At 33.3% G+C, this 71,189-nt stretch overlaps 8 protein-coding genes across 8 annotated transcripts in view; 1 reads left to right on the top strand and 7 right to left on the bottom strand.

The window, feature by feature from the left end:
* LOC130613742 (uncharacterized) overlaps window positions 1-447 on the bottom strand; it is a 2,726-nt gene extending 2,279 nt beyond the window's left edge. The window contains exon 1 of the mRNA XM_057435079.1: window positions 246-447. Within this exon, the coding sequence (XP_057291062.1) occupies window positions 246-332 (87 nt within the window). The 5' untranslated portion in view covers window positions 333-447. The remainder of the gene's footprint in view (window positions 1-245) is intronic.
* A 5,547-nt stretch (window positions 448-5,994) lies between these two features.
* LOC130613623 (zinc finger MYM-type protein 1-like) lies at window positions 5,995-7,992 on the bottom strand. Its single transcript, XM_057434940.1, has 2 exons — window positions 7,943-7,992; window positions 5,995-7,828 (listed from the first exon to the last, which is right to left on the bottom strand). Exons 1-2 carry the CDS (start codon window positions 7,990-7,992, stop codon window positions 5,995-5,997), a joined length of 1,884 nt encoding a protein of 627 aa, XP_057290923.1.
* Window positions 7,993-20,011: 12,019 nt separating this feature from the next.
* LOC130613807 (solute carrier family 52, riboflavin transporter, member 3-B-like) lies at window positions 20,012-22,824 on the bottom strand. Its single transcript, XM_057435149.1, has 3 exons — window positions 21,415-22,824; window positions 20,964-21,151; window positions 20,012-20,472 (listed from the first exon to the last, which is right to left on the bottom strand). Exons 1-3 carry the CDS (start codon window positions 22,334-22,336, stop codon window positions 20,290-20,292), a joined length of 1,293 nt encoding a protein of 430 aa, XP_057291132.1. The 5' UTR covers window positions 22,337-22,824; the 3' UTR covers window positions 20,012-20,289.
* Window positions 22,825-31,810: 8,986 nt separating this feature from the next.
* On the bottom strand, window positions 31,811-44,559 carry LOC130613806 (sodium-dependent neutral amino acid transporter B(0)AT2-like). The gene is made up of 11 exons (XM_057435148.1): window positions 44,414-44,559; window positions 37,725-37,979; window positions 37,119-37,380; window positions 36,024-36,225; window positions 35,698-35,808; window positions 35,305-35,513; window positions 34,584-34,677; window positions 34,263-34,464; window positions 33,805-33,964; window positions 33,206-33,368; window positions 31,811-33,012 (listed from the first exon to the last, which is right to left on the bottom strand). Exons 2-11 carry the CDS (start codon window positions 37,924-37,926, stop codon window positions 32,872-32,874), a joined length of 1,746 nt encoding a protein of 581 aa, XP_057291131.1. The 5' UTR covers window positions 37,927-37,979; window positions 44,414-44,559; the 3' UTR covers window positions 31,811-32,871.
* Window positions 44,560-48,029: 3,470 nt separating this feature from the next.
* LOC130613622 (uncharacterized) lies at window positions 48,030-55,013 on the bottom strand. The gene is made up of 10 exons (XM_057434939.1): window positions 54,855-55,013; window positions 54,311-54,739; window positions 54,012-54,203; window positions 53,508-53,779; window positions 53,335-53,428; window positions 52,716-52,781; window positions 49,763-50,191; window positions 49,361-49,552; window positions 48,741-49,012; window positions 48,030-48,363 (listed from the first exon to the last, which is right to left on the bottom strand). The coding sequence occupies exons 2-10, from the start codon at window positions 54,734-54,736 to the stop codon at window positions 48,264-48,266; spliced, it is 2,043 nt and encodes a 680-aa protein (XP_057290922.1). The 5' UTR covers window positions 54,737-54,739; window positions 54,855-55,013; the 3' UTR covers window positions 48,030-48,263.
* Window positions 55,014-56,167: 1,154 nt separating this feature from the next.
* LOC130614502 (uncharacterized) lies at window positions 56,168-59,915 on the top strand. Its single transcript, XM_057435929.1, has 5 exons — window positions 56,168-57,648; window positions 57,733-57,868; window positions 58,277-58,459; window positions 59,414-59,542; window positions 59,783-59,915. Exons 2-5 carry the CDS (start codon window positions 57,746-57,748, stop codon window positions 59,867-59,869), a joined length of 522 nt encoding a protein of 173 aa, XP_057291912.1. The 5' UTR covers window positions 56,168-57,648; window positions 57,733-57,745; the 3' UTR covers window positions 59,870-59,915.
* A 6,246-nt stretch (window positions 59,916-66,161) lies between these two features.
* Window positions 66,162-67,908, bottom strand: LOC130614567 (peroxidasin homolog pxn-1-like). The gene is made up of 2 exons (XM_057435992.1): window positions 67,686-67,908; window positions 66,162-67,488 (listed from the first exon to the last, which is right to left on the bottom strand). Exon 2 carries the CDS (start codon window positions 67,451-67,453, stop codon window positions 66,386-66,388), a length of 1,068 nt encoding a protein of 355 aa, XP_057291975.1. The 5' UTR covers window positions 67,454-67,488; window positions 67,686-67,908; the 3' UTR covers window positions 66,162-66,385.
* An 85-nt stretch (window positions 67,909-67,993) lies between these two features.
* Window positions 67,994-69,079, bottom strand: LOC130613620 (eosinophil peroxidase-like). Its single transcript, XM_057434938.1, has 3 exons — window positions 68,704-69,079; window positions 68,415-68,588; window positions 67,994-68,220 (listed from the first exon to the last, which is right to left on the bottom strand). The coding sequence occupies exons 1-3, from the start codon at window positions 68,774-68,776 to the stop codon at window positions 67,994-67,996; spliced, it is 474 nt and encodes a 157-aa protein (XP_057290921.1). The 5' UTR covers window positions 68,777-69,079.
* Between the last annotated feature and the right edge of the window lie 2,110 nt (window positions 69,080-71,189).

Here is a 71,189-nt window from a genome sequence, read left to right as displayed (position 1 = left end):
ACTTTTAACCAATCAGAACGCAATCAAATAAGTCCTCATCCCCCCCCCCCCCCCAAAAAAAAAAATACTGAAAAGAATTTAAAACTAGGTCTTTTATACTAAAAAAAGAGCTTACATTCAGTATTTTAAATTCGCCACGTGTTTCTTGTTTCACGTGGAAATCAACACATATTAATAATTCTCCGCTAAATTCGCCATGTAGAGTTCGCTTCGTGAAGATGCCTCTTAAAACTAAAAAAATATACCTCATCATTGTTTTTAAATCGTCTCGTTAGCCCAAAAGTTGTAGTGAGAAAGATAACATAGATAAATATGATTGTAAGTATCTTCATCGCCAAAAGTCTCAATCTCAAATGTACTACTCTATCTATAAGTTTGAGTGAAAATGTAGAACAGTATATATTGTTAATAACAGTGAAGTGTTCACTCGTGAAAGAGAAATATCTTTCACCTTTTTAATACAACGCAGTTGAAACTTCTCCTACACAGTGATTTTAAATTCCACAATGGGGTACAATATTATATAATTTGTTAGCGTTCCGATGAAGAGCCGTGGTTTATTTATTTTTATTTTTATTCGTCATCTTGGCACACAGGTTCATTCAAATTGACATGTTTCATTTAACTCTAACACCGCCATTTTGTAGAACAAGTTCTCAGAGCGATGCTAATAGGCTTATTCCTTAGTTTAATAAATGAACTGATTCATGACAACAAAGAAATATTTATTTCTAGGCCTATTTTCTTGACAAACAATAAAACACAACGGGGCCAGCTTATATTTCGACGGTGGAAAAACGACTGAGACCATAAATGCATAGATACCTTGTCGGGTTTGTCGGTTCTCTAGCTGGATTCGCAAAAGTGCAAGAAAATTTAACATAAAAAAGTAAACTTCATTTATTTTGTTGCCAGCTTGGCCTCTTTGCATGGAGCCAACTCGTCATTTCACGAAATGGACAGCCCGGCGACAGGGAAGGGCAAAAAGACCTCATATGCTCTCGCAACTGGACATAATTTGCGACTTGATTAACGATACCGAGACAGCTTCTAATGTCGTAGTCGACCATGGTGTAAGGAAGTCTTTAATAACCTCAACTTTGTCCTTAAAAATGCAAGAACCTGGAAAATCCTACAACACGCTGAGCAAATTGGAACTTGCGTGTATTAAGAAAAATGCCTGCTTTTTTAACTGTGATTATTTCTTTCCTTGCAAATTGAGCGAGTATCGCATGTAATCTCAGGTTGTATTATCTCCGGAGAAGAGGAAACCCTGTAGTGCTCGACAATAGCCTCATCTTCCGAGAGAAGTGACAAAGGCAGGAAAGTGTTTGTTAGAGTCACGAAGGAGAATGTTACTATGGAAACCGTTTCTCGAATCGATAGCTGCTTTAAATGTTCCATGTGGCATGCGTCTGGCAAGGAGAAATAGCAACTCCGAATTATTTGTCTTCCTTTGATAGTATATATTCAAAGGTGACAGGTCGACAGTACGACGTGAGCGGCTTTATTGTTTACAAGTGACCACCATTCTTTGACACCATTCCACCGGCTTACTCATCAGTACGCATTCAATAATTCCGTGTGCTTCAACTCTATCAAGATCATGGCGTACTTGGTATTGTCTGTGAATCAGGAAAAATTCCTATTAGTGCAAGCGAAGGCTAGGCACCTACATTGGCAGGAATCTTCACAGGTAAACCCCTCATCTCCGAAGGACTCGGGTAAAGGCAGATATTGAGGTTTACCCATTTGCAAAAACATTGCAATAGCCATTCCTTTATCCTCCTATTGTTCTTTGGACCAACATTTGAATGGAAGAGAAAAGGCCCTTCAGGTACCTTGTCAATTACAAATGGCTCTATTATCCTTTACTACAGATTCCAGCGATCGAATTTGCGACACTGTCTCCATCGTATTGATCAAGTCTAAAGAGTGCACATAAATTGCTAAAATGCCCAACGGATGTAAAGCTCCTACATAGGCTGCGCGATGGGTTAGCATTGTGGGCTGTCTCTTCGCTTTCGATAAATGCAATAACCTTCTTTATCTGCATTCTGTTGGCCTCTCTACGAATGTCGACATCAGCGCTGCCATACAGTAGCACAACTCTTACAACTTTCTTTGTACAATACACTTGTCCTGATGAGTCTCTATGACAGTAAGCACAAAGTACCATTAAAAAGCGTTTTGAACTCGCAAGCTTTAGCTTTACCCTGGACATGAGCGGCGAAGGGTCAGAAAGGTTCTTCGGGATTATAGAGCATCCATAAAAGTTCTAAGCACAACACTGGTAGGGCAGGCAACAGAAAAACGGCTATTGATTTAAAAATTTCTTTAGCAGCAGAAAGAGAAGGGATGGTAAAATTTGGATCGGAGTATATTTTAATAGTTAAATGCGTCCAGATGGTGCGTTAATGTTCCATCCATTTCTCAGGGTCTCTGGATAGCATTCCAGTTCTAGGTGGTTGTGTGTAGGCCGATACTGGGTCTTTTAAGTGTAGGCGTGCGGAGTAAAGTTAGAATTTGCATCGATATTCAAGATAGCTGCTGCACCTATTACATCCACATCATCTGTTTTTTTGCAACAATGTTCAATTACTCAATACTATAAACAAAAATCCAAACCCTTATCACATCTGAACATGGTTTAAAAATTATTCAATTCTATTAGTTAGTAAATGTTTTAATCTGAAAGTATTAATTCATAATCGTAAGGTATCCTCCATCGTTTTTTGTTTCCCCGTGTTCTTAAAGCGAGCAAGCAGCATCAGAGTTTTTTTATTAAATTTTGTTATAATCGATATATATTTCGGCCGAAGAAAATTGTTACCTAAAATTCTAGTTGGATATTTATGTTGAATTTTTTAAACAGTGTGTGATGAATATATTTGGTGCTATTAACTTTTCAATCTTATACTTGAAAATAAGGACTTGAAAAATGTTTAGCTGGCATAGATTAGGAATATCCAGTTCTTTTAGCAGTGGTCTAGAATGGGAACATTTGTTCTGTTGCAATATAATCCTACTGGCATGTTTTTACTGAGTGTGCAGTTTTTATAATCTTGTTATATTAGCGGAATATATATATATATATATATATATATATATATATATATATATATATATATATATATATATATATATATATATATATATATATATATATATATATATATATATATATATATATATATATATATATATATATATATAGATATATATATATATATATATATATAGATATATATATATATATATTCGAACATAAATTTCTTTATCCAGTTATTCCACAAAGGATATATATATGAACACAAATTTTAAATAAATGACTACATCAAGAATTAAGTAAAAATATTTTATTATTTAAAATTTTCGTCAGTTCATCGACTGACTTCTTCAGTATCGCTTACAATACAGTATTAACAATTAAAATATCTTATATAGTGATAAAAATAAATTATATACAAATAAATACGCAAGGGTTTAAAACTGGTTTCCATCACCATCATCCTACTATCAACTTAACACATGGTTTCTACAACTTGCATTTTTCTGTTCTTTTAGTTCTATTCCAGTCATGAGAACCATTAAGTCCCTGATGCTGTGTGACGAGTGTCCCTATCCAGAATTTTTCTTTATCTAATAGCAAACTATCAATTTGCCTGTTTGTTAAATTCTCTCCATTGTTTACAACATCAACTATAATAAACCCAATATTTTGCACGGAGGCATTAGGGCATTCATCAATAAAATGTTTCACAACTTTGCAAGATGGTATCTTCTTTTTAATGTGGGATTTGTAATTCGAAAGTCGAGGCTTCCAAGCAACGGTGGATCCAACACCCTGCTTACCACATAATTTACAAAAAGCAACGTATATGACGTTTTTTGAACTGCAACTGCTTTCGCGACGAATTTTAAATTTCCTGCCAGTTGCTTTTGATACTACAAAAGTGCTTTCAATTACATAATTCTTGCAGGAGTCGCATTTTTTATTTTTACATTTCACATAACCTGCTGCATTGTCGTTTGATAAATCAGACTTGATGTTGTAAGGATCAGCACGTAATATTAAATCCCTTAAGTTATTCTCTCTTTTATATGCAACCAATATACTGTTTTCTGGAAACAGCCGCGACAAGTCTGGATGATTACTAATAATGGGCATGTGGGTCTGGACAATGGTTTTGATGTCGGGTCCTCTAGGGTTGAACTTTGTGGAGAAGATAACTCTTGTTTTAGAATTATTGCGGGTAATCTTTTTCCTAGCATCACAGCGTGATATTGTTCCTATATGTTGAAATGTTTTCTTAATGACACTTTTATTATAACCTCTTTTTGTTAAATGACCACAGTACTTGTCTGATTTCTCATTATAATCAGTATTGTTACTGCAGATCCGACAAAGACGTAATGCAATACCTTTTGGTATACCTCTAATAGAACTTTTATTGTGGCAGGATGTTGCGTGAAGATATAAATGAGCATCTGTGGGTTTACTGTAAACAGTTGTACTGATTTTGTTATCTTTCAATGACATTTGCAGGTCAAGGAAACAGAGTTTATCACCTCCAATTTCCATTGTGAATTTCAAATCTTGGTTAATAGAATTCATAAAAACAAAGAATTCCTGTAACTTGTCATTGCTACCACACCATAAAGATAGGCAGTCATCTCTATAACGACCAAAATACAATATTTCAGGATAAGAAGAATGCATTTTTTCAAAAACAGCGTCGTCTATGGAAGATACAGCTATATCTGCATACGAACAAGAATTAGGTGCACCTGTTGCTGTGCCATTCGTTTGTAATAAGTGCTCATTTGCGAAAACAGAATTGTTATTATAAAGACATAAGTCTAACGCATCCATAATACATTCTGTCGATGGTTTCTTAAATATTCTTTTATCCATGATTTTTCGCACGGAATCTAAACCATTTCTATTGTCAATGCTAGGAAACATGTTAACAATATCAAAAGATACCAATTGAGTGTGATCAGGTATGCCTTTTTCGTTAATTGAATCAATAATGTCCAGTAAGTGAGACGTGTTCTTAATTCTACTACGCATATTTTCAGTAAACGGTGCACATATAACTTCAAGAAATCTAGCTAAATTCTCGATAGCAGTGTTACAACCAGAAGTAAGTAATCGTACTGGAGTACCAGCCTTGGGAGTTTTGTAAAGAGTGGAGTTTTTGCCTGGACAGCCATTCTCATTCACTATATATTCTTTCCATTGCTTTGATATTTCACCATTTTTAAACCATTTTTCAGCCCAATCTTTCACCTTTTGGATGTGTTGTAAAGTTGGATCATGTTCTAACGTTACGAAGGAACTCCTTTGTATCTGTTGTTTTGCCTTTTCCTTGTCAGTTACTTTGTCTACAATTACGAAACGGTTTCCTTTGTCCTGTGTCCTAATTATTAAACCACCATCTTTATTATAAAGTTGTTGTTTTCTCCATGTGTTTAAATACATTCTCTGATCCTTAGTCAAATTATCTTTTACTGTTCTCCTAGAAGTATCATTAAAAAGAGATCTTTCAATGTTTGATATGAAAGTCTCGAGTTCCGGATAATTTGTTTTTGGAGCAATACATGTAGACGTCTTTGTCGGGGGATTCTTTATCTCTATATTGGATGTATCATTGTTATTTGAATTTTTGTTTCTAAATATATATCGTGCTCTAATACGGTTTTTGAAAGAGTCGAAGTCTTTTTGGAGTTGAAGCCAATCGTAATTCAATGGCGTTGGAACAAATGAGGGCCCCTTAGCGCAAAGTTCTTTCATAGGAGTAGATATCCGTTTAGAGTCAACAATAATAAGGATAGGATGATGATCACTCATAACAGTTTCTAAAGTTACCACCTCAGGTGCAGGACTTAGTTGAATATCTTGGAAACTATTCAGAAGCCGTGATATATTATTTTTAAAAAGAGAGATATTAACTCCATCTCTTACCAACTTTTTTTCTCGTCGCTTTTCTAGATGACTTTTTTAGATGACTTTCCCATTCCTGACCAGTGATCGACGTATGTCTTGTAATCAGGTTTATCGAATCTTTGTTGGATGTAGTTAATAACTAGATCGAAAGTTTCAAAGTAAACGTGGCGATAGTGATCTTTGGCAGTGTCATGAAAATGATATGTTTCAGGAGGGCCATCTGATACTTTGTTAAAATAATCTGGCATCTTTCTTTTTCGTGGGAGTTTAGGATCAGATACTCCGAGTTGTGATTTCCAGACAAGAACTCGCTCCCAAAATAGCTCAAACAATTCGTTGCTTCTGATCTTCTCTAACACAGCTAAGACTTCCGACACCCGTTGCTGTCCCTCTGCTGCCGAAATATCTCCTTGGAGAGACCTGCAAAGATTATCTGTATGTTTCAATAGGGTTTCACAAAGACAACAGCGGAAGACAAAATTAAAACTAGACATAACAGTCATTACTCCGTTGATTCTCGCTCTCATATCTGGAAGCTTAACATTCGATAATGACCATGTCCAAAGCTCCATTAATTCCTTATGGTTTTCAAGAAAGGATTCAAGAACCTCACCTCGCACAGTCCATCGTGTAGGAGAAAACTCATGGACCGACTTGGATTCATTTCCTGTTGCTTCTCTGATATTCTTTAATTGTGTGTCTCTCTTTGGCGATTTTTTGACAAGTTTACATATTTCATAGGCAGTTCCAAACGCTTCTTTAAGTTCAGAGATTTCTTTTATCACATCGCCAACAGCTAAATTCAAAGCATGTCCGTAACAGTGTGTGTACAAACATTTTTCATTCAACGATTTGATTTGGGTAGCAACTCCAGATCTGTGACCAGCCATGGATGCAGCTCCATCATAACATTGGCCGCGAGCATTTTCTAATTTCAAGTTCATTCGTAAAAGAATATCTTTGATTAAAAAAACGATTTGGTCAGCACTAGTATCAGGTAGTGGATGGAGGCCAATGAACTCCTCGTGAGCCTGTAATTCATCATCAACCCACCGAATGCAAATGACAAGTTGTTCCGTATTTGAGACATCCCCTGTTTCATCTGCAAGGATTGTGAAAATCTCAGCTGACTGAATATTTTTTGCAATGTCACTTAAAATACTAAGTGCTTCGATTCGCAGCATTTCGTTTTGAATAGCCGGTGACGTGTAGTTTTGCTTTTTTGCAAGCCATGCACTCAGTTCCTTATCATCTTCACATCGGAGTAAAAGTAACTGGTGGAAGTTCGAATTCAACTCGCTTTGTGTTTCCTCATCCCAATTGCCTCTAAACGGAAGTGATTGTCGCCCTAGATATCGAACGCTTTGCAACAGTTTTAACAGCATTCGTCTATTCCTTTCCTTTGTGGCTGCAAGATTATCTACCATGATTTCACCAATGTCCTTTGATGTACCTGGCGCAGTAATCAGTCTTTCAGTGGCTTCTTTATGGGAGTCGCTACATTCGTGTTTAGAAAATCCTCTTCCAGATTCAAGCGCCTTTTTCCAATTTCGGTAGCCGGTTTCAGTAAAAACTGTCTCTGCTTTTGTTGCAGAAATCATGCTTTTTCTAAGAGCACTGAGACAAGAAAAGCAGAAAGCAGCGTCTTTATTTTGGTCGTAATGTAACCAGAGGAACTTGTCAAACCATGTTGGGTTAAACGATCTTTGTTTCGGATCTTTACCAAACGTTGTTTTTGGAAAACTCAAAGAACGAGGTTGGTTCGGTTTAGATGGATCACTCGTTGTTTCCTTAAAATTATTCTCCGGGTTTGTTGGTGCTGTCGTTGTAGGTGTCGTCGTTGTAGGTGTTGTTGTTGCTTCTTCGTTTGTTCGTCTGAAAAGCAACACAAGTGTAAAGGTTGCTTGGATAACAGTTATGGGATGAATTAAAAAGCAGTGGTGGGGTTAACAAAGTAATTAAATATTTATTTATTAATAAGTCACTTACTTTTCAGGTCTAATGAGCCATTTTGATAAATCACTTGTTTTCTTCGGCATTTTCACTCTTTTTCAAATTAGTCTGTTACTTTGTTAATTCTATATTCTTACACGTTTTTTTTTTTTTTTTGAAGTCAGTCCAACTCGTTCTCGTCTTCTCACAAACACTATTTTCAGAATGTAGTTTCCATCCAATTTCATCATCATTTCCATGCAGCAAACACTATCAGAATGTAGTTTCCATCCAATTTCATCATCATTTCCATGCAGCAAGTATAAGAGTCACGCGTTTTAAATAAATAAAAGAGTGGAAATCGGTTATAAATCATTCTCAATAAGTGTTTAGTTTGTTTATATATAACAAATGGTCTTGAGACATAAGACAAAACGTTTTTCTTAACTTGTCATAACCATCTTTGAAAAAATTATTGGGGGGGGGGGGGGGGGGGCGGTGGTTACGGCACTGTATAAATATATATATATATATATATACAGTGCTACTGAATACTACTGAATACTATATACTACTGAATCAACTATAAGGCGACAGTGTATAAAAGTCTTCCTAAGGGCGACATAGCTATTATTAGCTAAACTGTGATTGTTTATTCGAAGCATCAAAACTGTACATATTTATCGCAACAATAGGAATTTTTAAAATTTCTTGTTACCATGCCAATGTGTATCTATTACTTTAAATGGAATATTTAAAAGGTTACGCAATTACATTAAAAAGTAAGGGGGCCAAGGTTAATAGACAAGAATACGCTGGAATCGATTATACCGAAACTAATTACCATCGTTTTACCATGCAAGAATCGAGTAGCTGTGAAAGTCAGTTATTAATGACAAAAAGTTCACTCCATCCATCAATGTATGGTAAAAAGTATAAAGTTGTGCTTAATAAAGATAATATCGATGAAATGAAAAGTTTCTGTATAGTGTTTCCACAAAGAAGTTTAATTCATGATATTTACAACCAAACACAAAGAAAACTTTTTTCAAACGACGAGTCTTCCTTAAGAATCGAGCAAGAAACTTTTACTGGGAAAAGTATGTTAGTGACTTGTAATCGATTCAGAGATTTGAGTATGTTTGTTGGAGACAATGGCGAGTAATTTGTGACTGTTTCGAAACGAAACTATTGTAGATATGTTTTGTGAAGAGCATTCTGGGAAATGTAGAAAGAATTTACATGTTCCTTAGAAAGGATGTTTGACTTTTATTTCCGATACAAAAATACCATGCGAACATTCAGTGCTACTGGCGATTTTTTGTGCCAGGTCAAGCAGAAGATTGTCTATTTGTATTATTTGTATTATATATTGTAAAATTGACAGAAAAGTACGATTCCTTTATGATTTTGAAGATTGTTTTTGGGCAAAATATTAACAAAGATATGGAGGTAAGATATAAAAGATAGGTGACATTAATCCAGTCTACGAAACGACATGACTTTAAGGCGGCTTTTCACGAAGCGAATTGTGAATAGCGTATTGGACGGCGAAATATCTTCTTCTTTTTCGCGGGAAATAAAATCAAGTGGCGAAAAACTGTGAACACTCTTTGGAGCATTAAACAACAAAACATATTTATTTGAATTTTTTTTGTAATGAATTTATCCAAGAATAAACACTACTATTGGCATTGTATGTGTTTTTTTTATATATAGTTTTATATATAGTTTCATACAGGTCACCAAAAATTTCCCCTTTTGATTTCCGCTTAGTATTTCTTGATGTTTGATTGTACACTTTTGATGGTGCATTTTAATAAGGGCTATCTATTCCGTGCCTCTGGATCAGTTTCATTTTTCGTAACAAATTCTTTTTTTGAAAGATGGCGAGATTACCTTAAAAATATTACCACTTATCTGTTCAGTCATTGTCATTGAATAATATATAAATATTATCATGTCATGAACAAGCAAGATTGTTCTAGACTACGTTTTGACAGCTACTGCTGCCATCAACGGGCAGTGATCGTAACCACCTATCTTCTTCAATGTTGATTTAGTTTCTAAAAGGGAATACAACTTAAAAATAGAGTAATTTGCAGTTTTATTACTTTCGAAAGGGGAATGCCTAGAAACACAATTTGTAATAGCGCGTTTAGATAAGATTATGCATTATCAGATTCTCTTTTATGTTATAAAAAAAATATTCGAAGAAATATTGGTAGAAATTTCCCCCCTAATTATAGAAGTATAAATATAAAGGTCATGTCTGTAAACCAAAGGATTTCAAACCTTTTCATTTTTTGTCGAAAAACGCGCTATTACAAATTGTGTTTCTAGGTATTCCCCTTTCGAAAGTAATAAAGGGGAATGGCAACATTACATTAAACTTGAAAGGACTCGTCACAAGTGCGGTGATTAAAAAAAGGATTTCTGGCTAGCTTATAATAATAAATGAAAAGGCTAAGGTCTGAGTAGATTAAACTCTTTTACAATGACAATTTACGTGACAAAACAAACTGTGAATGAAAGGAAACCGTATTTCAATCTATCCCCATATCCTCAAGGTGTTTAGAAGGAGGAAAATAGCTCTGGCAAAGATTTAGAATCAACTATTTGACCTGCGCAGCATCCAGGTACAGAAACATATCTGTTTCGATAAAAGATACTACCAACCTCGTTCCCAGGGTCTTGTGGCCTCTGAGCCGTTAATACAATGGCAAATTGCTCTGGGAAAGAGATTTAGATTATCTCAGGTTTGGATTAGATTATGTAGTCCCACTTATAATTTGTAGTAGATAAGTTTTGATTCTTTGAACTGTTAAAACATGTCTTTTTGTCAACCCCGTTAGACATTTTAATAGTTTGTTTAAACCCATCCTTGCATTATTGAAAAAAAAATATGCTTTTTGAAAAGGGAAAAAACTTTACTTAAGCATTAAACAATGGTGAATCGATGAAGGTAATTATTACGTCTGTTAACGCGCTTTTTGTAGTTAAATGTGATTATAAACACAGGAAAAACACCATATTTATTGCACAAATCCTTGTTCTTTCCAAAATAACTACGCAGTGCCTTCAGAGCGTATCACTCGCTGCTGAAATCGGCCGATCTTAAAGCCTTGACATAACAGTTCGCGGTACAGCGCCATTTTAAGTCTAACTAAATATAATCTATCATATACTATTTATATAATACCAAATGATGCTAACAAAATCCTCCTGGTCTTTTTACTTACTTCTTCATACAAAAATAAAAAACAATAATTTTTAAAGTAATTTTATATTACACGGCTTCACACGTCCGATATTTTAAATCATAGTAAAAACCACAAAAACATGAAACATCTTAAAGAACAAAATTGTTGGTAATGCCTTATTATTGTTGGTAATGCCTTATTATAAAAAGTATGACCCTAACACAGCATAAGTTCATTTTCTACAACAACAACTTTGATTCGCAGTTTTAAATCAAACCTATTCATCCCCTTGTTATTGTTGCTTCCACATAAGTCACAACTTTCTTTAAAAATAGTCACAAATTACTTGCCGTTGTTTCCAACAAACATACTCAAATCTCTGAATTCATTACAAGTCACTAACATACTCTTCCCAGTAAAAGTTTCTTGCTCGATTCTAAAGGAAGACTCGTCGTTTGAAAAAGGTTTTCTGTGTGTTTGGTTGTAAATATCACGAATTAAACTTCTTTGTGGAAACACTATACATAAACATTTTATTTCATCGATATTATCTTTATTAAGCACAACTTTATACTTTTTACCATACATTGATGGATGGAGTAAGTTTTGTGTTAATATTAGTTCACTTTTAATACCAGATATTTGCATCGTGACGGCGTGGAAAATGTTATAACATCTGTAATACATAGATTGTCTGAATATCACAACTTAAGCCAGAAGTCATATGATATGCGACTTAAGTCAACAGTCATGTGATTGACGACTTAAAGGAAGTTCGAAATGGCTCAAATAAGGTCTCCGTCATTGATGGTACTCTCCATCCTCGTACATTCTGAATAACATTGTGTAATAACCAGACCAATCAGAAGGTGAAGTAAAAGAATTTATACTCAATTTATTGCAAGAATATAGACAACGTGTTAATGAATAATTACTTTTTTATGATTTTCTACTTTTTAAATAGTATATATTTCAAAAATTAATACATTAACTCCCAGTATTTTTTTTGGTGCTAAAATAATGTAAAGTCTGATAACAATATTTGTTATCTGTATTTGTCAAATTACTATACGAAATAGCCATTAAATAGGTAGTTAATAAGATTTTAAGACCATTGGTGTTGCTTCAATAGGCTTTTATATGCAATTACGGAGTTTCAGCAAGTCTTGTCACTAGCGAAGCGCTTGTTTTTTTTGACTTGATGGCTATCAAGTTAAATAAATATCATGGTCAGTTTTTCATAGCTATTCTGGTTTGTGCTTTGAAAAGAGGAGAAATGCACAATCCTGCTCGTTGTTTATTTCACTAATTTCGTGCTTTTAACTGAGGTTTTAATGAAACGTTTAAATGGTGCTGCTAACCCTCTTTATCCGTGTTAATATATGACGTATTAACATGGATAAAATGTTTAAGGCGAAGAAATTATTGACTATTACAGAGAGCCAAAAAAGGACATTGTTGATGTTGGTTTTAGCAACTCAAGACTCAAAAGGCTAGTTTTGTAAAGTAAGCTAGCTAAATAGAAGCATGTTTGACATGAATTACCGTAGTAGAACATCTGTAAAGAATTTATTTGCCAATAATAGTTAGCTATGTCAAAAAAACACAAATAAAATGATCAAAAATAAAATACACACTGAACTTAAGTTAACTTCACTTGTAAAGTTGACTTTATGTTAGAAATAATTATTGTATATATTACACAGCTGGCTAGGAATATATAGATATTTATATAATATATAGCATGTTACACTGTATTTTGATGTTAAATGTTTTTTTAGCTCCCAAGTTTTCTTAATTTTAGTAAATAGCTATATAGTTTTTTTTATAGAGTAGCTACATTGATATTATCAAAATTTTTGCATATATATTAAATTTCTGCCAATTAGCAAGTTACAAACAGTTAAAAATCACGAAATCACAATATATTGTGCTATTGTATTTTTTACAACGACTGAAACTTTGTATTTTACAGATCTACCTTGTTCCAATGCAACATTGAATTGTAACATTTTTAAAGTAAAGTTAGATTTTAAATTGCACTGTTTGATGTTTCTTTAATTTTATTTTTATTACATTCAAATCTAAAAAAATTGGAGCAATGTTAGAGTATCAATGCTTTTGTGATGCAATTTTTAACAACCTTGGTACTTACCCAACCATCCATCCACCAAATTACCCAACAAGTGACTCTAAAAAATTAAAAAACAATGTACATGTGAGTAACCCATAAGAAAAACTACATTGGAGCTCAAAAATCAATTTCTTCAGCAATAGTAATTACTACAGAAGATTTAGATACAGCTAGCTTTGACACTTTTTAAATTTCATGATGTTTGCATAGGTATTCATTGCTAACATTATAAGTAATTTTATGATGAGCTACATTATTTTTGCTGTACCAGTAGCCATATAAATATTCCATAGCGCTATATATATACATGTAATGAAAGTTGTGTCATCTCTTATTTCAATTATATAGTTAGCTAGCTAAGACCAGACATTGTTTGTTACTTCCTCTTTGATGAACACTGTGGTATTTTTAAGACAATAGTGAAAACTTGCGATGTAACTAACTTTCCGTGTAGGTAACATAGACAACAAGATATCGGTGTACCTACATTTCGAAGCAAGTTTAGTTCTTAAGTTAAAGTAATATGTTGCACAAGTTTAAAAAGTAAAAATACAACAGAAAAAGTGACTAATTCTCTGTACTGAATTTTCTTTTTCCAAAAAACTTGATTTGAAGGCAATCTAAGACCTTCTATAGAAAAAATTATGGATATTAAATATTTTTAAGGCACTTTTTTTTCGTTTATATTTGAGCGCCAATATGATGTCCTCATTGCTCATAAACGTTTCTTCCTCCAAGTCAAGTTTAAAATCAACAGCTTGTTTTGTTTAAGTCAGCAGTCAACACGCAAACATAAAAAACATGCGAATTAGAGCACCATCGGTGCATCAACCTTTTTGGCTGCAACCATTAAATCAAATCCTCTTTAATGTTTAACTTATGACAACACCACTAGTCACAAGAACTATGGTGGTCATTCAAGAAGTACAAGCATGTAGTTAAAATTTATAAGAACGTTAGTTTCAGTTTTGTTTGCGAGATCTTTTATACCGTATCCATGAAGAAAAAAATATTCCCTGGGGAAAAAGACCAAAAGAGTTTAATATTCTCCTTAAATTCATGCAACATGTCTCTAAAGAGAGCGATGCGTAATTCATTTGATTTTTCATATTCAGAATGTAAACAGCGCTCTCCATCTTATTTACACAATCCGCAAGAATGTGTGTTTGGTTTAGCCTTTCTTCGTCTCGGAATAAAAAATAAACACATTGGTAAATACTTTACGCAGAGCCAATTCATGTGCGAGATTACATGAGAAACTTGCCGAGGCTGTAAAAATTTTATATATAAAGCGGCTTGACATTGATTTCTAAAAGAATGTCTTAAGATCTATTGCTCATAATGTTGTATTTATTATAGTGTAGTTAAGTCTAGCTTAAGATAAACATATTTTATATTCCTGTACAAGTTACCGACTCACATCTTAGGTGGCTAGTGTTTGGAAACGAAATTTCAGGAACGAAAAGTTGTTTAATGGCGCGCCGTTTATTCATTTTTGTGCAAAAGACGCATATTTCGCTTTCCGTACAAAGGTTTGACTGATTTAATCTGCCATTGTGAGTGTTATATCACGTTATGTGTTGGATGTTGGATGGTTACTGGTTACTTGTCGTGGATTTTAATGTATGTATTTAGTCCCTATCTTAGTCTTTCAACTATGGTTTTACATTGATTTAATATTATTTTTGAGCTTAAAACATATTGATTGCATCAATTATAAGGAACGTATAGCTAGCTATAGCTAAATTAGGTGCATTTTGCAAATTCATTTTGCAGACTTTGATTCTATTCTTTTATTCCATTTTATTCTATTTCTAAAGTTTTTACCAGTGTTGCTAATGATTTTGTATCTCCATTATGACGATACGATCATCTTGTAATTTGTCATTTCAGATGATTCTTCACCCCAAAAGTCTTGACATCAATCAAATATAATTGTAAACACAAGGCTTCACTTTATTATAGACAACAACATCATTGGTTACATCAGAAATTTATCGCCAATGAAGTCCAGAATTTTGCATTTGTTATGTTGTTGAGATTTTTCAAATCGAAGAAAAATAAGCTGCGTAGGAGCTTTTATATTATTTAGTATGTGTATGTACAGCCTAGGGTATCTCACATTGGAAAAAAAACACATCACATAATTAAGATGTAAATCACGAAATTAGGACGTTTTAGCTAATTCATCTTTTGTTCAACCGGGAAAAATTTCCACTTTGTTTACCTGCATTTTTGCAAAATTATTTTATGGAATAAAAACCACAAGGGTGCCGATAAGCCGCATACACCGTGAAAAGTGCAGGCGTTTTTTGTAAAGTAATAAAACTAATCTGTAATAAAAGGATAGAAGAGGGCATATATTTTTGTCACTTTTAAAAAATGCAATAAATATAAGAAAGAAAAACAATATGATTGCCTAATATATTTTTTGTTTATATATTAATTATTTACATAATATTGTTATAGAGATTTATGAGAATAGCTGCCAGCTCCAATTTCTCAGTTTTAACATTGTTGTATTAAATAACACAATTTTTGAGGATTGAAGTTCGAAGTACCTGTACTTTTTTCCTGATGTTACTTCTATTCCGATATGTTTGTAAAGAGTTTTATCCCTTCTCTTTCATAAGGGATTCTTTTTTTGCAAATTTGTTACTTAAAATTGCAGTAATATGATGTGCTAATGGTACAAACAGGACTTGTCTATTGGGTTTTACAGGAATCAATTTTCCACATACCCAGTGTTGTATCTTTGTTTTTATTATATATATACTTACATATATATAGTTAATTATGTATTCTTTTGTTATTCATGGTTTTTGAAAATAATTTATTAAAAAAAAAATATTACTGATATGTTTTTATAGTAAAAGTTCTTTATATACAGTGTTTTTTTAATCGACATCACCCACTATATGCAAGTACTGCTGCTACCTCTTATAATAGAACATCTGCACAAAAACGTAGATAGTTGAAAACTTTTTTGTTTTAACTGACAGAAGGTCAGAATAGCCTTCTTGCAGTTGTAAGTGTTTTGCATAGGCAGATCTTAACCATGTTCTAATTGATTTATTAGGATTAGAATTTAAGGGGAAAACTGATAGGTTTTCTTGTTAACTTTAAATTTACATTTTTTTTAACAATATTTTGAGTTTTACTTTGAGAAGTGTTATTGGATTTTCTATATAATGTTAAAGAAACTTATCAATCGTAATTTTTGAAACATGACGAGTTAATTTAAATGAGCGATGTACGGAATTCGTAAATGGTTCGTGTATTGTCCGATTAGGGTTAAAATAACGCTATTTTTACGCAGTAGTCACAGAGTTTTCTCCACAGGTTTCCATTTTGAGGGAGTTTTACAATTGAAATATCAGCATGCATGCGTGGGATAAAAGAAAGTTGTTTTCCCCGCAATCATAATTTTTTTTATTATTAACCCTTTATAGTCTACCGCATCTCATTTGTCACTTTACAACACACACTATGACGTCCTCTTATTTGTCACTTTACAGTACACACTATGTCGTCTTCTCATTTGTCACTTTACAATACACACTATGACGTCCTCTCATTTGTCACTCTACAATACATACTATGACGTCCTTTAGAAAGATTTACGTAGGCGTTGAGAAATTGTCAAGAAACAAAAACATATCCAGTAAAGTTTTAAATTAATATAAAAACATCTGTTTTTTTTATTTAAAAGGAATTAAATAAAAGTTGTGATGAAAGAGTCTATTTTACCACCTTTATCACATAAATGCGTCAGTGGGATAAAGGTCAAATACGTGAGGCTTAGTCCAAGTATAATTTGCTGAACAATATAACAGTACTTGTATGCCTGGGAAACAATTCTACAACATCTTTTTAATGTATGAACTTCAGCGCATACGTTGTCTCATTATTTGCATAGCAGTAAAGAGGTGTTTCCAGTTTTGCTAATAACTTGCTTGGTTGTGTTACCGATCTTTAGCCACAACGCAAGATGGTGTAATATTATCAAACAACATTTTGACATCTCGGGGAAGAAATTTGCTTGCATTTCATTGCTGCAAATTTTCAAGTTTGTTATTTCTATTACTTTTCACAAGCTGCGGACTAGTTAAGCTAGCTTAGCATACAACACACGGAGTTACTGTAGGTGTATCACTTGGTAATTTAACATTTTCGCACTTTGTAATCCCATCGTAATTTGTAATCTCATTGCACTTTTTAATCCTGTTTTGTCACACTTTTTAATCCCATCGCAATCCCATCCCTCGCAATTTGTAACTCATTTTGTTGCATCTAGGTCATCATTGTCGCATCAGTGCAGGGCGCATTTTATTATTATAAAAAAGTAACATAGTTACAGCAGGAAAGGATAGAGGGTGTGCCGTTAGGTTAGGTCGTATAATGTTGAGAATTTTGCTACTTTACTTTGCTTACCTACATTAGTAGAGTAGTAGTATATATATATATTCACCGACAACAGTATATACAAAAAATGTAGTCATATAAGTATAACAATATGCCAGGGGCAGGCAGAAAACATATTTTGTCTTATCATCAAGCCCCTTAAAGCGGGCAAAATTTATTTACAATCTATGGTCTATATCAACAAAAAGGGTAAAGTAGAAAAAGAAGCATAAAGCCATTTTGAATTAACAGAGGTCTTTGATGTCTTGATTTAGAAGAAATTTTTTTAACTGATTTTAAAAGGAGTCAACAGTTTAGTCGTTGTAAATAAGGTATCGTCACGGATAATGTAACCGGCATGTCATACGGTTCCACATATGAGGACCGCGAAAATGTGTGTAAAACTTTGAACATGAGAATTTAGGTGTTGGTAATTTAAAACCATATTTTGAAAGTCTCATACCTATGATTTACAGTTGAAAATTGGTCCGAGAAGATTCTGATGTAAGATTTAGTTTAACTTTATACATAAAGATAAGTGTTTGTAGAATGTTGAGCTTATACACGTTTAAAAATTTAAATTTTTGTCAAAAGGGTTCTGCAGTGGTGTCGGCATTAAGAATTATTCTTACACCATGTTTCTGTTTAGAATATATTTTTTTACATTTATTTTTACTTGTCATGCTATATTTTCATATATGATATAGCTATGTATGAATGAGAAACACAGTGATTTTAGACAACATTTAACATTTAAGTACGGTTTAGCTTTATACAATAATCATATATTTTTGAAATTTTATTCTCAACTTCATGAATGCAATTTTTCCAGGTAAGATTTTCGTCAAGTATTATACAAAGGAATTTTATAGAGCTTTCACGTTGAATTTGACTGTTATTAAGAAAAGTTTATGAAGTGTGAGTGGTTATCTGTCATACATGTTTTATGGAAGAGCGTGTGTTTTGTCTTACTTGTGTTTAATAAAACTTTACTTGCCTTAAACCAGTCACTTACATGTTATAGCTCATAGTTTACTGTCTCATAAAGAGCTTTTACGTCTTTGTGTGAGCAAAAAAGGTTGGTATCGTCTGCAAACATAAAAATATTTAAAAGGGTTGAGGTATTGAAAAAAGTCGTTCACGTAGCTCAAAAAGAGTAACGGTCCTAAAATTGATCCCTGTGGCACGCAACAAGAAATCATTTTAAGCTTTAAAAAAGATTATTAATGCAAACACATTATTTTCGATTTGTTAAGTAGCTAATCACTAAACAATTTCAGTGTTATTCTATCGAGACCGTAATGTTATAATTTTGAAACAGGAATTTCGTGATTAACTGTATCAAAAGCTTTTGAAAGGTCCACAAATACTCCAAGCGTAAGAAGATTTTTATCGAGTGTGGTATAAATTTTCATTGCAAGTTGTAGTATTGCATCATTAGTAGATTAATTTTTTTGAAAACCAAACTGTTTATTAAACAGAATTTCGTTAGGAGAAATTGTTTATAAAGTAAATAAAAATGAAAAAGCTTCGCGTATTTCTTCAATCTTTGAATTGGAGGTTGTTAGTTTTGCCTTGCAATTTGGAAGGTAAGACCTGAAATTTTTAGAACTTTTTGGAATTTTTGATGCAAGATTTGGCCCAACAGATATGTAACTTATTATATCTGCCATGCCAATAGAATCTGTAAAATAAGAGTTATCGACATGTAGCAGTCGAATCAATAGCGAAGCGTTTGTCGATTTGTTTGTTTTTCCTATGATTTCTTCCATGATATCCCTGTTTTTTTCGTATTACCAGATGCTTACAACCGACAGATGATGACGACCTTCGGGGCGGCTACCAGGACGTTAACACACTAGCGTGACGGCCAGACAACTTTTCCTTTATTTATATTTCCTTCATTTATCTTTAAAACGAGTCAATATGTCAAATCAATGTTCGAGTGAGTAAAAAATGATCTCCGTCATCTAAAGTGTACCGTTGTTTTTGCCTTGCAAAAACAATAGAAAAAATGGCACCGAAGCTGTGCGCCAAATTTTAACTACATCCAAAATAATGTTGTGGGAAATATTGCACTCTAACCGACGGATGGTCGACAAAACAATAAATACCACGTTGTCTGTAGATTAGAAACTAATGTTAGCTTTTTTAGTGATATCATCATCTCATTCATAAGTGACACCATTATGAAAACAAACATCGCATAGAATTATTTTTTTTTATTTTGATTGGACAAAAAACTAAAGCGCCGGAAAAAAGTTGAATTAGTAGCGGGCTGATTTGCGCTAATTTAGCAGCAATTTCTGTTCATAGCATATGCGCTAAGCAATGAGTCGGTGCTTTTTACGGTATAAGCGACACACGCACTAAATAAAACCAGGCTTTGTTACTACATCTCTTGATATTATAAAAACTATCTATTATTCGCAAGACTTCTAATGTAAGAAAACATCGCCACAAGAAATATTTAAATTTTATAAACTAAAAATATCGGATGGTCGGAAACGAGTCTGAGTTCGTCGAGTATGGTAGCATATGATAGCACATCATTGAACGGAAGTGAACTTGGGAAGCTTAATCTATGTTCCAGAAAACCCATCTAGAAATTCAGTAACCTAAACCAGTAACAAACGCCTAGTCTGTCATCATTGTGCTGATTCTTATGATTTGAATACATCAGTATAGTTAACGACTGGAAACATAGCAAATGCACCTATAAAGGATCCAACTTGGTTCGCAATGCCGGCGTAATATAGGTAGTTTTGTCCTTCGTTTCTCATGATGGATGCTATTGATAATTTGGAATACGAAACCAATGCTGAAGCAACAACGCTTACAATTATCTAGAAATAATATCAATTGAATACAATTCTGTCATACAGCTGTACATCAGAAGGTTTTATACCGCGTAGGTCTTGGCACTAGCGAAGATCTAACTCCGTAATAACACATGTCTTAAACAATTTTGCTCTGTATGTATTACAGATGCATTATTAAGGGAAATGACATTAATGAAGGGTCTTTAAAATTACCTATGATGTATGAACAAGTCGAATTTTGCATATTTTCCCCTAGAACTAATCAATCAAGGTTTTAAGAAAACTAATAATAATTTCAATTACTCGTCAAAATAAGCCAAATATTTGATCCGCCAAAATAACAAATATTTTCGTAGGGGGTTCTGCACAGTAATCAGTTGCTTTTAAAATAAAGCGGGTCTTCTAAGAAAATCAATTTTAATTTTTGCTATAGCCTGTTCTTTTTTTGACAAACAAACAGCATAAATAAATAAAATGTCCGCCATTTTTGAAAAAGGAGAAAAAGGAAAACTCACAATTAACACCTTGCCACGATCGTCGAACTTCCACAATGGATTTGGACTTTGCGTAGCTATCACCAGCACATACATCGATAAAATAAAATATGCTGAAGACATGGCAGAGATAATCTTTGGGGATTTGTTTGGTATCCATAAATAAATGAAGCATGATAATCCAGAAGAAATGGCACCAAGTGTGGCAACTAGAACGTAGAATAGTTAGAATATGAACAGTAAGTGAAAACCAATAAAGGAAGACATTATACCGAAAGGGGAATGTAGCGCAATTGGCGGACTTTAATTTGACGGATATCATGCAGGTTAATTTTTTCTTTGTAAACCACGCAAAAACAGATTAAAAAACTTAATTTTTGAAAAATATTAACTTGGCGCACGGCAAAAACAACGACATTTTGACGGGAATTTAATAATCATAAAAGGCTTTAGACAGAACGCAATTTCTCACCTAAATGATACGTCATATTTCCGTATGGTGCGCAAGCAAAGCTAGATACACTTGAAATAACACCATTTTGGATCAAGTTTAGCGAAGTAAGACATATCAGTAGAAATAACAGCAATCTTGGAGATCTATTTGGTGTTTGAATTTGAATCAAAGGTAATGAATCATTTGCACTGTCATTAGTGTCATTATCTGTTTCATTCGCAGAATCTTGCTTCGCGTTTTTATGCACATGAATACGTTTAACCACTTTTAAAAAGTTTAAACCCGCAAATGAACAAAAACAAAGGAATATTAAAAAAGCTAGGACAACAAAGAAAACTTCCACAGGAAATTTCAGCCCTTTTGAGGATGGTGATGAAAAAGTGGCATTATGCACAACAGATGAGTTTGTTTGGTTGTGAGAGATTTTAGGAGAATCCACTCCTTGAGCTAATACAACTAAGCCTGGAATAAATCCACTTAATGTTTCGCCAACATAAAAAGGACTCATAAATACTTCAGGAAGTATTGCCATAAATGGTAAAAATGTAACAGATGACGTACAGTCGACAAGCGCAAGCAAAAAGCTTAATAAAAGAAGTGCGGTGCTTCGTTCGCCATGAATATAAGTTGTTTTTCTCCAAAATATTGATAATAGAATACAAGCCAAAAAACCAACAACAAGCAGCGTGTAAATCGTCACATGAAGTAGAAGCTTCTTTCTCTGGACTTTTCGGTTAACTAAACTGTATGTAATAGGTCCTATATTAGCCAACTGGCAGATTACTGTTAGATAGGCACCAAGCTTCCATCCTTCAGGAGCATGATTCACTAGGCTTGGTAACTCAACCCAAATACCGTTTATAGCCACCCATGAACCAATACCAAAGATAACCACTAAAACATATGTGACTAGTAGTGATACCTGGTGTGAAGCTATCATTTTCTTAGTTACTGAAAAGCTATAGATAATTGATAAAGAGATAAAAGAAAGAAAAATTTGAAACAATACAAAATTTAATTATTGTGGGCCTAGGACTTAAATCATTTCTGGCGTATAACACATGTACTTGTGTTTTTATATTTTAATACAATATATTGAAAAAACCACCTGGTTTCTTATAAGGTAACCAACCAAAATTTTTCCAAACTAAAGAACTTTTTCCAATTTTTTTTAACATGGGTGTTAATAAATTACATAGGTGGTATATAAATTTTAAGTAAAGTAAGTAAAAGTAGCGTTCCGCCTCAGCCCCTCTCAAATATCAACAAATATCAAATTTTATGTTCCATGTTCTTTTTAGCTATTCTTAGAACAATCTAAATGTTCTTTGTTAAAATTCTGAATTCAGAAAACAAACAACTTCTTAGATTGTTTAACCTTTTCAGAACAAGCTTTGAAGAAAGGCTATTGTTAATTGCCAAAAAAATCCAAAAAAATTTAAAGAATGTCAATTCATTTTTTAACAAATTGTATAACATAGTTTCTTAAAATAATAGAGTAAATTATCCTAACTAACCAGTAATAAACAGGTAAGATTTACAGTTTTATATTTCAAAAAGTTGTGATACTAAGGTAGTACATACAGAATCACAAGCTATCCATAAGTTCTTTAATTTCAGGTGGTTAATCACCTGTAGAAAAAGTTTCTTAAGGGTTTCTCATAAAGAGGTTTTTTTTTAAAAAAAATTATGCATATCCTTAGGGCAAAAACTATTTTTAAAAGACATGTTTGCAGCATTTACTTTGCATATCTTATTTTGACAGATTTAGAGCCCAAATCTACAAAAATAGGCTCTGGGGAAGTTTTTAAAAAATTGTTTTTCTGTCAATTTTCAATCAATTTTCTGCATCTTGCAAAAAAATTAATTCATTAAATTTTGGAATAATATATATTATAGCATTTAAAAACCACTCATTCATAAAAACCAGTTCCACAAAATGTTTCAGCCAGCAAATTTTAAAATTATAACTTTTAAGACTTTCCAGGACTTTTTCAGTCAAAATAACTACAAATTTGAAGTCAATTGTGCTATTTTCAAGGCTGTTTACAAAATAATTTGACCAATTGTATTCACATAACTAGTGAGTGTCATGTGCACAAATACACGGGTTCATCCATTCTTTTTATACTGCCATGCTTGCGTACTTAAAAGACAGACAGATATTAAAATATAGATGGTTCAATAAGAATGAGTAAAGTTAATCTATCATAAGAATCTGATTAATCAATAGGATCATTCAATAGGAGAAAGAACAAGTACTGACACAGATTTCTTAAAGGACTTTTTTTTTCAAGGATTATTTTTAAAAGAAATATATTTCCAGGTCTTTATATAACTTTTTCCAAATTTTGTAGGGTTTTTTAGTTTTTTCCAGATGCTTTCCATCTTGTAGTCGATATTTATTTTTAGTTTTTTTGGCCAGCCATGTTTGACAATCATTATTTGCATCAATGGCCAATTTGTTGTTTTGGATATTTGTTAGGGTTGTTACAAGTATCTTTATAAAGCAAATTTGATCTCGTATTAATTAGCTACAAGAGTCAACCGCACACACCCCTTTATTTAGGACACAAATACATCCATACTTGCAACATGTCGAAACTCCACCAGACCACAGGTGACAGGACGAATAAAGTTTTGTAAATTCCCAGAAACATAGTAGAGCGTAATAAAACTAAATATAGCTAGCTACCTAGATAATAGCAAAGAAATTAACAAATAACCCTTTTACAACAACCTTTTGATACATGGCTAGACACCAAGGCAATTGTTTTATACCATGCTAAACATTGCATAACATAACCTCATCGATCGTGCCGACATGTCAGGTGATCGATTCTTACTTTCGTTTTCTTGTTGTTGTCATTTCGACTTTCTTGAGTGAAATACGGTGCACTCGATGGCATAGTAGATTTGCACGCAATGTAGCCGTCTATGAACAGGTACATTTATGTCAACTTTGTTTCGACAGTATTACACGGAACGGAAAATGTTCTGTTTCCAACACGTTTGCAACCTCGTGAAAAGAAATAGGTTTGCTAGCTAGACTCTTCAATCTAGAATCTACGTATTTTATCACCAATCTTTGGTAAAATTGCATGGTAAGAATTATATTTTGAACTTTAAAACAGAGCTAGTGTTGATAAGTGCCCTTCATTATTCGCGAGGTTTTACCAGACCAAAATCTTCGATTAATGGCATTATTGTGTGAAAAACATCCTTGTAGTTCTTTCAGTCTTTCTTCCTAGTTAAAAATTACTGAGAAAATACTCTCTGAGAATCATGAATTTTCCTTATGTGGTACTACTTTTAGTTGCCGGAAAATTCTCACAAAAGAAGCCTGCTTAAACCAAGTATATTACTATACAATAACTGAATACATGGAATCACAGTCCCGATATTTACCTGCACATGCATCAAAGTGATAACATAATGCCTGATGCCCGCGCAGAAATGGAGGCGAAAATGTAAACAAACTAAGCAGAAAAGTTACCTTCATTTACACGGCACTATGATTGAGTGTATTAAACACAGCTGTTTCGGAGCGGACAAAAATGCTACAAAAAAATATTCGATTTAACATCTCAGTTAAAACAGGATATCTCAAGAACAAAATAAGATTTTTATATTCTCTAAAAAGAATAATAATCTTAGATAAATTGTCCATATTATTAAAAGAAAATTTTTTTTGGACACCTGTCCGAAATTGGTAAATTTAGGCCAAAATGTCTAAAATGACTTAAAAATTATCATTTAGATAAATGTATTCCACAAAATCTTTGGAATAAAGTTAAAAAAACATGTTTTTTATGGTCCACAGCTTAGGTTAAATATCTAGAATGAAAATTACTTAATTTTATTACTGTCCGAAATTGTGGCGCCGTAGATTAGTGGTTATAGCTCTCGTACTCTGTGCGAGAGACCGGGGTTCGATTCCTCTTGACGGCGATTCAACATGGGCGAGTGAATGTTACCATAGCCCCGGGTTAACCCAAGCCATGTGAGGGAAATTGGGAAGATGGCACACTGGATGTTGCCGGGAGTTGTCTAGTAGAGCGCGGGCCCTAATTGGGTCTGCGTCGCTCAAAATGAGCATTAAATACTCTAGGACTCTCCATCTAAGCCATGGCCCCTCCTGGAAATAATAGACAGGGTATATACCTCGATATTTGTGAGGCTAGCGATGTAAAATATGCACATCATCTAATTGTCCAAAGGGTTATTTTTGGGCCAAATGTGTGAAATATGTGAAAAACAGCCTATGGAGCCTTAATGTATGCTTAAAGTTCGTTTATTAACTAAATAAAAAACATTTCTTTGGATTCTAAGACCATTAAAGATGATGTAGATAAAATATTAGTCTGTCCGAAATTGTCCAAAGGGTTATTTTTGGGCCAAATGTGAGAAATATGTGAAAAACGGCCTATAGAGCCTGAATGTATGCTGAAAATTTGTTTATTAACTGAATAAAAAACATTACTTTGGATTCTGAGGCCATTAAAGATAATGTAGATGAAATATTAAACTGTCTGAAATTGTCCAAATGGTCACTTTTGGTCCTAAGGTTTTTCGGGCCAAATATGTGACATCTATATATTAAATAAAACGTCATTCAGAGTCGACGGTTTCAACATTTTAGTTTATCATGCTAGAAGAAAATACCTCAAGTTGTGCATAAATATTTTATTTATTATATATATACAAAGCAATCATTTTGTGTTTCTTTATAAATTCTATAAAATAGCACCCAATCTTGTGATAAAGCCAAGATTAGCTAGCTAGGTAGCTAAAAACATCTTTGAATTCAACAATTTCATCTTGAGAAAGCCCACCAAAGTCTTAACTAAATATAAAAAAGAAGTATTAAGTTACTTAGCTACAAAATGCAAAACTGTAGGACCAAAAAATAGCTACTTTTTACAGAAAAATATAAAACAGGAGAAGCAAGATTAAAAAAGATAACAATTAGCCACGCTTAAAGTTTTACAGGCTGTAAAACAATTTCTTAAACTTAAAATCCCTGCAAAATAAAGTAGTTTACTGTTTTGTCCCTTACCTCATGCTCTGCCAAACTTTAGCTAGCTAAAAAATTGCAAAGACACCGTTGTCTCGCTTATTCCAACATTTTCAAAAAATTCCGGTTTCGAACCAGGATTCCCGGGTCGAGCAATCAAGTCCAAGGTAAACACCATGCCGCCGTAATTTTTTTGAGAAAAACCATACCTAACAACACATTAAATGGCATTGCTATGACTCTCTTAGAAGTTTAGATACTTATTTAATTAGACAGAAAAGGGATCACACCAACCAAATTCCTGTGCGCCACTTTCGGAACTTTTTCTTCTCTTTTTTAGCGCCTGAAGAAGACTTTAACTTGAAATTTAAGTAGTTTATAGTTTGTGAGACGAACGGTGCACGGTACTGGGCGATAGAACCTTGTTTCCAGGCCCCCCATACCAACTGTTAAGTCCATTGTTAGTAGCGCGGCGTTGCCACGAGGTTGGAAAGATGGTATATTTTCTCCAAAAATAATGTTTTTTTTTAATTTTGTGTGTTTTGTTCGACGAAATAACTCGAAATCCATAACACACATGTATAACATATTTATATATTTAAAAAGTAGAAAAGTAGATCGTTTTAATACTTTTTATTTCAGTAAAATTAAAACAATACAAAAAAAAAGTTTCAATAACTTAAAAAATGATACAAATACAAAATTTCAAAAAAAATTGTGGAAGCCATTTTAATTTTGTCCGCGGTTTGACCGTAGCGAAACAGCCGTGTAAATTAAACCTAAATTAGGAGGGTGCCAACTCGCTGAAAGCGTCATATATGTGCGGGTAGCCGTGAACGTGTTATTTTTAAGGTTTTTGTCTGTAACCGTCTGACAGCCCCCATGGTTTTTGTGGCGTTTCCGACGAATTGGGACCCTCGTGCTAAATTAGCAGATGTTACATTTTGCCCTTTCAAAGAAAAACCATTTACCAATGTATATATGTTGCTTTGGATGTTCAAAAAGAAGGTTAACAATTTTAGCAATTTTTTTTGATTCACATTGTTTTTAATTTTACAAGTAACACAAGATCATCATCATTTTCATCAAAGTTTTAAAAAAGTCAAGGAAATGTAAATAATACATACTTGCTCTAATATTAAACTGGTCACTTTTTCATAGTGGCATTTCTGTAGAGTGGTCCTTATGAAAATCATGTTGTGAAAAGCTCATTGTCTTCCAGAAAGTTTATTTCTTACAATTTTCCTAAAAACGTTTAAGATGTAGGTGAGATAGGACTGTAATTTAAAGCACAACCTATGGATTTCCCTTTGTATACAGTAATAAGTGATGTTGTATGGTATACCATCATCAAGAGATTTGCACAATAGTAAGGGTCCAAAATTGTTTTTTTATTATTATTATTGTTTTAGTAATATTACTGATATACAATCAGGTTCTGAAGCTGAATTTCTTCATAATTTGTCAATTGGTTTTTTAAAGTTTCTTATGGAAAATTTTTAAAATCACTGATAATGTGGTTTGGTTTGAACTTAAAAGACTTCTTCCCAATGTCTTCCTGTGACAATGGTATACTGAATCTTTAGCACGAGGGTTTGTATCTCTGCCATTGCAGGTGATTTGCTTCTGAATTGACCGTTATCTTCTGAATTGACCGTTATTTAAAACTTTACTGTATTTTTTTGCGTAATGATAAAGAGATTCTGGATTGGTTTTTATGGCTTTAATAGCTTTCTTTTCTACGTTTGACACAAAGTTTATTATTGAGCATAGAAAAAATTGAAAATTGACAATTTTTGACTACTTAAGTTTGGATGCTGCCTAAAAAAGGGTTTAAAAGGTCAGGGAAATAAAGATTTTGAAACCGCATATGCTGTAAAAAGTTTTGGTATTTTTTTGAGAGTTTAGCAGAGGTGCCAACTAGTGACACGAATACCACAGGCATTTCAGGCGAGCTTGGTGTTTAGAGAAAAAACACTTCGCCCCTAAAAGCATCAGCCATTTTGAAAATTAAAAAACATAATTTATTGTTGTAGTGAAGCAATAATAATTTATCTTATTATAACCCTCGTAACTTTAAAAAAAGTGCTTGCTTTTGTCAATTTCGAACCTGCTCGTTCCAGTTACAGGGGTGTTTACACACTTTAATGACGACATATTCCACAACACAAACATAAATAATTGTCATAAATTGATTATTAACCCTATTATCCTGCGCTTTTTTGGCCCATGTAACCCTGGAAGGTTAATAAATCACCCAGGCTATAAATCCCAAACTATTTACGCTTAAGTGTTGAAACTTTGTACAGTTGTAGAATGTTAAAAAAGTCTTTTCGGTTAAAAAAAATAATTTTATGTCAATACAGAGATCAGAAATAACAGAAATGGCGTTGCACACTTCAGATAATCTATTTCAAGTACTATTTATATATTTTTGTTTATTGATGCTACAACGTTGATCCTTGTGAAATATGTGCAGTGTAAAGCAAAACAAGACGTATGATATACGCAAACAACTCCGCGAATAAAGTGTACAAAAATCTGTCTATTAGATTGTGATTTTTGTTACGCAGTTAGAACGACATTTTTTGCAATTCACATAGGCAATAAAATTTTCTACACACTATGCAGATATTTTTCAAAATTAGTTTGTGAGATCTTTTTGAACGGAAAATTCCTCTAAATTTTAGTTTTTAATGGTTCAGTCTTGGGTAAACTGACTGTATAACGCCCAGAAATAGAACGGGGTGTAAGAGAGTCACTTGTGAGAAAAATAAAAAAAATAATATACGAGTAAATCTTAATTGTTCGAAAAAGGAAATAGCTTTAGTTAAAAAATATATTACCAGAACTGTCACAAACAGCAAACTTCGTTAAAATCTTGTGCACTTATGGCGCGGAGACAAATAACAAGAATGGAATTGGAAAATTTACGTTCTTTCGGAGTGTTTCCAAAATAATATTCTATGTTTTCGTGTCATCAGCTTAGCAAAAAGAATTCCGTTCTCGTCATTATTTACAATATAATTTGAATTTTGTTTAATAAAATGATATGGTGGAGCGTCTTCGTTTCTCTCTTACGTAATGTTGTGGGAATTTTATTTTTTGCAGACTACTTTCCAGGCATTTGGGGAGACCTTAATTCTGCCTACACTCACTTTCGTAAACTTTGGTGGAATTAATTAAATAATCCTTTTGAACACTTATCTTCTTAAAAATTTATAATAGCAAAGAAAAAAAAGTAAATATAGTTACTAAGGTGAGATTCGAACACACGAGTACTCCCGTTTCGGTGCTCAGAGAGGCAAAAATTTCCATTCTTGTGGGACACATTTGCATTTTAATACAAGCTCACGACCTTGTTAAAAGATTTAGCGTCAAAAAAAGAGTTTTTATAATGACGGTACTGCTATCAAAAATGAATTCGTATCTCTGCAAGAAAGTTTTCTATTTTAACAAAACAGATGCCATTAAACTCTAAACTTCATAAATATGTAGAATATTGCTTTTAAAGGATTCCCAGATAAGGAAAACAATATAATGACGTCATTGGGATTAAAATGGTGCCGTTCCGCAGGACTAATATTTTATAATATTTTATTCACTTTTGGTTTGTATTTTATCCCTAGTATAGAAACTCAAATGATTATTTTTTAGTTTCACCTTGGAAGCCTTTAAGGTTTCACACGGACCCCTCTTCGGAGATTATCCCTTTCAATCCTGTACCAACTCTTTTGGTTATCTTTTGGAAATACTCTTTTTTTTTAAGGTCAATATTAAAGTATATCCTCTCTCTCTCTCTTTTGAGAGACTTTTTAAGATCAAAATGACGCGGTGCAGCAAAGTGTCCACACTGACAATTTCTGCTGACAATTGTCAGTGTGGACACTTTTGATCAACTTATTTTTTTATGGATCGTTTTTCATAGAAGGACTTGTGCATCGGTTGTTACGGCATTCTACATTTTTCGATTTCCAATTCTATTTGTTTTCTTGTGCTTTTACAATTCAGCATGTTTCATTTTAGATTATCAGTCGACATGAGTGACGGATACGACGAGTATGATTATGACGACAAATTCCATGCAGAGTCATCTTCACGTAAAGGAAAGTCGAAAAAAGAGGCTCACCAAACGGCGAAATCAACCTCAAGTGCAGGAGGTAAACCTGGACAAGAACGTAAAGTTGCAGAAACGATTGCGAACGCTGAACAGAAACGTAAAGACGAACAAAAAGATAAATAAAGTATAAAGAAAATAAATATCTATTTATTCTATAATTTATATTTAATGGGTTTAGCTATTTCGTGTTACAACTTTAAGCATTAAAACTAACCGCCATTGTTTTTTAAAACCCCTGGCGTAACTTAACAATACAGGTAGGGGGAAACGCTTATTGAACGGTGCATGGGGCGCAAATCAAAGTTTCTTTTAACGCTCATAAAATTTATATTACCCTTCTCTGTTGATATTGAAATGTGTTCTCTTGACGACTCCACTCTACTCCATTTTAGAAAATTATTAAGAAGGGGTTTAATCATTCATTTACGATATATACACCATTCCTTTTTTTTAAGACAATTTCGATTTGCTATTGTAATTGTATTGTAAGAAATATCTTGTATGGTTGTATGGTATGTAGTTCCTATTTGATGTTTTTTGGTACACTTTTTAGATTTCGAAACAGAATGATCTTGTTTCAATAAATAAGACGCTACTGCACTTTATATTTAGCAAGTTTCTTCGTGTTTTTGGCGTGTTTTTTTTTATTTCCGCTGGTCGGGGCGGAATCCTTACCGCATTTGCCCAACATAGGCAAAAAGGGGAAATGGATAAAAGGGGAAATAAAAACAAAATATCTTTAGGGTGTTTTATTACATTTCTCTCTGCATTCCAAAAAATGTAAATTTCTAAAAAAAACAAAAAAACCCTCACACGCACTTTTATTTTCGCGCGTATTAAAATTTGCTGGTTTTTTTCGTGCTTATATTTATGGCCATAATGTTGTACTAATTTTCGCGCAATGCAACTGTTTTGGGCAAAAAGGCTAAAATCACGACTAACGAAAGTTACAGCAAGGTAGTGGCATTCCATACCGACAATAATTAAAAGGTGATTTTATATAAATTAGTGTCCCCACCCAAAAAAGTCTGCCATAATCTGGCCCGTAATATCATACAACACTGCAATATTACCCTTCATGTGAAACTTCTCTTTCACACAATGTGCAATTTTTCTGGGAAGAATTTCATTTTACTGTGCGTCGCAAGAACCTTTTGCAAACATGTGATTAAAATTGAAATTTCGTCAAAAGACGCGCCAACTAAAAGTTTTTTTCCGACACGAATAAGTTGCCAATAGCAACCGTCCCTTTAAACTGAAAATTGATAACCGCATACTTTACACCTGAGTTTTATCTCTAATATGTTTTTATATACAGAGAATAAACCTATATATTTACACAATATTCAAAATTTTTTCGCAAATTTATTTATAGAAAGATTACATCATTAACATCGTCATCAAGCCTTTGCTGAAAAGATCGACACAAAACTTTAGTTGCACTTGTTACGCGTCACTTTTTAATTTTTTTGCTACTCATTAATAATTTGCAAGCCACTTTCAAGTTGAACACCTTTTTGGATAGTTCAAGATATTTTGCAGAAAATACATCAAATTGCATTGCTTTCCTAATTACATAGTATGGTGCAGAAAGTATTTAAAATTGACGCAAAATAATTAAAAAGTGACGCATTACAGCGCGCTTTTATGTTTCCACACCTAAAATTAACCACAACTTTAAATAAAGATTGCAGGTCTAGTAAACGAACGACATTGCCGCGAATAAACGCTCGTTCGTAAATTTTTTCATCTATGTACGAGGCGCTGTTTATAACAAAATTAACGTTTTTACATCTCGTGATTTATCGTGAAGGAAGCGCATACAGGAAATGTATTGTCATATGCACAGATATTCACAAATTATAAATATTGTCAATACTACTTCTGCTCTACCTTAGTTAGGTTAGTTATCAGATCAAAAAGTCAAATGGAGTCGAACACTTTAAAAAAAGAATTTGCAGAAAAAAAAAACGTTACACGCAAAATGATGCTTATTAACAATACTACTCCTGACAGATTTTTGTAATTACAATCATAAAAGTTATACTTTATTTTCGGAAAGAAATAATATTGATTTATGCAATCTATAATGTGAATAGATTTCCGTAAACAATCAGAAGAAATCAATTGTTTTGGTTGCTTGATAATTGAACACAATAATAGGTTGAGTTGCCAGGAGTTGAACAACACAAAAAACAACGACGAAAGGATTTACTTAGATTTTCTTTCATCACAATGAAAGATCTCAGAAGCTCCTTGTGGTGAAGTTAGACAGCATAACAACCCTTACAAAGCTGTTTAAAAACCAAACATTCATCGTAGTGTGTACAACAAAACCTTAATCTAGCTGATATTTATTTTTTCTTGATCGATACCAATGTAGAATAATTCCTCCAGGGACGAATAGAAACGAGCCAACGAATACAAATATACCGACAACCAACGCCCATGTTGGGTATGCTACTTTCGACCCTTTCGCCTGTAACAAAAGCAAAGAAAAAATATAATGCACGAGCCATGAGAGCAACTAACAATGCTTCACTATGATTTTTATCAGCTTCGTCCCGAGGAACCCTTCTCCCCAATAAAAAATCCTGGTGACAAGGTCGTCATTGTAAATTACGCCCTCCCTCCCCTGGTTGTCTGCTACGACACTGAATTAAACGACTCACTTCTGCCGTGTTCCACGCTAGATACTGTGGACTTTCAGTAAACATGTTGTACAAGGACAAAACAAGCATGATTATTATTGCTCCGGGAGAGATAAACTTCCAAAATATATTAAAAATCATCGGTGGTTGTCGACCGGTCATATATTCAATATCGTTACCAAATCTAAAATTAAAAGAGAGAATATCATCAGAATCCTTATGAGCTTGGTTGTTAGCTAATTTAGCTCAAGATTAAATTCGCATCTAGGCATCAAAATTTCCATTCTGTATATTCGCAATTCAACATAATGCATACAGAATTTTCGCAGTCCAGTTTGCTAATTTACGTTTCTATTTTCAATAAGTAACATTTCTTGGCACAATATGCAATGTACATTGGCTGTTGTTTTATATGTCAACACTGTTATTTAGAATTATACTTTTGCTAGATAAATCCAGTTTTAAATCTCTTTTGGATTGAGGAAAAAAGGATAGAGTGAATGTATTATTATAGTGAATGTATTATCTTATGCAAAACACTGTGTTGTTTTTTCAGAAAAGATACCAAATGCACTGGTAACAAAGTTACATAAAAATTGAGCAAACAAATTTAAACTCACCTTTCCAGTCCATAAACCCAGGAGATAAATATCAATTCACAGAGTGCGACAGCTAAAATTGGTATGTCGACACTAAACTTGTTAAAAAGCTGGACCAGATATTCGCCGGAAAATTGAGTAAAACCAAGACCAACCAAAAAGCCAGGTACAGCAACGACAACTACAAAATATCATCACAATAATAAACTGTTGGAATGACTTCAATTACAGACCTATCTATTTATGTTTTCTTTCACTTTCAAATACTGACATGCATCTTACCAAATTGGTCACTCTAAGATAATGTGCCATTGGTCAGCCTAGCGTCACATGACCAAGCTTATAATGGCCAGAGAAAGTTAGAAAGCTTTTAAATTGAAGCTAAATAGCTTCTTCCTAGATTTCTCTTTGTCATACTTGAAGTTACAAAAGTTCAACATATCTTATCACTAAAATATTCTATAATATTGGAACAATACCTATAACGAGTTCTTTTCGAAATCTTTGAAAAAATGGTGTATCTCTTAAAGATGTCACCAGCCCCTCTAAGGATCCAAACATGCTTCCCAGACCGAGCGTGATCAACATCAAGAAAAAAAGAATGGCAAAAAAAGTTGGAACCGGGAGATGGTTTATCGCTTCTGTGAACGCTATAAAAGCCAGTCCGGAACCTCCACTGCCCTAAACACGAGAAAAGGACGTATTTAGAAGGACCCGTGCTGTTCCATGCAACATTATGGCGGGAAAACAAACAAGGCAAGAAAGGTGGGAAAAAACATAAAGTTTATAAATCAACTTGCTTGCGCTAAAAAGTGTTCCACTGTACAATTGTCAATCATTTCTCCTTTTTTTAAACCCATTTCTTTCACACAAAACTGACTCTTTTTGTTAGCTCTGAAAAAAAAAAGATTTCTGTAGTAGTAACTTGCAACAGACATCATTCTCTTACAAGCATAACTTTATGAAAATTTCTGCTAATGGAACATTTCCTGGACGAATACCTTCTCCAACAAATGTGGTTTAATTATTTTATGAGGGAAAATATCCTTAAAAGTTATTTATCCTTTATACGCAAGGGAATTGTTTCCCAGTAAGGAGATAATCCCATAAGTCCAAATGAAAGACATTAATGTGAGTTCTATAAGTCATTTTCAAGTAGATAAAGTTTGGGGATTTTTTGAACAATTCTATCCCGAAAATCACAATTTATTTGAAAGACTTAATAACGCAAAAAAGATTTTGCAATTTAGCAAGCTACTATTGGAATGTGACAGGATACCTCACTTGGTAAAACAATGACAGACAGCATCGAATAAAGAGACTGTGAGACTATTAGCCAAAAGAGAGTGTGATGTTTCCTCGATAAGGTAGCTACTTTATAACTAATTATACACGTCCGTATTTGCTCGTCCACGCATGTAAACGTCGCAAAGTTAACGTCATTCGGAATCTCAACAAAACTGTCAGATGTGAACATGCTAGGTAGTACAAAAACATTAAAACACTAACACCTAACCGCACCTGTATCCAAGAATTGAAAATATAGCTAAACCAGCGAATATAGACGTTCCACAGTTTGTAAAACTGATAATTAACGCGTCTTTTAAGGTATTGTTCTTTTCATCGTTGTAGCTAGCATATGCGATTAATCCACCGAAAGCCAAACTTAAGGAGAAAAATATTTGGGCGGCAGCTTCCATCCAAACCTTTGGCTCCAATAATTTTTCCCACTACAGTGAAGAAAGTAGTGAAAGTATTTGATAATAAATAAACAAACAAAACAACAAGAACGACGAAAATAATAATAACAACAACAACAACAACAACAACAACAACAACATCATTAAACACGACGACGACGACGACAATAGCAAAACAACAACAACAACAACAATAAAAACTAAATAGCAATACCTTAGGCACAAAGAAAAATTTCAACCCATCATCATAACCTTCCAATAAAAAACCTTGCACAATAAAAACAAGTAAAACCACATATGGAAACGTTGCTGTAAAGTAGACAACCTGGAAAAAAAGAAAGAAAACATTGAAGGTGAAGAAAGGTGAACCTAATTGAAATCAAACCAAATTGACATTGCTTTTGCGAAAAAACAGTATTTTACTTTGCGACAAAGTTTTACATTGAAATTTTATACCTGTTTGAAAGACTCTTTCACAAAGTAGTGAACTTTTTAACAAAATTCACTTTGAGTTAAATACGTTATCGCGCATGCTCATACCTTTCCTGTCGTTTGTATTCCCTTCCACATGCATAACGCTACTAGAGTCCAGGCTGTTAGCAAGCATAAACTTAACTTCCACGCAAATCCAGAATGGTCGCTGATATCGTCACTAATCTGTAGTGCTTCATAATACCAATAATATTGTGTGGAGCCGATTTCTTGACATTTCAGATGTTCTGCTAATGTTGATGTGGTGTTTCTTTAAAATAAAATGTAAAAAAAGAAGTTACAATTGAAAATGTGTTGCCTTGTTATAAAAGCCGAGAAGAATCAATCTAATTTGACTTCATAAGCATCAATAATCACATTCAAAACCAGGAATTAAAAGAATGGTGGTTAGCAAGGAGAAAAACGTCCTTTTTTATAAGAAAGATAAAAATAGACCAGACTAAAATTGTATCTCGATGATTAGCGTACGGATAATTCTCAAGATATTCTGAATTTTTAAGTAAATCCTAGCCTAACATTCTCATAAGGCATATTATTACAAAAACGAAGTGTTACATTTAGTCGCCGTCATACAGATTTCGTCTGGTTGCACAAATTGTTACAGAATTAGTGTACTTTTACCAAAAATGTCTGGAAACACTAATTCCAGCCACAAAATCCCTTACCAAATTTTGAATCGTTTTCCTAGAGTCAAATATTTTCTGTTATATTGAATTACAACGTTAAGAAGAGATTCGATCTTGAAACAATACCTCTACTAGCTACTTCCACGACGTGTCTTCCACGTGAATGACAAGAAGTTTTCTTAAAGACCCTGACTGTGAATCTTGATTTCAAAATTTGATTTTTGAAACGTGATTTCAAAACGCGATCTCAAAATCTGATATTCACTTGATAGTGAAATAAATTTAAAAAGTAGATTTCATATTTTAAAACATAGTTTCTTCTACGATAAAAAATGATTTCTAAAACAAATCTCAATTCTTAAAATAAATCTTCCTTGTTTCTCGGCTTCCGTACACCTTATCAACAAACTCATTTCTGTCTTTTTAGCTGGATTAGATAAATAGGTCAAAATTGATTAGAAACACCGTTACAAGGTAAAAATAAATATCCAAACAGATTGAAGATTGTCAGACTTACTCTGGGCATTCGTGATACGGCAGCGGACTTGCAAATGAGATGAATAGATAATACAGACACCATGCAATAACAACATTGTAGAAACAACTTGATAAAAATGAAGCTATGCACATTCCATAACCAACTCCAAAAGCCCATGGCGATACTTTTTTCCATATGGGTATAGGACCAAGTCTTAAACGTTGACCAAGACTTAGTTCCAAATAAAACAGCGGTATGCCTTCAATGAGCAACATTATAAAGTATGGAATCAAAAATGCTCCTAAAGTTCAAGAGGTAAATCATCACAAGCTAGAAGGTTCTATTGTGCTTATCTTCTCAATTTATTTCTGTCAGTCGTGGTTACACAAACATAAATTTCACCTTACGTTTCGAGTAACTGTCGTTTTAAAGATGTTTTAGTAATACATCATTCATTTTGGAAACACTTTCAGTGTCTTTACAGTACACTGAAGAGGATTGCAATATTGCGAACCTCACAGTGTGTATGCAACAACAACAACAACAAAACAACAAAACAACAAGAGCATCAACAACAACAACAACGACAACAACAACAACAGTAACAACAATAAAAATAACAAAAACAACACAGCAATTCCATACCTCCTCCATTTGACTGTGCTAACCATGGAAATCTCCAAACATTACCTAACCCAACAGCATATCCAATACATGCCAACATAAATTCTGCTTTATTTCCCCATTGCACACGTTCTGGCTCTTTGGCTTCCGTCAAGTTTATAGTGCTTGCAAAATTGTCAATTTCAACGTTATCTTGTCCTTTGTCAAACTTTACTGGTTCCATGTTTTCAAGTTATTTATTTGTTAGTTTAATGTTATGTTTTCTTGTATTTAATCCTGAAACGATAAATCAAAATGAAATGTGTTATTGGAAACTGCATTTAGTGTGTTCAAATAAATAAAATTGTACTCAGATTGGAAGTACTGGTTAGCAGCTTTTACGTCACTCTTCTTAATCATTGAGAAGTGTAAGAGTCAAGACCTTGCTTCAAAATTGACGTTAAATTTTTTCTTTAATCGTCTTCCTTAAATTACCCAGAAGGTAGAAGTATAAAGAACATGAAAATTTTTCAAAAAGGTTTATCTTGTCACACCTCTGTTTCAGACATGGTAAAGTGATAAGTTGGGATGACAAAAAAGTCTCCAAAAACAAATCAAGTCTTCTCTAAAATTGCAAAGCATGATTCGTTCACGTGACATTAATTTACCCATGTATACAATCAGTCAATTATAATTTTCGACTTTATTTAGAATTTAGAATACGGATGTTATTTCTTGAATTAATTTTAAAAGCAGGTTTCAACTGACATTTCAAGGATTTGGGGATATAATGAAATCGAATTTTACACATGAAAGAAATTTACAAATAAATTGTCATTACGCCTTATCTGGCACAAAAGATCCATGAAATCTTTTACTGTAATATTAAGGCTGGCAAATCTTATAAATCTTAAAATGTTAGCACAAGAAGAATTCAAAGAAATACTCGCACTCCAAAATTTAGCACTACTTCAGCCAGTCTTAAAAAAACGTCATAACGTGTTGCAGTCACACTGGCCCTGAAACCATTAAAAACCACTTTGTATTACGCCAATACTTACGCAATCTGAAGCACAAGGTATCGAGTATCAAGTGACCAGTGTCAAAATTTTTAACTTGTGATGATCACGTTTTCTTGCTGAAACAGCTTAGAGAGATAGTATTATTATTGAAAGTTTGCAAGACAAGATAATGTGCAATATATTTAATGTTAGTTTTTTGTTTGACAGTATCATATTTTACGACTTAATTTGTTATGTTTTGATTATCCTTGTTTGTATAAAGTCTACTAATTCTATCGTGTCAAATCATTTTTCCAATTTGCAATGTGCACTCATCTATCTATAAACGTGTTTGCATAATAATACAAAAAACGTTCTTAGCATATCCTATATTGACTTATCTAAACTCGATTATTGTTGATTTATGGTAAAGCTTTCCTTTCCAGCGAAAAGTCATGGATCCAATCTGCGACTATGTCTATAAAATTGCGAAAAATCTTTATTACTTAGCGTTAACGTCAAAATAACTTCAATAATTTTTGGAAGTTTTATTTGCAGTAAGACCTCTCATGCAGAATACTCATTGATAACGGTACAACAAGGAAGTAAAGCAGCCTGGGTAAAATAAAGTAATTAAAAATGAATTTTTAAACATTCTTTTTGTATGTGTGTTAAAAAAATAGGACGGCTGGTTATTCTTGCGTTTTTTTTTGTTTTTTTTTGTAAATGGTGTGTCGCCTACAAGATTATGATAATAAAACTTGGAGTTTGTGTAAAAGTTTAAATAAAAGTTAAAATTGGAGTAACAAGCTTCATGTCGGTTAGGTTAAAAAATCTTACATAGAATGAACATCGTTACTACATTTTTACTAAATTCAAAATTTAATTTGATTTTTGAACCAACATCTGCTGCTTGTCACTATACAATTATTAACAGATTCAAATTTAGTTTCATGATATCACTAAAATGTAAAAATTTCGTAGGTTTACATCTAACATTAGAAAGAAAAACACTTATTACTAATTTTACCTTTTAAAATACACATTTTCCTACCAACATCAAAATTGCTTAAATCCAATAAAGCTTCAGAACCAACAAAGCCTACAACAGGACATTTAACTTTTATCTGAAATCTCACTACTGTGTTATTGCATTTAAAGTAAAGGCATGTGGATATTACTAACTTAATAACGCATTCCAAGCTCGTTGCCAAAGGTATTGAATTTTGAACCAAACCGTCTAGCAATAAAGTTGACTCTATTTAAGTTTTAAAGACTTTTCTCTTTTAAGTGATTACAATACACTACATTTTTTCTTTCTTCGTCATCAGGAATTGCTAAAAAACATTGCAAACAACATTGAGGAAAAGTGTCCATTCTGGCAGTCGTTGTCCATTCTTTTAAAATTGCACCAAAGTTGTCTTAAATTTTTCAACAACAACAACAACAACAAAACGTTGACAGGAAACTGTAAGTGATGTTGGTGACATTTCAATATTTGTCAAGTATTTATGTTTTGAATTTTTTTTTAGATATATATAGTATGTATTGGAAATGACATTGCAAGAATGCATCTTTTTGCTTTCTGACTTACTTGTTTACGAAATGGAAACATTCTTTATTTACAAAAGCTGCCATATTTTTATTCAAAAATCATTTCGCGCGTAAAAAAGAAAACAAGATTGGTTTAGATGGGAGGTGTCAGTTCTTTTCAGCATTTTTTCCGTGTTTTGTCACTTTCATTCTGCATTTTAAAAACACTTCCCTCACTCTGTTTGCAGAATTGGTTTAACAACATTTAATGTCACTTCAGAGTCTTTCTATTTTTTTCAGCATTTTCCGTGTTTTATCACTTTTATTCTGCATTTTTAAAATACTTCCCTCACCCTGTTGGCAGAATTGGTTTCACAGCATTTAATGTCACTTCAGTGCCTTTCTATTATTTTCAACATTTTCCGTGTGTTGGTCACGTTTATTCTGCATTTTTCAAATACCTCCCTTCCCATTATTGTTTTTGTTGCCGTTTCATTTCGATATCTCGGGTTTTTTTTAGTGAAGACAATGTGTCAATTTGTTTTTAAAGAAGATTAGGGATGACAATATACTTCCTTTATATCAACATGAACTTGAAATTGCGGAGTTTAAATTGCGATAACGAATTCAACACTTTCACTTTGGATTTGTTTGTGTAGTATTTGAAAAAAAAACATTTATTTACTTCGCAGACAAGAAATTTATAAATACTCGTCACGAAAAACAATATATTTTTTTCTTATCATACACATAATGGGTCTAAAAATTAAGTATATTATATGTAAGCATACAATGACCCTGAGAAATAAGTAAGCATACTCTTTTAGGCTTGTTAAACTACCTTGTAAGCATTATTTTTCTCAGCAACGCCATGACAGAAGAACTGCATTTTTTAATCTTTTCAGAACATTCTTTAAAACGACTCATTAAATAACTTATCAATTGGCAATTTTAGTATCATATGTAAAATTTTTTCAAGTTCAGTATAACACAAGTTTATACCAAAGCTCATATTTTCACAATGCTCTGCAAAATACAGGCTGACACAAATTTTACCTTTCGCTTCAAAAAGGCATTCTTAAGACTATGCTTACTATAGATTGTCCACAACCTATGAATGTCGGGGGAAACCCAGAAGGGGAAATCCTAAAACATCCGAACAAACGGTGAAAAGAATTAAATAATGCAGAAGAGAATCCATAATATTGTGAAGCGAAAACTCAGAAATGGTGAAATAATATCAAGAGAAATGACACCTCAGGTCCATTCCTGAAAATCCTCTTGAAATTTTGCAGACAATTCAGCTAAATGAGAAACGGATATGCAACGACAAGTGGAGTGGAAACACTTATGTCATGAGTTATTTCCATCTATGGATGTCTTGGCAATGTTTACAGTTACAACATGATTTATAAAACTTTACAGTTACATGCGCGTACATTAGTGTAGGTAAAAGGTAGGAACATATGGGTTAGAATGACATTTTCGAAACCCATGCAGATTTTTAGGAGGCACCAGGACCAAAAGTCATTAAATTTAATTTTCTATTCGCTCTCTTTTTTTTGAAAACAAATCCACCGATTCATAGCAAATATTTCGTTTCTAAATGGATTTATTAAACTTCTCTGGTCTGTTGTTTATATTTTCGACCTACAGGATGCATGCGCATGTTCATTGTTCTCAAGAAACATTACATCTAATGAACCCTGACAAAGTAAGGACCAGCAACCCACAGACCAATATAACGATACCGTCTTCCGCCTATTTTTATCTACGCTTTCGGCAATACAAATTCAAAATTATGTTTCAATGAAATACAAAACCTTACAAGATTACAGCAAAACGGCAAAGCATGACTCCCTCCCTACCTACTCTCTCCCTTGCAAGCAACTCTTTAACAACACAAGAGTATAAAACCAACATCGTGCGAATAAAATTGGTTAAATAGTACAAAAAGAATTGTCTTTGTTGACAAGCGGGAGAGCTTATTAAGCGAGACTAATTAGCATTTAAAATTTCTTTTGGGGGGAGGAGAGCACTACAATAATAATGCAGCTTCTTTATAATTCCACTTTATAGCACTTCATGAAACAAATACACCGCGCAGCTATTTTTTCCATACATAATCTTGTGGTTTAACAAAGTAAACATTTTATTGAAATATTCTACTAACTATCCGCCCTCATACTTATTATAAACCCTTCCTTATGCAACCAAACATTGTTTTGGAGCTTCATTGAGCAATATATCTGAGTGGGGGTGACAAAATCGTGTTTTTTTATGTCATAATGTAGCTACGTGTATTGAATGAAAGATGTGTTTTCAATCCACTAATTATTCGCTCTGTTAGGATCGGCTGGAAGTTGATAAGCTAGGAAAATTAAACTATCTAAACATTCTGTCTGTTTTATACTCTGTAGTAAACATTTCATCGCTTATGTTTTCATTTGTGATAAGACGCCATTTACGAGGCTGATGTTTTACAAAAACCAAAGCAATTTGTAAACAAAACAAGCCTTAAGTGATAAATTAGTAAGTAAGTAAGTAATGGGAAGTTTTATCGTCCTTTGGGATTCCATCCTAGTAGTTGGCTCTTCCTCCCTCCAACTGTAACTATGTCACATTACCGCTATAGATACCTATAGTATTGCTCTAACTTCCTTTCCTGCCACACAAGCCGAATACGCAAGAAAAAGACGAACACAGAAACTAAAAGAGTTCGCCAGGTCTTTCCTTGTTCTAAAAGTCAATGTGATACGACGACAAATGTGATAAAGATTAAAGGTTGACATGAAATAGCACACCAGTCTGATTGAGGAAAATCTGATTGCTTTAAGTGATATTCAACAAGCAGCAAGTAATTGATAGATGAGTTTGAAAAGAAAAAAAAGTTAGAAAAGGTTAAGCCTCAGTCAAAACTTTGTGTAGCTTACAAGAATTTTAATATGTTTTTGTTTCTACGCTGTATTTGCCACCACGTTGTACGTCTGTAGTCTAACTGGATGTGAGGTTAAATGTGCTTATTTTTTAAAGAAAATTAAGGCTGGAATTGTTTTAAAGTGGTGATAAAAACGATTTTAAAAGTCTCTCCTTTTTTAACCTAGATCCAGCAAAAGAAATTTCCAAGCTTAAAAATCCGGTTAGGCTTACCATACTGTTAAATTGCTTTCAGTTCCCGCCAAAATTTCCGCCTGGATGTTCTTTTAAATTAACAATAAAAAGAATTGCACGAAGATTCGTCTGATGTTGTGTGTCGCATTTGCAAACATTGACGTCATTCACAGTCAGAGTGACAAGAAAATAAAAAAATTAAAAAATACTGTAATCAAGAGCGCGCGTGATTTTCTTAAGATGGTAAGCAGATATTTTCATGGATTTATTTAAGTCTTCTCATAACAATTAAATGATAATGCTCGCCTTCTGTCTGTAACCCAATTTAAACACAGGATTTATAATAGAAAACACTCATATAATCGCAACTATAATCATAGTAATAACCCCCGTCCAAGTAAATTTCATTACTTTGTGCTAACAGGTGAGGAATATGTACGACGAGCGATCCCCCAGTGAAATTTTTGGTCGGTTAACGACTAGTTTATTGAAATTACCAATATGTGCGTGCCGTGCTGCACCAAAAATAATGTGATGATCAATGTGTGTTTATGTGGTTAAATAATACACAAACATTAATTTTATGTTTGTTAAATTTGTTCACACAGGAAAAAGAGAATCCGTTTAGAGGCATAACACTTTTCTTTAGAAATAATCCTTCCTTCAAATTACCAAAGATAATTACCGTGACAATACTCTACAGCCAGAAAAACACCTTTAAAACCGTTCCTGCAACGGGTTTAGAAAGTTCAAAAAAAGCTGGAGAATCAACTGCGCTGACGTCAGCATAAGCTAATATTGTGTAGAGTTTTGTATCTAACAAAATAATCTAGATCCTATGGGGCTTGAACAATGAAATTTTGTCAAGTTTGAAGGTCATGTGTCGGATATAGGTACGATTTTCAATGTTTGTCCCATTTTTCAGTAATTTTTTCAACATGCTTCTCGTTATAAAGCTTTCTTGAAACCTTAAGCGAAAGTACGAAGTAGAACACAATTCCAAGCTAATAACATTCAACAGACATTAAGGTAAAATTGATTATCAGAAACAAATAATCCTTTAGAAAATCAATTTTACATACTTACGTATCCTTAAGACGCACGCGACAACATATTCTACTTCAAAATATGATCCAATTTCGCAGTTCAGGCCACACACACTTCTTGACACTTTCCATTACCATTAAGAATGGCATTTCACAATCTTAGGAAAGGTTTCACGATCTTTTTTGTTTACAATATTTTGTTTTAGACTTAGCAGGATTACTCACAGTTTAATGAGGATAAATTTAAAACTAACATCTTTTGCATTTTTATTCAATAAGTTTAAGTAGCTCTTTGACCACAAGTCTGTGTTTCATTGATGCATTTCGATAAAATATTTGAAACAGTTGAAAGAAAATAGATTCAACGTTTGTTTGTTTATTTTTCAAACTTTCGCACAAACAATAGTAAAATGAGACGAACTAATTTTAATTTTTCTTTATGAGTCTATTTCATTTTTCCCTTTTTTAATAGATGTTTTTGCTCAGCGCGTTTTATATATATATATCGAATGGATACTATTGTTTTCTAAGCATAACTCGATCACCCCTGCCCAACATGAAAAACACATGGGTTGTATAAGCTTAGAACATATATTCCGTAACTCTAATCCATCATATTTTACTTCTTTAGAAAGAAACATACTACGTATTCCATCAACAAAAAAATTTAATTCCACTGCTCTTCTCTTCTTGCTTCAAACTCGACTTTTTCATCGTTGTGAAAGTGTAAACAAGTCATTTAAATAACAAACATTTGTGAGGTTTATTTGCTTCATATTGACTCTAAATTATCTGTTAATTATGTTCTTCATTTTTGTGCTGATAACAAGTTATTTTTAAAACTATAGTTTTAAAGTGACAACGGCCGTGTTTCCACTTCTTTTTTGAGTCTAAGCAGTCAACCTGCTCAGTACATTTACTCAAGAAGGGCGACAGACTTTTCCAGGTCTATTAAACCCTGCGAAAAAAAAAAGTTCAGCCTGAGAAAAGAACCTTCACAAATTTCATCTGAAAATAAAATGATTTTAGGGGTCCTAAATCATGCAATGAATTCACAAAATTTGTCAATTTTAATTTTCGCAAAAAAAGTTTTAGCCACCATAAAATAGGCTACAGGTCGAATTTATTTTGCAAAACCCTTATAATTTAACTTAAAGGGCACCAAATTAATCATCGATCATATATTCAGTGGCCTTAATTTTCGTCACTCTCTCTAAATTTCGACACGGCAAACAGAACCTGGAGTGATAAGGTACCAAATGTTGCAAACCCTGCATCTTCAAGTACGTGCATCAAAGAATGCGAACAAAATTGACTCACTTCTGTAAATATCGAAACTGTCTGCGTGGAGTTCTATTTCAGTTTCATGTCGCATCATGAACTTGAAAGTAAAAGTCAACAACATGACGTAAGCTCACGCAGCATGACTTACGCATTTAAAACCACTTAGTTTCCAGTACCTAATTATTTTTTATCTTAATGGAATTTGTTTCCAGAAATTTTTATTCATTGACTACATGTGATAAAGATTAGCTTATAAAAAGAAATTATAAAGCAATTTACTTTGTCACTATTAAGCCCAGCCACTATGATCCTCACTTATTTTCCCAAAACTGCTAAGAGTTTGAATGTAAATATTGGCAACGGTTAGCTTAGTTTATTCTTATTCCAATAAAATTAAAAAAAAACTTTAGCTAAATGACATTACTCTTGGTATGTAGTCATAGATGAAAAGTGGTAGTTGAAATTTATAAGCTGTAAATGACAATCTCTGACATTAGCTTTCGTTGAAGATAACACTTTTACTCACTCATACTTAAAATTTCAAAAAGTCGGTCTATATTTTTTCAGATTCTGGTCTGCAAAGTGTACATCAACATTTTATACATTTTTACAAATACCCGAATTATAGGGAAAAAATCTGTATATTAATAACACATTTGATTCAAATCTGTTCGAAGCTGTTCTGTATCTTCTTAATTTTTCTGTTCTGCAAATTATACCACATGTCTTTTTACACCGAATATAAACACAGCATTTTGTACATTCGGAAAATATTCAAGCTTCATATAAAAAATTGAAAAAAACTATGTATATACTCTCCATATGAAAAAATAATTTTCATATGGTTCACCCCCTTAACTAATTTCCTACCCCGTGATTATGACTTATCTTTTCACAAAAATTTTTGTCCCTTTAAAGGTTTCATGCAAATAGCAGGTGCCTAAGTGAATGGCGTTAAAAAAGCTATTTAAAAAGTCCATGTTTAAAACATGCGGATGATGATGTTGTTCACCTTGACATTAGTTACACGCTTACTATTTTAGATATATCTAATCGATGTCCAAACATTCAACTTAATGCTGCCCCATTATTATCCCTATCGCTGTTCAAAAAGGTAAACTCTTGGGCGGCATTCTTTTATTTTTGTGCAACCCAAGATGACGTTAAATTGTTCAAGATGACGTCAAATTGTTTAAGATGACGTCAAATTGCTTCGTATTTTCAACCAACCAACAGAGCAGTATTAATTAACAGCGCACATACAAAAAAAAACAAAAAAAACACATAATCACACAACCACAGCAAATGAGAACAGCAAGACGGATCGCAACAGGACTCATTCTTGGTTATCTATTGGTTACATCTGCGCCAAAGGTATGCATAGTGACAAACAGTGTTTAATTGCTGAAAGTGTAGAAACTTTTGCAAATTCCGACCAAATTCGCGAAATATTCCGCTTAGCGTGAGGATAAAGAAACCCGACAAATAATGATCTATTTTAATTTTATGCTCTGTTAATAGATAGGTTTAGAAGTTCAAACTTCGAATTTTTTAAGCTTACAACTTTTGGGACTTGCCAAAAAAGCTAGAGCACGCGAATTTTCTCAAGAGTATTTGCGAAAATTTATGTTGCCCAAACGGCATTGAAACGGCTCGTTTGATAAAGTACGCGAAATATCGCGAATGTACCCGTTCGCGAAAGTTTTTGCAGCTACAGCAGGATTCAATGTGACTCTGGCCAAAAAACAAAAAAGAGTTAAACGACTACTGTGAAAATATTTAATTCCTAGATTAGATTAATAAAGTGCTTAATTTGACGATTTGCATAGTTGCTGAGTTCTCCTTGTTTACCGTTTTAATATTCTACAATTTTGGAGCAGTTATCACAACCCACTAATTGTCCGTAGAATAATTATTTTTTTTAGCTTAAACAACAATCCTTTATAAACGGTGTTATTCCGAACAAAGCTAAGAGCATCTTTGAAGAGCTTGATCAAGTGCAAGTGTCACTCTTACTGGCGTGTATGTAAACATTACTTGGCGATAGATGAAATGTGACTCGCAACTTTTGCGTTCGTGTTTATCCAATTACATTTTAAGTCCCTTGGAAGGTGTATAGCAGACGTAGCCTTAAGGGAAAATTCGTGCAAAAAAGATTATGAAAATGTTTTCAAATTTGCTTCGTAACATAACTTCTGACTCGTTTGCAACTTTTCTAAGTTACATAAAGTTCATTTTAATAGACATAATTTTATACTCTTATGCGCATTAGTAATTTTTCACACAATACTTGAGCTCCTTATCGAAACTTTTCGTCCGCAAACTTACGTCCAACAATGGAGTCAAAACGCTATAACAAACGTTACACAAGATACAACAATCAAAAGTATATTTTGTTTAAAAGAAAATCATACAAAAGGGTCGTGCGTCCGTTTAAATAACTTAAACAGCTTTAAATAACAATTATAAACATAAAGTAGACTAATAAAAAAAATTCTTCCTCAACTGTATTTGCTTCTTTTGTCTTGATCCATTGCAGCTATATTTTTTGCTTCTTTTTATCCATTTCAGCAAGGTATCGAGTGGGGAATAGGTGATTTTATTTTTTAAACTAATGGATAGCTAGCTTTTGATGCAATACCACATTGGTTATCTTTGTTACGGCTCATACGAATGTATCCTTTCAAGCCCCAGCCAGTGCCCCAACTGAAATAATAAAAATATATGCTCGTTAGTAGGAACCTAAAGTACAAATATTTTCGCGGAATTATTCTCTTCATTTAACCTTTTTCCGCGAACTGCAATAAATCTGGCTTTATTAATTATTAATTCAGTTTCTTTTTCATTCTTTTGGCATCTTATAAAATGACGTAATAAAACCGTTTAAAGTTTATTTTGCAATTCCCCTATAAAACATTTTTAGTGAACTGACTATCGCAAAAATAGTTTCGCAAATATTTACATAAGGAGCTAAAACTTTGACATATTCTTCTTTTCACACAACATACTGCACAAAGCACAAAACAAAAAAAAACTTACAAAATCTACTGCACACTAAGTTAGAACAAATTTCTGCAGCTTACCTGTTCTTAACAAGCCAGTAATCTTTTCCTTGATACGTTCCATAACCAACAACCAACACACCATGATCTAAAGCCGTTGAACTGCAGCTGGATTCATCATAAACTCCAGAATGGTAGAATTGGAAAGAGAAATGACTGGCATCAATAGCCACAGAGATGGGTCCAACAGTAGCTACAGCAGTCTTTAATGCGTTTTCATCACCTTCTGTTACATCAACAAAGCCAGTATCTGTGGCACCAACGTCTGACGACTTGAATCGACAATCTCCTTGCTACAAGATAATATAAAGGAAAACTTAGTTAATTTGTTAAGATTTCTATAAGAAATACCATCTCAAAAAATGATTTATTTTTTATGCCTGAATTATTAGATGAATTCTGTTGTTTATATTTTCTCTTGGCACTGGCACCTGTGTGGCAGAAAAAACACATATATAGAAGGTAAACTGAGAATATTTTCAGCCCATTCTTTCACACACAGGTATTGTTAGGATTTCAATAGTATTCAGTAAGGTAATCCTCTAAAATCTTTTTCCAGCCAAGCAGATGCCAAAGATAAAAAAGATGTCTGCTGCAAGGTAAACAAATGATGCCGAGTATTTGTTTGTAAAAGAACTTACAGTGCCTTGATATGAGTAGCTGTCTTCAGTATCAATACCACCATTGGATTTAATGTATTTGAATGCATTGTCCATTAAACCACCTTGACAACCATGATTTCCAAAGCTGGTTGAACAATCAACTAATTGTTGTTCACTTAAGTTGACAAGTGTACCGGTTTTCTTGAAATGTTGACCTTCCAAAGATCCAGTCTAGATTAATTGTTTCGGATTTTTAAAGTTCATTCGAAGTTTATAATTCAAACTTTGTTGGTATATAATTAATTCTTTAAACTTCTTTGAACGATGTAAGAATTAAATATTTTTGCAGATTAAAAATTTTTATAAGCAAAAACATTTTTAAAAAGGTTCTGACTTGTAAGAAATTTGTATGTAAAAAGCAAATAGTTAGCAATAACTTACAGTACTGAAAGCCCAGCATGAACCGCATTGTCCTTGATTTTTTACAGGTGTAACATATCCCTGATCTCTCCAGTCAACAGTATCTGGAATCTGGGTGTGGCTGGGAGGCAGGAAAGTGGAGCCTGAAGAGTTTGCACTTCGCTGAAAATAACCATTCATTGTCTGTCTATATTCTGTGTTTGTCCAATCTCCAAATATGTTCATTCTTAAAAATAGATTGGTACTTGCACTATTAAATTCGGTGATGCGTTTTAAGTTATCACGCCATATTTCATATCGAACACGTTCTTGACCAATGTCTTTATACTGCCTATTATGTGATGATTTCCATATCTGCCATGCTTCATCTTTTATCACCTCAACATCTCTCTCGATGATAAAGGAGAAAACTACCCCAATTAAACAAAGTAGAACAATAGATTGCATTTTCTAAAAAATAATAAAGGGATAAAGAATTAGTACATTTTTTTCAAAGTTGCAAAAAAATCTCACAATCATGTATCATATTTACCGACACAATAAAGCAAAAAAAACAAACAAGAACATTAGCTACTCGGCTGCTTACAGGAGAAAAAAATGAAAAAGAAAGCAATATTTGGGATACACGCTGGCCTGTTAATAAATACCAACCCAAACGATTATTCTTTCTAAGCAAAAATAGCTATATATCACTTTACTGTGTCGTGTGTTAATTAAGGGTCAAAATACCAATCATCTACCTACCAATCATCTTGAACCTTGTGATTGGTTAATTATTCTGTCAAAATTACAAAGGATCACAAGAGCAATTTTAAACCATTTTGAGGTTTTCTTAGGCGCATATTTTTAATTTGGTGTTATACCAAGCAACCCTATTTTTACGACAGCACCTGGCTCACATTTTTGTGTTTAGGTGATAGTAACTTTTTTTTAGATGTCCAAATAGCATTATTTCCTCAGTGTTTTATGTGTATAATTTGGTTCACTATTTCTTGAAAAAAAGACCTAAAATAAAAGTGATTAAATTTTGGCAGAAATTTTGATGTATAACAAACAAAAAAGAATCTTGCGTTTACCAGCTTAAACTTTTTACTACTTTCTTGTCAACTGAAACCCTGTTAATAAAATAGAGCCATTATTAATTGTAAGGCACGATTGGCAATTCTAACATAATAGATTACTAGATTATTTACGAAGTTTATTATTTACTTAGTTTTTGATTTTTAAATAAAAGCATATTATAACTAAGCCATGCAGCTATTAAGCTCTGAAGCCATGTAGCCAACAATCAAGTAAAGTTGATGTCAAAGATTGCAATAAAAAGCAGGATTGGTTGCAACTATCACTAGATGTTTATGATTTCAGCCTTGCTAGAAAACACTTAATCATAAAACCCCAACAAATATCAAGTCAGTTTTGCACAACTTCCATCACAGGTGGTATAAATTTAAAAGAAAGAATCATTGAGCTTAAATTCATCTAAAAATGTTGTTAAAATAAGTTATATGCATATATATCTGTGTATTGTATGAACGTTCAAATTATGCTTTTTACTTTTCTTGCAACTTTCTGTTCATTTTACCTAGACTGCAATTTATGTACTTTACAGTACAGACAGCCATCCCAAAAGTTGAATGAATCATTCATTAAATACAAAACAAACTTATATTATTATGAAAGTAGATAATCTGCAGATTATTTTCAAAAAAAAAAATTATTTTTCATCACCAAGTTTTCCTAATGTTGTGTCTGCATTTGGGGCAATAGAAAAAGATACATACATGGCAATGTTTAAGCAGCCACTAGCAACAACCAAGACAATTCTGCCATTTTAACCATTTTAATCATAAAATAGGCCTAAATAATACTTTAATTTAGTTTAAAACTATAAAGTTATGTAACGAGCAGAGTTGCCAGATCGTAGTTAGAGCCGTTTCTTTAGATAATCACGTAATAAGGAGAGTATATACTAGCTTCAACAAAATTTAAGCTCTTTCTTTAGCTTGCAGTGCTATCTCATCTTTTTTAAGGAAAAGCTGTTAATAAAACAGTTTTTGTAACTTTTATCTAGATGTACCGCTGAAATGCTGAACGCTTTGCCAGTTAGCAGAATACAAAAAAAAAAACTGTTCTTTCCATCACATTTTTTCTCAGATTTCACAAATCATGTTTCTTGTGTGTGGCTATAGACCTTTTTGAATCTTTACATTTTCTGCAGAAGCCCTTTTGGCTTTAACAATTGCGTGGCAGGCAAAAAGATGTGGCCACTAGGTGAAGCGAGGTCCTTTTTAGTATGTTTCTTGTACAAGGTATTATTACCACTTTATATGAATATACGTCAATAGGAAGTTATCCATCTACACTCGAAAAGAGTTTGAAAAGAGAAATGTATACAAACATTCAAAAAAAGTCAGCAGATGCCACCTTACTTTTAAACAAATCACCTATTACATTTCGAGAGCAAAGCACAGTCACCTTATAAAATCTTTGTTTTCTAATTTAAACCTGCTAGCTATAGCTAGCTATATATTGTGTAGTTTTTGGCGAGTTTTACCTATTAATCTTTCCTTGAGTTTTGTTTAGTAGCTAGCTAGCTAGTAGCTATAATTTTAATTATCAAAATTCTGGGATCCAGGTTAGCTAACATGCCTGAAATTATTTGATCATTTTCAACTATCTCAGCCGAACTTTAAAAGTTCTATTAAGAAATGACCATGCATAAACTGCAGTGAAAATGTTTCATGTAAAATTTAAAAACTTTAAATTACAATAAATCCTCTTCTATTAAATATACGGTAGTTCAACTTCCCTATCTTAGCTAGCTATATTTTTTACTGATAAATCCGAATAGAATAATGGCACTCATATTCCTTGAAAGTTTCTTGTTTTCTCTTCAAAATTTGATGATGTTAACCCGAATCTGAGAATATATGACTTAGCCACCACAAAATATATATAACTAATAAAAACATACCTTGTAGTGATATTTCTTCCACGAAAACGTTGACCGAAGTATATACAACGAAGTGGTCTCAGGTTTCTTGGGTTATGAGGACTCAATCTTATAGTGTTGTTGATTAGGACAAATAAATCACATTAATGTCATGTGATAATGCTGTCAGGAGAAAAAAATCTACCAATTACCAAGTGTCTAGCACAGCCATTTTTAGTAATTACCCTCACCCGCCGAGGCTATACATGATTCAAGTATCACTGGAGGAGAGAGGCAACCTTCTTCCTAGCGCCTTATTGCTGCAACCTTGTAAAAAAAGAAAAGGTGCCCTGGGAAACAAGCTGGGTAAAAATCAATGAGAAACTTTTTTTCATAAAAACAAAATTTTTTGTACTTCTTTCTCTTTTCTGTTGCACAATGTACATATGTTACATCTAGAGAAGTTTTAATTAAAAAACACTAAAAAACAAATAATGTTGAAAATTAGAAACAATAAAAATAAACAAAGTAAAAATAAACAAAATTTGTAAAGTAAACATCAAATGGAAAAAAGTATTTCTACAACAGCATTCTTTTTATACTAAATTATCACTTTGTTTTATGGCCAAAGGCACTATTATTTTTTCTAAATTTATTAAACCAATGGATAGCTAGCTTGTGATGCGATACCACATTGGTTATCTTTGTTACGGCTCATACGAATGTATCCTTTCAAGCCCCAGCCAGTGCCCCAACTAAAAAAAAAAAAAAATACAATTAGATTTATAAAGTTGATGACTATAATAGAAACAAAAAAGTAGTAGCTACACGTACCTGTTCTTGACAAGCCAATAATCTTTTCCTTGATATGTTCCATAACCAACAGCCAACACACCATGATCTAAAGCCGTTGAGCTGCAGCTGGATTCATCATAAACTCCAGAATGGTAGAATTGGAAAGAGAAATGACTGGCATCAATAGCCACAGAGATGGGTCCAACAGTAGCTACAGCAGTCTTTAATGCGTTCTCATCACCACTTGCAATATCAACAAAGCCAGTATCTGTGGCTCCAACGTCTGATGACTTGAATCGACATTTGTCATTCTAATGGTTTGAGAACGCCAATTAAAACATGTAAGTAAAAGATACGACAAAAGGGGAAAACAGGACTCGATATTACGTCACTACAATAATATTTATATGTGAGAAATTAGTCATGGGTCTAGTTCCAAAAGTTTAATAACCTGCAATTTAATTTTAAGAAAAGTTGGCAATAAATTTCTCAACGCAATGTACTTATAATCTAAATAAAATTAAAAAATATTGAATTGCTTACTCGGCCTTCGTAAGGATAGCTTGATTCAGTATCAATACCACCATTGGATTTAATGTATTTGAATGCATTGTCCATTAAACCACCTTGGCAACCATGATTTCCAAAGCTAGTCGAGCAATCAACCAATTGTTGTTCACTTAAGCTTACAAGTTTACCAGTTTTCTTGAAATGTTGACCTTCCAAAGATCCAGTCTAAATATATAAAATGAATAGTAATTAGAAGAACAGCTATAGAATACACAAGAATTAAAAAGCCTATTTTAAACTGAAAATATAAACTTTAATTAGAATGTACTTACAGTACTGAAAGCCCAACATGAACCACATTGTGCTTGATTTTTGACAGGTGTAACATATCCTTTATCTCTCCAGTCAACGGTATCTGGAACTTGGGTGTGGCTGGGAGCTAAGAAAGTAGAACCATTGGAGTGTGTTCTGTGAGAATAGTAGCCATTCATAGCTTGTCCAAACTCCGTGTTTGTTAAGTCTCCAAAATGATTCATTCTGAGGAAAAGATTGTCGCTTGCTTTGTTAAATTCCGTGATTCGTTTCAGATTGTCGTTCCAGATGGCATATCTAACGTGTTCCTCACTTAAATCCTTGTATTTCTTATTGTGTGAGTTCTTCCATATTTGCCAGGCTTCATCTTTAACAACATCTAAATCTTTCTCAATAACAAAAGATAAAGTGACTCCAACCAAACAAAGCAACACGGCGGACTTCATTTTCTAAAAAAGATGATAAAATTATAAATTTGTAATTTTCTCTGAGAACGATTATCTAAGATTTCCGGTGAAATCGTACAATAATGATTAAAATCGTAAAATAAGTATCTCTTTTCACCTTCGATTGTGCTTCAGTGAAGTGCTTTGCGAATCAAGGGTATCGACAAAGTGGATAAAATCTCCCTTTTATGTCTTATTTAAACATGCGTGGATATCATGTGATAAGCATACCGGTGGATCTATCTACACCAATAGTCTTGCACGTGGCGATACCATTTTGAAGGCAAACGCTGTCTTCATGTGATTACAATATAATCTCTACCGCAGAGTTTTTAGATGACAATTCTATATTCTTAATAGATTAACTAGGTCAAGTAGTGTAAAATTTAACCTCTTCGGAACCTTTGAACAATATGTGGCTTTTTTTATCACTGATATTCACTAGGGAGCATAATTATTCAAACATTCATCTTACGCGTGTATAACAAAGGTGAAATATTCTGTCCGTTTCCGTCTTGCACTCTTTTGGAATTCTTTTTTCTATCCCTTGCATCGCTTGCATCCCTTACATGACTATGTATAAATTTCAGAAAATAAAAACTTGAGAAACTAAGGCCTTTTGCCGAAAATTTGAAACGAGTTCGGAACATACCCGGTTTTAATAGCTTGATCTAATCATTTTTAAAAAATCCAGAATGTGCTTAAGCCTTTGTTACTTACAGAAGACGTGTTAGGAATATTTTTAGGCTTATCTCAAGGCTTTTTTGCAAAGTTTGATGTTCTCATATACTAGAAAACATTTTTTTTGTAAATTATGTTCTATAATTGTAATAAATGTTGATCATAAACTAGGTGCCAGTTTCACTACGAAATATATTTTTCGCATTGGCGGGAAATATCTCGTTGTATATTCACCATGAAAGAGAAATATATAAATGCTCCCAAGTTGTAACATCAAGGAGGAGAACATAAAATTTAAATCGTGATTATTTAAGTACATAAAACAAAATAAACACATTTTCATTCATCTGTTTATTTATGACCACAGAAAAAGTTATGAAGTGTAAACAAAGCATTATTACAATTGAAGAGGATGCCAAAAGATTGTGAAATATACAGTCATGTGAAATGACAACTTTTAAACAAATAAAATTCACATGATTAAACAAAAAACACGTTTGATTGCATTTGGTACGTGCATTGATTTCATCATAAACTAGATTTTTCTTAAGAAATTCAAAATATTAGTCTACAAAAATGTTTAACCTGTTAAGTTTCCAGTTTTTCCTCCTTGTAGCATGAATAGGCTCTAGTTCTTCACCCTAACTGTATGTGCGATGCGAGCTACGTCCCCCTCGATTATTATACCTCAAGCAGACATGAGAATTTAGGGGAAATATAAAGCTTCTAATCACTAGCAAATAGCGACGAGATAAGTGAAAATAGGAAACTTAAGGCTAAAAAGCGTTTAAAACAAATCCAGATTCTGCTAAATTTTATGGTTTAATATAGAAATGTGGAAAAAAGCAGGATCACTCAACGAAGCATTGTCGTACTTTAAACTGGAAGGCAAACTAAATGCTACACGTTTTGAAGTTTTGGAGCTTACATTTTATTTACATTTGTTTAATTCTTATATCATTTGAAATAATGTCTAGTTGAGCTTTTAACAGAAGTACAAAACTTTAGAACTGACCAGAGATGTCGCTGAACAGCTGTGAGTAAATTCATCGAATCATATTTCTCAGTCTGATATTGATAAAAATAATATTTCTATTTTGTCCGTTTGTGTATAAAAACCATGTGAGAGGTGCACGAAGTATGTTAAAAATGCACGAAATATCGACGCAGGAAATATACTCAGGCGATTTTCCGTGGTTGCCATTTTTTTTTCTTGTTCTTGCCGAGGGCATGACTGGGATGTTTCAATAACATGATTATCCTGTGGAAAACTTGGCTTTGAAGTTAAAAAAGACTAATAAGGGGATGTTAAAAAGTAAAAACTGTAGACCAACCTCGCTTCCACGACCCAAATCGATGTCCTGATGTCAGTAAAGACGAAAAGAGTTATGGGAACGAGGTTGTCCACTGGAACAGAAATTAAGCAAGAATTCTACCATGCTCTAAAGAAGATGATCTTGATATTTTTGTTTTTTTACTTGGTTAGTTTTGTTTTTCTTTCAGTATGTTTCTACTGACAATAAGAACATAAGGTTATAATGAATAAGTATTCTCCTCCGTGGTGAATAAATATGTTGCTACATCTAGACATATTCTTTAATTATTTGGGGGTGGAAAGATAGATGTTACCTTCGAAGTTGCATTTTAAATCAAATTTAGTTAGCATACAATTAGACCTATGGCGGATTTGTCACATAGCAAACATGTGGCTATTACGCGTTATCCTATCTAGCTGGCTGTTAACAAACAGAGCATAAACATTTGCGTATTACCAACTATATCGGACGCTTAATGTTCAAATCCTCATAAAAAGTGTCGAAAATTTATTGTCACATCAGGAAAATAGAATAAGTTAGGCTTCGCTTAATTCTGATTGTTTTCCCTCTTGAATTTTATGCATCCTGTCAACCTCGTGTTCAGGACCATTTAGCCAATTTGCGGTCTAAATATGAAAAGCCTAACAAGTTCTGGGGACGAGGTTGTCATCTTGTTATACATCAAATGTTCGTGCTTTTCTCAAGATTAACAGTGAAGATAGATAGTGCTACCATGTTGGTTAAATAAAAAATGACAAGGCACGTGGATTGGAAAAAAAATAAGTACCCAATATTCTCTACGAAGGAGAGAACGTTAGCCCAGTGTTACGATGTTATTAACTAGTTGGAAATGGGAGTGGAAACACATAGAAAAAAACACAGCTGGGAAAGTTCTGTAAAAGGCTAGGGAAGTCGGTAAGAGCTTTTCAGCTTCTATTTTCAAGTTTTCCGCATTTATCTTGTGATATAGGTCCAAATCGTGCGTATTATTCCTAATAGGGGCGGTTTCAAAATGTCATCCGACGAAGAAAATCAAAAACCAGCTAAGAATAATGAGTCGAGTAGTGAACAGTGTGGAAGGTTTGATTGCAAGTTTATCAAAAAACCATCAGGATTCCTCATGTTTATTAACATGGTAAGTAGAGACACATAAAATTACCATGCTTCACTTTTAGACTTTTCAACCTTTCATGGCTTCCGTCAATCTTATGAGCTGAGTATGCCATAAGCTTTAGGTCGTATATGGCTTTAAAAGAAACATAGAAATGTTTCAAGATGGCACTTTCTATAACATCTTGTTATTTTATTATACTATGTTGATTCTCGTCATACCTTGCGCCAGTGCTGAACCATTTCATATAGTCCTTTTTTATTTCTTACAAGCTTCGCGTTCAAACTCTAAACATAAAGCTCGACACAACAACATGATAAGAAGTTAAAGCTGTATACACATTCTCCTAGAAGTGATTTTTTTTAAAAAGTTGTCCTTATTGTATTAGTAGGCTAGAAATTTTACTTTATTCTAAAAACATATTTATATTAGTTCTTAGCATTTGTCTCTATGTGTATGATGTCTGGCTGGTTGGGTGATGTGCGTTATCGCAGTGGGCGTTGGAATTTCTTCATGTACGCCTGCACTCACACATGGGTGGCGTTACTTATCATGATCATCCTGCGGTTGTTAAAAGTTCCTTCGTGTTGCGCCATCATTAACTGGCATTTAACGGTATGTTCTATTTTATGAAACTAAATTTAGTTAAAACGTCGAGCGATGTTTCAACCTAAGCAGGCATAAAAATCATTTCGCATTTGAGACCATTCTGACTCAAGTATTCAAAAGGAGAAAGGAACATAACAGCTCTTCCAAAAGACGGAAAAGGCAGACAAAACAGTTTGGCTAGAACAATGGAAATCATGCCTATCCTCTATTTTTTAGAAGAATAATTTTTCTGGGACTTCAAGTTGTTTTGGTGAATTTTAGTTAACTGCTCCTTCGCAGACACTTAAAAAGATTTATGAACTCTCTATGAAAAACGAATATCATATTATTAATACGGGTCTGCCGGTCCGTAGATTTTCGCTTGAGTACGTATTTCCCACATGACTATTTCGTGCATTCATTTCTCAAAATGGTAAGCGGCCACCATTTTGAATTACCACAACATGATGACGTCATCACATTATTTCGAAAAATAACTTTTTTCTTTTTTTTCGGGATTTTCATTATGTTAAATTTCATTTGTCTTTAAATATGTCAATTATAACAGAAGAGATCAGTTCTGATAAAATCCCTACAGCCCTAAAGTTATAGAAAATAGGGTAGATGAAGCCAATAGATTTTTACGACAAAATAAACTCATTAGAAAATAAGAATATGCGACCTTATTTCAAATTTTAGGCTAAATTTCGAAGCGTAAATTTTTCTCTCACAAAGCACATAGTTAATATTTATGAAATGAATTATTGCCTTAATCTTGCCCAATCATATTTAGTTTGCATTGAATGTGGTCGTCTTGATCATACTGCTTGCTATTGTGTCCTCTATAGCCGCCATAAATGCTTCAGATTATAACCACCGCTACACTGTTGCTGATGTTGAACATACAACTTGCTCAAAGTACTCCTGTGTTCTACTTGCTTGCACTGCTGTAAGTGTTTCTTTTTATTCGTCTATTTTTAGTACGCCATCAATGCAGGTATATTTATCGTGCTATTACTGATCTCATCTGCTGTTGTGGCAAAAAAAGCTGGGGATTATGGAGGCATTTACTGTGACGCTTTAGATTGTGATTTGCTTGCTGCTACAGCTGTAAGTTTCATAGATATTTGTTGACAAGGGGATAAAGAAAGCTACTGTTAGGCACAAAATACAGATTATATTCGATCTTAATTTTAGTTACTTTCCCAGAGGCTTAACTAATCGAAAGAAATACGATTGAATATATTTTAAGTTCTTCCTTGGTTTATCATTTTCTTATTTTTTTTAACCAAAATCTTTTAAACACATCTTTTATCAAACTTCAATGGTATGATTTTTCCGGTTTTTTAGTGCTTTGGTTTCATCACAATGATTGGATGCATGGTCGAATGTTTTTTTCATGTCAGAGATTGGCAAGCTTCGTCACAAGACAATTAGTTGTACTATATTGTATTATTTTTGTTGAAAGAAATAGTTTTGTGTACTTTATTATGTTTTTTCTTCGATCAGAACTCTTCTTTTTAGTCAGAACAAGTAAAATTTAATGCGTTAAGATACAAAACTTTAAAACTAAGCTAGGTAATACTGAAAACTTTTTTATGAAAAAACACATGAATAATTTCTTGAAAGAGATGATCTTGGTAAACATTGCATTTTGATACAACGCAGCTATTCTTAGTATTTCCTAATTTGTTATAAAAACAAATTTGCTATAACCTGAAGACATGACAAAGCCTGTATCTACATGACCATTTCCACCTATTTCGGTCTTTCGTGGGGCCATTGGTAAATTATTTTGATGTGCAGAGAAAGCAAATAGCAAACTTTAGACGCTTTCCATCTGGCCTATGCATGTGCAAAAGTAGCAAATTGACAACCTATCGACTGCAGAGAGTTGCCCATTTAACGATTTTGCCAATTCTAAAAAATGGAAAATTCTGAACTCGTCTCAAAGTTAAATTCCACTATCGTAGTTCCTTGTGTCTTTAAATTACCACTGCAGTTTGCTTCCCCCTCTTAAGTCCACCACTAGAAATATTCACAGCTTTTGTTTGTAAAATTTCCATTCCCTAATACACTTATTAGAGTCCATAATACACTTGAGTGCCTGTTTCCACAATCCGTGTACACATACTTTATTTTATTTATTCAATCGCCTAAATTGTTGGTTAACCATCGAGCAAAAGTGGTCAATCTACAACTTTTTTAGACATTAACTTTTCTTTTTAGCAGGAGTGTTTCACGAAATCTCGTCTTACTCGGTTCATTCTTCACTCTGATTAGAACTTGTTGTATTGTTTTAGATATATACGTGGCTATTGTTCTGGATAACCTGCCAACCACAGCATGTGCTTTGTTTCACTGTGCTCTCAAATTAGAAAAACAGATAGTTGATTTTCAACCTAGATCCCAGGGCCTGTTGTCTTTTTTTGTATATCAGGCGGCCAGACCTATCAATAAGCGCAGCATCGATGCGGGACAAAATGCCCCCCTGGGAGCAAGGTTGACTAACTTTCTTTGGCATAATTCTCAAAAGCTCTTCTACTTCTTCCTTGTCGGGAAATAATTATATAGAAGTTATTGTCATCTTCTCTCCCACTTAACTAGCAATGCAACCTCGTTATCAGGTTTTTTACGTAAGTAGTCGCCGTTTTGATGTCAGGATAATACGAAATGATCCGAGAACTGCGTTGCTGGAAATGCTAACTGATATATTCTTTCTTGCGTGAACAACAAAACCACGAAGTCCTTTTACAACACATGTCCGTATACCGTTCCAATGTTTTATCAACAACTTCCCTGTCAATGTAATCGACAATTTACAGGGGTACCCACGTAAGTATTTCTGATTTGCGATGCTTTCAATCCGTAAGCTATAAAAAAAGGCAAAAACGAACTAAATAGAACATTCGAAGAATGATTTAGCGAACTCTACTGAACAATAGACCTTTGTTTTGTTTATAATAGGAACCTTCGGAAAAGAACATTCTAGAACATTATATTTAGTATATATATAGACAGAAAACGGCTTAACTTTCTCAAGTTAAGTTAAAAAAGGTTGTATTATGAAAAACGAAATATAAGAAGTTATATAAACAAGGCTAACTCGTTGATCTGTCGCAACAGCAACTGCGCACAGCATTTCCTTCACTTCTTCAAGGTTACTCTACAAATATGTACGTTTGCAGATTAATTCTTTTTCTTATTTAACCTTTACTTGTCTTGTTTTGTAGCTTCTTCTTTAAAAACAGGACCAAATCTGTTGAACAAAAATCACAATATGTGGATGGAACATATATGTTCTGTGAATAAAGGAATATTTTCCTTCTCTTAAAAACTTAACGAAGGGCAGGCATAACAAATTTTACGAAACAATTAATGAAGCTGGTAATTACTTGTATTAAATTGGTCTGGTTAACCAACTAGGCGACACATTAAATGGGCTGAATGTGTGCAAACAATTACTTTAATTGATTTTTTAATCACATTTTTTTTAGTTATTACCGGTAGTACAGATAAACAGGACAGTGAAGTACACAGAAATGGAAATGTGTATGACTTAGTCAGATATGAAATGATAAGCAAAAGGCGTACGGCTACTACTTTGTAGTTATTTTACGTGATAAAGACTTCAGTTGAAGATTTAGCATGCACGTTCTCCAATACTGTACGAAGATAACCATGGGGCAAGGCTTTAAAGCTTACCCCTCATGAAAAAACAAGAATTTTAAACAAGTTGATAGAGCTTTTAAAGTTGTCCATCTTTTTTTTTTTTTGAAAAGTCCTTAACCGCTTCCATGATGTAGGCCTTGAAAGTGTAGCTTATTATCTTAAATATTAAAAATCTTAAACGGTACTTTAGCCTCTGTTACTACAATCAATCTCCCCAATCTTTCGGACCTTTTTGGAACGTGAAGCAGGTTTGTCCATAGTGAGGACATTACGGGAAATGAGTACGTTTTTTACTTCGCCCAAACCTCTATTAACGTAAAACTCTTGAAACCTAACGACTGCAGTCAAGTGATGACGTCCAGCTATGCCTTGAAATGCGCATTTGTGACGTACGTACTTGACCTACACCCCTGCTAAAGGCTTTTTTAATAAAAACCAAAAACAAAAGGTTATTTTCAGAAATATTATGTCTACGGTTACAAATCAAATATAGTTGAACTATTTTTGTGATATGGCTAACGATAAAACATTAATTTCAAGATCGGCAATTAACAATAATTACCTCACGGTCACCAAGCTGTGTTGTATAAAATGTAAATACATCATAATTCTTGTTGATTCTTAAGCGCTTTTGCGGACAAGATTTACTGAAATATCATAACGAAAGGCGGGAGCTCGCAATTTAGACATTAGAAGCGTGATTGAGAGACACTTTTGAGAGTGAGGAACGTTCCTTAGCAGTTCATCCACAATGTTAAACGTTTTTTCTATCTATGAACAAGATGTAAGATTGCCCTTAAACTTAAAATAATTTCAGAATTTAAGCAGTTTTTGGTTAAAATGTTCAGGTGGAAAAATTTTATTTTAATAAAAATTGACGTGGCACAAAACTTTTAAAATAGCAGCAAAGAGGCTGGACGTGGAGAAACTGACCCAGGACCGTCGTTAAGTTACATGATGCTACAGCATTTGCCGAATGTCAACTGTTTCTCGATCTTGCACTAAAGCATAAGTGGTTTAGGCAGGAAACGTATATTTTGTGAGATTTATTCTTTTAACAACAAAACTTATATTCTTTCCCGCAGCGAGAAATTGTTGTTCATCTGCGTGTTTCCACACATATGTTTAAATTGGGCGTCCAATCCTATGGAAGGCAAGTTTTAAGCGACCATTTTGAAGTTAGCAAAGTTATGCCCAGGACTCTGTTTTTAAGCAGTGCAAGCTCTGCATAAACCGGACATCGGCAACATGAAAATTTAAACTACAGACTTCTGTAGTTTAGTAGTCTGTAATCTTTTGTAGTCTTTTATATTTTGTTAGTGTTCATTATTAAAATAACTAAAGTTAGTTGTACTGAGTCTTGTGATTTGTCTTCCTGTCTGTTGATATTTCTAACTAGTCGATAAGGCCCGTGGAAAAATTCACTTAGGCAGGATAACAGAGAAAAACAACCGTCATTTAAATTTTGCTGACATCAGCAGAGACCTGTGAAAACACACACAAAGAATTCAGAAATATGTATACCTGTTGCCTTCATTGTATAGATCTTGAAACGCTGATCAAGAAAATGTATAGGATCGTGTACTTTTAAAAAATGGATGCAGAGATATTAGGGTTTAAAAGTTTTTGATGACGTCATTAATCCGTCCATTCCGAAACGGATTCGGTGATTCAGGTTTGGAAAACTTACCCAAATTGGTCCCAGGTAGTCCTTAGTTACCCACGCAGGAGATGACGTCAGTTATTTCCACCCGTTTCCAAGTTATTTAGCCTTAAATTAAAAAGTGCAATGCAAAGGCTTTACTAATCTTAATATGCTTCCCTTAGACGTCAATATTGCTCTAACGTCAAAGTTTGATAATTTACGGAACAAATTTATAGGCGATGTTTTATAGACTTTATCAAAGAATTTTATCCACTTTGCAAAAGTCACAGACAGACAGACAGACAGACAGACAGACAGTTTTTGAGAGTTTTTTGCAAGGTGCACTGAGTCTATCGATGGTGTAACATTGTTCGCGATCCTTTTCTGGGGTTTGCACAAATAGAGGAGCAGGGGCGTGATGGAATTTCAGCCTACCTGTAGACTCAATGTGCTTCGCCTCTTTGATCGATTTTCATACACTGATGTTTTCAATTTTCTGAGAAGAGTACGCATGCGCATTGCCGACTTGCCTTCCAGAAAGTGCTACTGATGTTATAGTTCTCAGTCCCCTCTTTTCATTAAAGTAAAATGACTAAGGCGAAGCGCAGAGTCTTGTGATATTCGAATAACATTCTTTTTTATAGTGATCAAAATAAAACTTTTGGTCGCATTTCCAACTTCGTTACTAGCGCTTCTTCTTCTTCTTTTTAACCGTTTATAAAGTAATGTGCAGCCTAAATGAGAAATAGTCTTTATGTATTATGAATGCTTTTTATGCATTACATAATAAACTTTATATTACATGCCCTACGCTCTCGACGCAGCGAATTGCGTGCGTATGACCATTTGATTTCTCTCGCAGTGCAGATGTTAAAGACGCATGTCTTCTTGTTGTTGTTAAAATCAGGGGAAAACGTTTTTGAATACAAAAATTGTAAAATAGCTAATGGGGGGAGGCGTTGGTGTATATATCAAAAATGGTATTCCGTACAGTGGAAGAACAAGACCTTGAATGTGACGACACGGAAGTTATGTGGTTGGAAAGTGCTTTTTAAAATACAAATCAAAAATCTTAGTAGCACGGTTAATGAAAAACTTTTCAACACAATACAGGACGAGAACAAAATAGTCATTATCGTTTGGAGATATGAACTGTGATTATAAAAACTGTTCGGGAGATCAAGAAATAACAACTTTGTTCAACGCTCTTTGGTTCAAACAACTTGTGACAAACGCAACTAGAATTACTAAAGATAAATCTACTATACCAGCAGCATATATCGGGATACTTTTTTAGCGTGCACTTTACATCAATAGTTAGGAAATTTCAAGTCATAGTATCGCAATACCATGTTTGTTAAGAAACCATGTTGTAACAAATACGATAATAGAAATTAAGGACTCGAAGACCTGGTTTTATGGATTAAAATAATGTGCTTTAATAATGCATAAAAAAATAAACCTTTGAACAAAGCAAACTATAACAAGAAGCCCTGGCGGCTCTAAGAATTTCCGCTCGCTACTAAAATATTTGATGACAACCTGCTAATTCGTTGTGTTATCGTGCCAAACATTCGAAGAGGTTTGGTGCATGAAGCTCTGAAGTTAAAGCACACAAGTGACATAATATCTTACAACAAACGCACACAAAACGAAACGTGTCATAATAAACTCACATTTTAAAGAAATTTTAACAAAAATACAGCATATCATTCATGGTTGAAAGTCTTGCGATTGAAACGTTTATGGTCTTAAAAGGCATTTAGTTGACAAAAAATCAAAATTTTGATATCACCATCATGTTCAGCATACTTTTTTTGTGATCTGCGCCAAATTTTGTAGAAAATAAAGTAGTTTTAATTTTTGGAAAAAAATTGGCCTAAAATGACATTTAGGTGACAAAAATCCAAATTATAATGTCATCATTATGTTCAGCATACTTTTTTGGTTAACTGTGCCAAATTTTGTCGCAAACAAATACCATTTTTGGCCTGTAACGTCATTTAGATGACATCCCAGTACTTAGGGATTTTGGTTACGAAGTTTAAATATGTGACGTTGCAATTGACCATTTGGGAAAGGGTTAGTTAGTTAGTCAGTTAGCAGTTGGAAATAAATACTATCCTCCTCTCAGAGGAACGTGAAATCCCAGGGTCAATTTTTTCTCAAAAAATGCTCCAAAAGAAAAAAACGACGGTTTTAAAGAATTTCTTACGCCTTCATGCGCGGAAATTCAAAAAAACAATGTTTAAACAAGCGACGAAATTTCTAAAATAGGAAACTGAATGGCAATATAAAAGGCAAAAAAAACAACAATCAGTTGAATGAGAACATTTTATCATAATAGTTGACAGCCATGCCTTATAGCATGTATACAATACAACTTTGCATCGCCTAACGACAATAGCCAATACATGAAAATATTAGGACAAGCAAGAAAATAAAGAATAAATAAATAAATTATCAAATATCATAGTTAGTGTCTAGAATATAACTAAGGAAAAACATCCATATTCCGGGCACAGCTTTTACACGTTTCTATCATTTTATAATATAATACAGATTCACCTTAAGAACTACCGACCTTAAAAATATGACAAAATAAAATGAAGGGAATAAATTATTAATTATCATTGTTAGTATCTAGAATATAACCAAGGGGAAACATCCATATCTGGTATACTACCACATGTTTTTCGTACCGTGGAAGAAGTAACAGCTTGTAACGCCCAAGGCTGGATGGATACAATCCCATTCAGTGTGTTGCATAAAACCTTTGACAGTGTCATCTTCCTGATTTCTCTCAATTGAGCAGAGGTGAAAACACCAGGATTTTCATACCAAAATCGATCACCATCTCTAAATCGCTCAAATTGGATTTTCTGGATACATTGAAATGTGGGACCAAGCATTTTTCCATTTGTTGGATTCTCCGCAATACCAGCAGCAAAGATGTCGATGTCATTAGGATTGTTGTATACTTTCTGGAAATTCAATACCACGTTTGACGGCATGGTACCTAACAATTGGGAAAATGAACTGATGGCTGGTAAGTTACATCTTCTTCTCCAAGCCCCATATGTCTGTAATCCATGATCCCGTCCCCTCTGTATGTTCAAAGCTGTCAGATCTTCTCGTCTATTTTCTCCCAAAGGAACAAATAGTCTTCTTACGATGCCAAAGGCGAAACTTGTATCTACTGGTTGTGATTGATTGGCCAGTAAGCCAAAGGTTGTTGATTCGATGCCACGTTGTCGAATAGGAACAGTATTTTCAAATGAAGCTTGAAGCGAAATGTCGTCAAAAGCCTTGTCAAAGTTATTGTTAAGTTGGGCCCAGGCGTTTGGTACCAAACTGTGACCAAATCTGAAAGCTGCTGTGGAGAATACGTTAAGAATACTAGGATCAGTATATTGGTTGTATCCACGGTAAGTGTTTAAATCGACAAGACTTGGTAAGAATTCATTGTAAACGATACGTTGACAAATAGCGATGTTGATTTTTCTTGCTGTTTCGAAAAGAAATGTTTCACTCCAAGATCTTGTCAGCTTTTTGAGCTGCTTAACAATGTAGTTGTGATTTCGGACAAAGATTGTGTGAAGAGAGTGGAGAACAATATTCTCGTCACCTCTATCGTCACCCACCAAAGAACAACCACCTGGGTTCCCACATTCTGGATCTGTTGCTGGCAATCGTATTGGCATTAAATTTGTCGAGGTTACTCTGAGTAATCCAGATCCTTCGAAAAAAATAACGAGGTAACTTTATATGGAACAACCATAAATATAAATTTATTTAACACTACTTAACATGGAAAATTGAAACAAAATGTTAAATTCTAGATTAATTATTGAATATTTTTTGTATGTTCTTTTAAGTTCCTTTTTAACGTATCTCAACATAGAAAGTCCTAATAAAAGATTACAAGAGACTTACCATCTAATCTTCTTAATTGTTTGTGAACCTTCAAATCGTTGCTATAAACTTGAGACAGGTCAATATGAGAAGATATTATGTTTATCTGTTCCCGTGTACTTCTTGGTCTAAATGGAGATTGACACACAGGAAACGATCTTGCAAGTGAAGAACACGCAGCTCCATTTCGTTTGAATTGAAGTGGAAAGCATGGATAAGTGAAGGCACTCAGAGAACCACATCTAAAATAAAAGAAAAAAGGATCAAAATTACATTTTCTGATAATTATATTTTTTACTATTTGCTATTGAGAATCGTAATGATTAAACCTACCCTGCTGATACATCACAAGTTGGATGTGTTGTATATCCAATATCATGATCAAGAAACTGTCCAAACGCCATAAACATTGCAGAGAGTCCTCTTGCACTTTGCCTGTTACGGATTTGTACAGAAAATACTGCTTCGGAGACTTCGTGAGGCGTAGGAACAGAAGGAAATGTTCCTGGAAATCCCCGTGGTGTGTCAAGATTAGCCGAGTCAACGTAATCAGCGGCTAAAATGCAATTGATATATATTTTACTGTTAGGAAAACATTTTAAATTTAATACAGATATAGTTTGCATATTTTGCCATTAGTAACAAGTTACTTAAGAATGTGGACAAAATGGTTATTGTGTACTTCATGTAACTAAATTTGTGTACAGTACATTGTATACTTAAGGTTACTATTTTTTGTTTAGTACTTACGCAGAAGTCGAGCTAATGGTGTGTTAGCAGCACCTTGCGTTGTCTTGAAAAGGTTATTGCAAGTTCCATCAACTGTACGAAATGCTGAATTTGATCGGCTGTAGAAATCACAGTATCGATTTGAAATTGCAGGTCTACAATTTGAAAGTGTATTTCCTGGACTTGTAAACGTTCCTAAGAAAAATTAGGGCATGTTATTTTTAGAGAAACTGCATAATATTCTTAAACGTTTAACAATCTACATGATATTGGATTTTGTTCCTTATGATCAAATATTCAAAATACTTACCGAAGTTTGCGGTTACATGCACAAGCAGTAGTGACACCACCACTGAAGATGTTATCGAAGTTAACAGCATCATTTTTTATTTGGCTTTCTGTGCTTCTATAACTGACTTCAGTTTATTCCTAATTGCACTGATAACTCTGTGATGTGAAATACGTTATTGAAGCTCTATTTATACTAGTTAGATTTCCTGTCAACAATTTCCATTGGCTCTTTAATCTGATTTCACCAACTGCTTTGTCATTTCTTTCCGGATGTTGGCGTACTGATAGTTTCCTATAGACTTGAGTCTTTTGTTTTTTTAATGGGTCACGCAAAAGTAATGCGAAATGACGTTTCAGGATCATTTTGGGGAATCCATTTTTATTTCTATTCTTGATTAAGTACGTTCTGTAACTGAAGATTAGTAATCTCTTATATTTTTTAACAGTGAATCTATAGTTTATTATGGTTTAATTTAATAGTATAATGTGCAAACCTATAATAGTTTTTTAAAATATAATTTTAATTAAATATAACCACGTAATGCTTTGATTTATAAAGACGGCTTTATAGATAACACTCATAAAAGATGAGTTTAGAATATCTCAAGATTTCGGCCTAATGTTTTAGTTGTTTGTTGGAAAAGCATAAGAAGGATCATTGATGCTTTGTAATCATTGCAGGAAGTCCAGTTCTAGTTTTGGCTTTAATACATCGCGTAAATCAGAGACAGTTTTCCCTTGTTTAACAGTCTTCAACGTTTTGTATAATTTTTTCTAATATGATATGATCTAATATATGGATTCATAATACCTTTTTTTACACTTTTCTATTTTTCATATACTGTAATAGATATTACCTAATAAAAACTTGATCTAGAAAAGTCGGCTAAAGATAAGAATCAAAATACTTTAAGGCTATTTGTTCGTTATAAAAAAACAAGAAGATTTATCATATTCCTTCTCACAACAGGCTTCCTTTGTCTACTATTTCTTCCTTGTATTTACGAGGACAGTTTTCATAAAAGTGAATTGATTTGAATGATTAATCAGAGGTTGTATAAGACAAACGTTTGTAATTAAACTATGACACTATTCAATTATGATAACTCTATTATATTTTACTATTAAAAAATGTAATAAATAGCCTACAATAGGATTACTACTTCTCTCATTCAGTAGCCTCAGGTGCATGTTACTTATACACGCATTCTTTTTTCCTTTACTATCTCATGTTTCGTGATTTTCACAATAAGCTTCCTATATTTTTTATACGTGAAAGTAATGACAACTGGGAAAGTCGTGTACTATTTAATAGGCACACTCTAGAATATCTGTAACTTTTTTGTACATTATGTCAAATATGAATAAGTCATACCTATTTTTTTCCTAATACATCTAACTATTTTGCTCATCTATATCGTTGTTAGTAATCAAAATACAGTAATTAAAAATCAATTAAGGTAATTGTTTGCACACATTTAGTTGATCAAAATTTTGTTGGTTAACCAGACTAATTAAGATAGGTATAGTTTTCTCAATAAAAAACTGTCAACTTCCTTGTACATGTTGGTATTCCCACTGATATCATTTTATTGTAGAAAGAAAGAACAGCATCTTGCCATCGTGTTCTTTAAAAATACAAAGCTAGTTGAGTAAAATAGATCATGGTAGAATCAACCTTATTTTATTTATTAAAAGCATATTTTTACAGAATATTTCCTCAGGCGTATAATATATATTTCTAATATTTCTTTGTTTATCTCTCTGATTATTACCTAACTTTCTCAGAGTTACACGCTATATTTGTTTAAGAATAGTGTTTCTTTGCTTCTACATGAATACTCTTAAATTTAGGGCAACAATCATACTGATATATTGTTAGCATGTTCTTAGTATAGTTAAGATTGGAAAATCACAGATGGACACTGGTGTAAAAATCACCATAAGTTGGTGTTGTTAATAAAAGAATTGTTTTGAGTATTCCGCTATAAATTATTATTCAGTACAGAAATTACAGCCTGTAAACTTGGCAAACACTATGACAGATGGCAGTAATTATTCAAGTTAATTTATTTCCTAATTAGGCATTTCTTACTTACGTCCAATCATAGACATGACATATGCTAATTGCTTTTTTCATAAGAAACACAATGTTGCTCAGGTTTCCGTATTGGTCGCCTACAAATTGCTCTGTTTTTTATCTGTGTAAAGATGTATGTATTGCCCACTCTGTCTTTGCCGCATAAAAGTAAACACGTATAGGACATACATAGAAATAAATGATTGTAGAGTTTTAAGGAAATTTAATTATTTAGAGACGAAGAAAAAGAAATATCATGAGAAAGTTTAGATTATATTTTGATAAACTTTTGCCCACTTTTGTGGACAAGTAAATCTTTGTGTACATTACACGCTCTTTTTTCTAATAATAGGGTTTTATCACTTCAACATCAATATAAATTTGGGGGAAAATTTATCCTTATATATTCTTACCACGGTTATGAT

The sequence above is a fragment of the Hydractinia symbiolongicarpus genome, chromosome 11 (genome assembly GCF_029227915.1).
Source record: "Hydractinia symbiolongicarpus strain clone_291-10 chromosome 11, HSymV2.1, whole genome shotgun sequence".
NCBI classification, from domain to species: domain Eukaryota; kingdom Metazoa; phylum Cnidaria; class Hydrozoa; order Anthoathecata; family Hydractiniidae; genus Hydractinia; species Hydractinia symbiolongicarpus.
Note: the sequence above shows the minus strand (reverse complement) of the source record. Positions and strands in the feature narration are given on the sequence as shown.

Coding starts and splice junctions, on each gene's coding strand:
- LOC130613623 (XM_057434940.1), bottom strand. CDS start 7,992: ATGCCGAAGAAAACAAGTGATTTATCAAAATGGCTCATTAGACCTGAA. Junction 7,829..7,942: donor TGGCTCATTAGACCTGAAAA/GTAAGTGACTTA, acceptor GTTGCTTTTCAG/ACGAACAAACGAAGAAGCAA.
- LOC130613807 (XM_057435149.1), bottom strand. CDS start 22,336: ATGATAGCTTCACACCAGGTATCACTACTAGTCACATATGTTTTAGTG. Junction 21,152..21,414: donor AAATATGACGTATCATTTAG/GTGAGAAATTGC, acceptor TCTACGTTCTAG/TTGCCACACTTGGTGCCATT. Junction 20,473..20,963: donor ATCGTGGCAAGGTGTTAATT/GTGAGTTTTCCT, acceptor TATTATTTCTAG/ATAATTGTAAGCGTTGTTGC.
- LOC130613806 (XM_057435148.1), bottom strand. CDS start 37,926: ATGGAACCAGTAAAGTTTGACAAAGGACAAGATAACGTTGAAATTGAC. Junction 33,965..34,262: donor TCGAAAAGAACTCGTTATAG/GTATTGTTCCAA, acceptor GATATTTTGTAG/TTGTCGTTGCTGTACCTGGC. Junction 33,369..33,804: donor TGGGTTTATGGACTGGAAAG/GTGAGTTTAAAT, acceptor TTTTAATTTTAG/ATTTGGTAACGATATTGAAT.
- LOC130613622 (XM_057434939.1), bottom strand. CDS start 54,736: ATGAAGTCCGCCGTGTTGCTTTGTTTGGTTGGAGTCACTTTATCTTTT. Junction 54,204..54,310: donor CATGTTGGGCTTTCAGTACT/GTAAGTACATTC, acceptor TTATATATTTAG/ACTGGATCTTTGGAAGGTCA. Junction 49,553..49,762: donor CATGCTGGGCTTTCAGTACT/GTAAGTTATTGC, acceptor CAATTAATCTAG/ACTGGATCTTTGGAAGGTCA.
- LOC130614502 (XM_057435929.1), top strand. CDS start 57,746: ATGTCATCCGACGAAGAAAATCAAAAACCAGCTAAGAATAATGAGTCG. Junction 57,869..58,276: donor TCCTCATGTTTATTAACATG/GTAAGTAGAGAC, acceptor TATTTATATTAG/TTCTTAGCATTTGTCTCTAT. Junction 59,543..59,782: donor ATTTGCTTGCTGCTACAGCT/GTAAGTTTCATA, acceptor CCGGTTTTTTAG/TGCTTTGGTTTCATCACAAT.
- LOC130614567 (XM_057435992.1), bottom strand. CDS start 67,453: ATGCCAATACGATTGCCAGCAACAGATCCAGAATGTGGGAACCCAGGT.
- LOC130613620 (XM_057434938.1), bottom strand. CDS start 68,776: ATGATGCTGTTAACTTCGATAACATCTTCAGTGGTGGTGTCACTACTG. Junction 68,589..68,703: donor GCATGTAACCGCAAACTTCG/GTAAGTATTTTG, acceptor AATTTTTCTTAG/GAACGTTTACAAGTCCAGGA. Junction 68,221..68,414: donor ACCATTAGCTCGACTTCTGC/GTAAGTACTAAA, acceptor ATTGCATTTTAG/CCGCTGATTACGTTGACTCG.